The 72,089-nt window shown below is 42.9% G+C and overlaps 1 long non-coding RNA gene across 1 annotated transcript; it reads right to left on the reverse strand.

Annotated features, from left to right (window-relative positions):
- Window positions 1–31,792: 31,792 nt before the first annotated feature.
- LOC311224708 lies at window positions 31,793–33,851 on the reverse strand. Its single transcript, XR_014619463.1, has 3 exons — window positions 33,413–33,851; window positions 32,706–32,913; window positions 31,793–32,378 (listed from the first exon to the last, which is right to left on the reverse strand). It is a non-coding gene; the product is annotated as an uncharacterized lncRNA (long non-coding RNA).
- Between the last annotated feature and the right edge of the window lie 38,238 nt (window positions 33,852–72,089).

Consider the following 72,089-nt stretch of genomic DNA (forward strand, 5'->3'; position numbering starts at 1 on the left):
TGTTAGCTCAGTAGTGCGCTCAGTTAGCTCAGCAGTTAGCTTCATGTTAGCTCAGTAGTTAGCTTCATGTTAGCTCAGTAGTGATCAATCAATCAATCAATCAATCAATCATGTACCTCGGCGCGGCTGAATAACAGTAGCAGTGATCGCCTGCTGCGTCCATCGCGTGTATATATGTGATTAATATGAACCATATGTGATTAATATGAACCAAAGCAAGCGTTCGACGCGGGGATCTCATGCGCATGCACGCGCGAGCACCTGGGCGAAGGAAAAGGAAACATGCGCGCACGAGCACCTGGGCGAAGGAAAAGGAAATGCGCATTACCGTACTGGCGTATGGCGAAGAATGCGGAAGCGCTCTTGCACTCTTCCGCTGGCATTCAGCTACACGCAAGAGGGACCACAGAGTGAGCAGATGCCATCATACCAAGCAGGCGCATCACGGACAGCGCCGTAACCGTCCTGCCAGGATGGAACCTCCTGAGCACGCCGAGAATATCCTCCCACCGCTGCTCTGAGAGGGTTGCCCTCATGGGCCTTGAGCTTAGAACCAAGCCCAAGTACTCCACCGGTTGACTGGGAAGAGGAGTACTCTTCTTCCAGTTCACAGCAAAACCCAGACTGGCGAGGAATTCCACCACCAGCCTGGTATGAAACCTGGCGATCTCCTCTGACCGGCTGAGGACCAGAATGTCGTTGAGGTATAATAAAATTCGTATCCCCTGACGACACAGAGGGTTCAGCGCGGTCTCCACGCACTTGGTGAATGTGCGAGGAGCCAGAGAGTAGCCGAATGGCAGCCTTTGGTACTTGTACGCTATGCCCTGAAACAGGAAGCGTAGGAATTTCCTGTGAGGAGGGAAGATCGGGATGTGAAAATACGCATCCTTCAGGTCTATGGAGGTGAACCAGTCTCCCACTCTGACAGCGCTTAACAGGTGTTTGACGGTCAACATTCTGAACTTTCTCGCCACAATCAGTCGATTGAACGTGGACAGGTCCAGTATAGGTCTGACACCTCCCGATTTCTTGGGCACCAGAAAATACCGGGAGTAAAGACACATCGCGTCCTCCCTTGGGAGCATGACGATGGCCTGCTTCGCCAACAGAGATTGGATCTCGTCGGCCAGAGCTGTCACTGCTGCGGACCCTGACAAAAGGGTCTGTACCAAACCCAAAAATGGAGGGTGGGGTTGTGCAAGCTGTAACACAAGCCCCTCCCTCAGTGTTCTCTCCATCCACCTCGACATATGGCACTCCTGTAACCATACATGATGATAATCCCAAAGCGCACCCGCAGCCAACTGGCGCTGGTCCGCCAGGAACCGTAGATAGGAGGCCCGGTCCCTCCAGCTGTGTGTTGCCAACCCTGGACTCGCCAACCACGCGAGCAGGGTGTCTCACAGAGCCGGGATATCGCACCCTGACTCTACCAACGAGGCAATCGCACCCAAGGGGGGGACCCCGACAGAAAGGGCCGGCCTTATACGGGGAGAGTGGCCATCACCCCTGGTGACATAGGCTTCCCCGCTGAGCATCTTCCCGGCATAGACTGCTGAGGACAGCCTGCTCTGCAGCTGGACATGCAAGGTGTGTGATTTGGGTGATATTACTACCACCCAAATCACGCGTGCCTGACTGACCACCGCCGGTCTTCCGGTCGGGGGAGGCACTAACGTAATACCCGGCCTGGCGAGGGCGGGGCTGGGGGAACCCACGCTGCGACCTCCTGGGCCTAGAGTTCCCCATCTGACAAACATTTTTAGATACAGGGAACCCTGCTCCGTCGACAGACACAACACCAGGCTCACCAAACACAGACGCAGGACGTGTGGTGTGGGAGCACAGGGGAAGTCTCCTATCCTCCTCAATGGGAGATTCCTCCAACCAAAGATGCCTGTGAACAGGCGTTGACAGCATCCTAGCCATCCCTGCGGTTATAGCTTGCGGCTGGGTCAAAAGCTGTATAACCTCAAAAACGTGCGCAATGTTTTTGACATCGGCTGGCTCTAAGGCCCCACCACCCGACACCATTTTGGACAGAAAAGCAGCCAATTGAGCAATGTTATTGTTTGCTGCTAAATTCCGTCCCGCTGCGGTATAAGCTTCATCAGCCCACTCAGCCACCTGCCGGACGACTCGCCCTCCGGCGTCGGCTTCCGGGTGGGATACCGTTCAACCATGCCAGGGCAAAGGACTGATGCTACCTGCTCCTCTAAGCACGGCACACCTGTCCTGAGCCCTGTTGTCAGCCCATCCACCCGTGTAAAGGGTAAAAAAGCCTCAGCAAAACCCTCAACATTAGACGCCGATTGACCTTCAGCAATGAAACGGTTAAGAGGAGGGAAGAGTGGTGACAACCCCGGCGGGGCACATGGGAACGGCGCCCCAAACATCTTAGCATTAGCATTAGCTGCGCGCTAGGATACTTGGAGAAACATCCAAAAGAGAGTCATGATGACCACGTTTATCCAAATATCCCGCCCCCTGCACCAATACATCACTCGGTCGTCTCACGAGACAACGAGCAGTATTACACATGCCAGTACGAGATGCGAAAATCAAACACGGCCTTCTATTTCCAGCACTCCTGATCATCACGCATGGAACAATAAAGACTACGTTTGAATCCCCACAGGAGGCAGAGCAGTATATCGATGGGATAGCTACTACTCTGTCTACCTAACCATCATCACGGCTTATCCCTTCCTTTTCCCCATTTTTTTATATATACTACCAGCGGGGGGAAAATAGTAAATAAATAAGAATAAAAATAAATAAATTGTTCTCATTAATATAGACTATGCTTGATTTTCTTCTCTTTAAATACAGCTCTAGGACCATAGCCTAAATTAAGGCTGACTGAAGATAGCCTATTCTCTTTTAAATTATTATTATAATACTTCTATTATTATTATTATTATTATTATACAAGCTTAATTTTCGTTATCAAAGCATTCCCTCGAACGGATGGGTATGTCATTTATGTATGTATTGTATGTATATATGTGTATGTGTATGTATATATATAATTATTTCTTTTACTCCCAGACTAACTTTATTTAATCTGAATTGCCTATAGCTACATAAGAGCGACTAGTATTATTTGATTGGAGTTTGAGCTGAAGCCTAAACTATATGTTTAGTGCCACCACCATTGCCCAGCAGCCTCACAAAGGTAATGCTTTTTTTTATTTTCTATTCCTGCTTCGTTTGGGGAAGCGGGAGGATGGGGATGTATGGGATGTGTTTATGTGTGTTATTGTGCTCTTTTACATTGTTCATGATGTCCTAGTTCACGCTATAAAGTCCGATTATGACGACTCCTAATATCAACCCTATACGGGATGGCAATATTACTTTAGCCAGCTGGAATGTCCAAGCGTTAAATACTCCCGTTAAACGATCGAAAGTTTTCTCTCACTTGAAATCGCTGTCTGCTGACATTATGTTTCTCCAAGTAACTCATATTAAACACTGTGACGCGCACAAGCTGAGGTGCGGTTGGGTGGGCCAGGTCTATCAATCCACTTTTTCATCAAAGACGCGAGGGGTGGCTATACTAATGCACAAAAATATCCCATTCCAACATATATCTACCATAGCCGATCCCAACGGCCGCTATTTGATTGTCACGGGCAATATGTTATCATTTCATGTTACCCTCTTAAATTTATACGCCCCAAACTTTGACGACCCTGGTTTTTTTCGAAGTGTTTTAACCTATTACCTGACTTGTCAACTACACATCTAATAGTGGGTGGAGATTTTAATTGCATTCTGGACCCATTTATGGACAGGCACTCTTCTCGCCCAGCCACTCCTCTTAACTCCACTACAGTATTAAACAACTTGTTTAAATCACTGAATCTAGTAGACATCTGGAGACTACAGCACTCCACAGACAGAGATTTCTCCTTTTTTTCACAAGTACATAAATCATATACAAGGATAGACTATTTCATAACGGATTCCAAATTAACATCCAATATTATCTCCTCCAAATATCACAATATTTTAATCTCAGACCACTGCCCAGTTACAGTGTCGATTGATTTTGGAGTGAGAAAATCACAGTATACCTGGCGTTTCAATCCGACTCTGCTTAATGATGTTCAGTTCTGTCAACGATTTTCTACCATTGTCAAAGAATATATCTGTTTAAATGACACTAAAGATGTATCTGACTCAGTCCTATGGGAGGCATTTAAAGCTTTTATACGTGGACATGTAATATCAGAGTCTGCAATAAAAATAAATAGCAGAAAAAGATTATTAGAAATTGAAATGTTGCTCCCTGTTCTTGAGAAGACATATAGAGATGCTCCATCCTCTCCTGCGTTAAGTAATATTATGAAACTCAAGTATGAATACAACACTATCCTTTCTAGTCAAATAAGTGTAATGTTATTAAAATTAAAGCACAAACAATTTGAGTTAGCAGATAAACCAAGCTCATTATTGGCACGTCAGCTGAGAGGTACCCAGGCCAAAAGAGCTATTCATAAGATAAAATCAAGCTCTGGGTCCCTCATTACCAGCCCAGAGGAAATTAACAAATGTTTTAAGAACTTTTATGGGAAGCTCTACACCTCACAGAGCACTGCCAGCCAATCATACATTAGCTGTTTCCTTCGCTCTCTACTACTCCCAAAACTGAGCGAAAACGCACGTAATACACTGAATGCAGAAATATCATTGCAGGAAGTGTTTACACCAATCAAAGGCTTCCCTAATGGTAAAGCTGCCGGCCCTGATGGTTTTTCTATAGAATTCTATAAAGAATATGTTGCAGATGTTGCTCCCTTAATGTTGCGGATGTTTAAACATTCCATACAAACTGAATGCCTACCTGATTCTCTCTACACAGCTAATATATCTTACATTTTGAAAAAAGGTAAAGAGGAAACTGATCCCTCCTCGTACCGCCCTATTGCCCTCCTTGGAAACGACTTAAAGGTGTTCACCAAAACAGGCTCAATAAATGTATAATGGCCATAATTCATCCTGATCAAACCGGCTTCATTCCCGGGAGGTTTTCTTTTTTCAATGTTCGGTGACTACTGAACATCACATATGGCAAATATAAAAAAGATATAAACACAGCTATCCTGGCCCTTGAGGCACAAAAAGCTTTCAACCAAGTTGAGTGGAACTATATTCAGTCCGTGATAGAAGAGTTTGGTTTGGGCAGGGACTTTGCTTTGTGGTTTGCAATGCTATACTCTCACCCCACTGCATCAGTCCTGACCTGCAATAAATCACCACCCTTTGCCCTTCACCGTAGTACACGCCAAGGCTGCCCATTATCTCCTTTACTCTTTGCCATTGCAATCGAACCCCTCGCCATTAGCATTAGAAACCACCCTTCCATTACACCTGTGAAACTAGGTGGAATTGAGCACCACATTTCTTTATACGCAGACAATGTGATTGTTTACCTGTCACACCCAGAAGAATCTCTAGCGCCTTTATTAGACCTCGTTTGGCATACACTATAAACTGGAAAAAGAGTGAATTTATGCCACTTACTGATGGCCTGAATTCAGGATAAAATTGACTATCTTGGAGTTGTTATTCCTAGGAATCACAAACTCCTGTATAAATTAAACTATGAACCAATGTTAGAGAAATTGAAATGTAATGTAGAGAAATGGAGAATTCTCCCATTGTCTATGATAGGCTGTATTAATGCAATAAAAATTGTCACTCTACCCAGATTTCTATATCTGTTCCAGAACCTGCCAATTCTTTTAACAAAAGCATTTTTTAAGTCCCTTGACACTCTTATTATGCCTTTCATTTGGGGATACAAAACACACCGTATTTCCAAAAATCACATGTGCAAGCCTACCAATATGGGAGGCCTTGCCTTACCCATGTTTCAACACTACTACTGGGCAGCCAATGCAAGCGCTCTGGTCTACTGGCAGGACTCATACCCTGGTGAGACCACCCCTGCATGGCTGGCCATAGAACAGAATGCTAATATCTCTCTTGCAGCACTTCTCTTTGCAACAAAAAGATCCCTTGGGGCCGCTATAAGAGACAACTTTATGATAAAGAACTCGTTGAAAATATGGTACCAGATCAGAAAAGTCTTTAAATTACCAGAGACGTCGGTCTGTACGCCCATCTGTCATAACCATGCTTTCCCCCCTTCACAATCAGACCACATTTTTTTCAAATGGTAGGAAAAAGGAATAGTCTCTATAGAAAACCTTTACATAGATGGTAATTTTGCTTCATTTTCCCAACTCCAGCATAAATATGAGCTCCCCCCCACTAATTTCTTTCGATATCTACAAATTAGGAACTATGTTCGTTTAAATATTCCAAATTTTGAAACTTATACACCAATTGCTGTGATATACTCCCTTATGACTACAGAGCCCAATACCAAAGGCCTGATATCCAAGTTTGTAGACTCATTTACAGAACACTATATTCCATCAGGGGTTCTCAACCTTTCTGCTGCCAAGGCACCCCTGTGTCCAATAAAATATTCAGGGCACCCCTACATACGATAAAGACTTTTCCGGTCCTGTCTTTTTTGCTACAATGATGACAAAAGTGCTTGCTTTCAAAATAACGTTTATTTAACCCATTGAAACCGGGAAACACATTTGTGTGTATATGCAGGCTATATAATGCATTATTAGCAGGCGTTTCAGGTCTAAATGTATAAATAAATATAGCAATAGTGTGACAATTTCTCAAACAGAAAATCATGTATTTTTTTTTAAATACAGAAAAGGATCACACAACATGATAACAGTCTGGTTTAGCATGAGAACACAACATGATAACAGTCTGGTTTAGCATGAGAACACAACATGATAACAGTCTGGTTTAGCATGAGAACACAACATTGCAGCTGCACTGTTTGACTGGGGCAATCTCAGCGGTCGAATTGGTACTGGAAGGTACTGAATTGGTATTGGTAACTGTAACCTGTTTCGATGGACGAGTTAAAAACGTGTCTATTTTGTGTGAAAATTCAGCTTTGCGGTTCACGTTGGAAATATAGTAGTGGTTATAGTGAGGTGACGATTGATTATGACAGCATTTCCTTGATAACGGACATAGGACCTGTGATGTCACACGAATGCGACTGCTCTGGAAATGCGTTGGAAAATCTGTTGGTAAAAGTAATGACGCCTGCCGCGGACGTTAAGTTGGTGAAGTTTCTATAATAACTTTACGAAAACGTGTGATCGATTTCTTTTTTAGTTCATGTTATTAGATTAGGCAATTATTGTATACACATGAAGCACTAGATAGACTATTTGTTTAGTTAAATAGTTGCAGGGCTGTACGTTACCTTTTTTTGCACATAGCACTGGTGCTACAGAGGTTGATAGTTTTGTAGCACAGGCTAAAATCTTGTAGCACAAGTATAAAACGTGTTATATTTGTAACAGTCACAAATGTGCCTATTGTATTTGTGTTATTTAGTTGCAGTGCCATGTTTGACAAGTTGACGTCACACAGCCAGACACGTTACGTGTAAGGAATTATGGGATTTGGTGTTGGGTGTATGGACTCTACTAGGGGTGGGAATCACCAGTTTTATCACGATACGATATAGATTATTTGGACAACGATACGATATTTGCCGATATCTGCCACGATACGATACAATGCAGGTGCTTGCAATCGATATGAGATGATATCATAAGCCCATTTAACACAATCAGTAACATTTAGATCAACTCAAAAGGTACCAAATATAATTTGGAATATTTTTTTTTAGCTCTTCTAGACATTTAAATGAAAAACTATTTATTGTTTTTAATACAAATAGACCTCCTGTTCACTATAAAGTGCCACGTTTTGATATATTGAGCTTTAAACCTTAAGTACATTTTTTGGAACACGCAACCTAAAACTCCTTCCTCTCCCAAACCGTTCCTGCAATTGTTTTATGTTGCATGATGATCATGCATACATTTATTATGTATTAAATTTTTTATGTTTAAATATCAACATCATCTGTCTGTCCACCCTCAGTACATTTACTATCAATATAATATACTCGTCTGACTTCATCATATCTTTTCAAACGCACACACACACACAGAGGGAGAATGCCCCCCCCCCCTCCTTCCCAGTTCTCCTTCCCAGTCCCCACCCTGCTGTTATCTGTCGCTCTGAACAGGGCTTTAGCTTGTTGTTAGCTTATGCTAACGGGACGTTAATTCCGGTCTTAAACACGACGTGGTCATAAAGGAATGGCAAGGATTGCAAACTATGTTATATGCATTTGACCCATTTGGAATAAAACAGCAGGGATTTGTTTTGGGTCGCGAAAACACTATCCTTGCTCTGTTGCAATGTCCGCGTTCCAGACGCTACAGCTACTTCACGCTACTGCTGTGTGGAGATGCATCCTATTGGCTGTGTGCTGTAGAGCGGATATGAGTCACGACACCACGGATTTTCAAAATAAGAGTATCATAATGAACTGAACGTTGCTAGCTGTCGGAGCCTAGTTATTATAGCTGGAGCTGCGCTTGGGCAGCAAGGAGACCCGCTACAGGATTTTCAAAATAAGAATAAGACAAAGAACATTCCCAGGCATCTCGCGGCACCCCTGGCAGCTCTCCGCGGCACCCCTGTGTGCCGCGGAACCTCTGTTGAGAACCGCTGATCTACACAATGCTTGAGGAGGTCCTGGGAGAGAGATATCCAGGTGGATATTCCAATAGACACCTGGGATGAGGGCCTCCGTAGTATCCACTCTTGTTCTATTAATTCCAGACATCAGTTAATTCAATTTAAGGTGATGCATAGACTTCATTATTCTTGTACAAGATTACACTCAATATACCCCTCAGTCTCACCACTCTGTACCAGATGTAAATCTGCTGAGGGCTCACTGGGTCACCTCTTCTGGTTTTGCCCGAAGCTCCATAGGTTCTGGAGTGAGGTGTTCCAATGCTACTCAAATCTACACCCATGACTTTCCCCCAGACCCAATAGTGACCTATGGCTGGTCACATAATATGACAACACTCAATTACTCTGAGATACAGACTATACAGTATGGCATGGTAATTGCAAAGAAATGCATTTTAATGCTGTGGAACAAAGAAACAGTAACACTTTTTCAAACCTGGTTGACAGAACTCATTAATATGCTACACATGGAGAGAATACGCTATGAGAACGCAGGGCAACCCAGCAAATTTAAAGACATTTGGCAACCTTTTCTTGACTATCTCTCTTAAAACTAACAAACGACTACATATACTGTAGATATCTAAAACAATGTGAACTTATAGAGCACTATTTAAATTTTTCTGTGTTTTGTTTTTGCTATGTGATTGTTGTGTGATGTTTCTTCCCTCGGCTCATTCCTCTATAGGCATCAACTAAAGGGACTCTTGATGACCTGATGGTATTTTGTACAAAGACTATAACTGGACTATGTGGACTGAATGTCTATTATATATATATATTCTCAATATCTGATTTGATATGTCTATGTCTAACACTGGTAAGAGACACGAAGGAGTGACTGGTTGTCTTGTTTTTTTTATTTTTTTATTTATTGTTTTTGGGAGGGGGGAGGGTATATATTTTTAAATTTTTGTCGCTGTGATGTCTTGATTTTGTCTGTCCTGTCTGCTTTGTTTGTATCTGTTAAAACACTGAATACAAATAATATCAAGAAGACACATGCCAGTACCAATGCCTGCTAGCGCAGGTCCTACCTGGGCGCGACGTGGCTCGACTGCCAACCGTCGCGAGAAAGTCCCTCGGCCCGCTGTCACGCGACGAGGAAAAAACAGGACAGGACCGCCGCGCTGTTAGGACGTGCCGAGAAGGTTCCGGGGGCTGGCGAACTTCTGGCGAATTCCCAACATTGTGTAATTTCTCCTTACGCTTCATAACAATCTCCAGTTCAAGAAGTGCATCTGAGCTGCTTCCGCGTTGGAAACGAATGAGGAAGGGTGAGGCGTGACCACTTCCGGCGTAATATAGAGGATGCATGGGAGTGGAGTGATCACGTGCAAGTGGGTGCATTTGTTTTGTTTCCCAGAGCACACTAGGTGCTGGAGATAATGATATATCTCAGTAGGCAGAGCGAGACGCGAAGCCAGATGATATATAACCATGCAGGTCCAAAGGGTCCTGGGACTAAAAACAACCGACATCATCCCTCCATGTATTTTAGCCATAATACACTATGTCAGTTAATTTCAATGGATATGAAAACAACTTTTTCATGTTGGTTTGTATGTATTTTTCCAGCTAAAAGGAAGCTTACAGTATGTTAAATGGAAAATCCATCCAAAAATAGAATTCACACATGCTTTTTTTTCTATACTGTACAGCTTTGTTTCAATCTATGAACATGAACATGTCTCTCTTTCAGTCATCAAGAGACAAACCCTGGAGCTGCTCCATAGACGGTCAATAGTGGAACAACTCCTATGACACTGACAGTACCCATGGTGATTTTACTGGGATATTATGGGTACATTGTCTGGTTCAAAGATGTAAGCCCTACATTTAACCCTTTCAATACCACACTACAGAAGTGTGGTTGTGAAAGGGTTAACCATTTGTCGTGTGGTAGTGAAAGGGTTAACATTCTGTATTGTCGCAGTGAAAGGGTTAACCCTTTGTCGTGTGGTAGTGAATGGGTTAACCTTCTGTATTGTTGCAGTGAAAGGGTTAACCCTTTGGTAGTGTGGTAGTTAAAGGGATAGTTTGGAGTTTTTTTTTTTTCCACATTAAGTGGTATTAAATATTCACAAGTAGTGGAATCCATTTCTAGCCATAAGCTGACATTAGCTTGTCGAGTCGGTGGAGAGTTCTGGTTGTTTCAAGTTTCTTTATTAGTTGTCATACAGAAGTACAGAATACTTTTATATAAAATGCTTCTTTCTGTTACGCTCCAGAGACTGTGCTAGACAAAAAAGATAAGTATAAAATAAAATAAGTATAGCAAGTAAAAAATAGAAGTCACGTACGTAGACACAAGTGTTCAGTATATACATATGTACAATGTTCAATGCAGAGTAGAAGTAACTGAGTTACCATACAATATACTATACAATATACTAATATACAATATACTATATAATGCAAAGCAGAAATGGGATGAGGTATAATTTAGGTACAATTTACAGTAAGGTGTACTGAGGTATGGGTTGTAGTGCAAATTATTTGCCAATAAATATAAAGTGTGTTTAGGTGTTCTAAAGTGTGTAGAGTGGGTGCTGCAGTGAGTTGTTTGTTTAAAGTGAGTGTGTGCGTGTGGATGTGTGTGCTGTGAGTGCATTTGATGGTTGTTGCATAGTGTTATTGTTCGTTGAGCAACCTGATGGCCTGGGGATAGAAGCTTCTTCTGAGTCTTTCTGTGCTTGCCATGAGACTCCAGTATCGCTTGCCTGACCGCAGCAGTTCAAAGAGGCAGTTGTTTGGGTGGCTGGAGTCTTTGATAATTCTCTTAGCCTTACCCATGCACCGCTTGTTGTAAATGTTCTGGAGAGTGGGAAGCCCCCCTCCAATTGTGCGCTCGGCTGAACGGGCCACTCTCTGTAGTCTGCTACGGTCTTGTGCAGTACTATTCCCAAACCAGGAGGTGATGCCCTCTATTGTACATGAGTAGAAGTTCAGGGAGTGTACAGGGAGTAGAGGAGGGGACTCAGAACACAGCCATGGGGGGCCCCTATGTTGAGAGTGATGGATGAGGAGGTGCAGTTACCTGCTCTCACCAACTGGGGTCTGCCCGTCAGGAAGTCCAAGACCCACTGGCAGAGGTCATAGTTCAAGCCCAGGTCCCTGAGTTTGGCTATGAGTTTGGAGGGGACTATGGTATTGAATGCTGAGCTGTAGTCGATGAACAGCCTTCTCACATAGTTCCCCTGCCTCTTGTCCAGGTGTGATGCTGCTGTGTGCAGCACATGGGCTATGGCATCCTCCGTGGACCTGTTGGGGCGATATGCAAATTGCAGGGGGTCCAGGTTGATGGGGAGGGAGGAGCAGATTGGTCAGACTGAGCCGCTTGAGACGGGCAGAATAAAACACAGGTTTTAACTATACAACAAAATACAACAGGCCTGTATTTCCAATGCTTGATTCTTCTCCTAGAGTGACGTGATATCTCTGAACTGCTTTGTGTCTTGAAAAAACGGCAGTGTATTACTACGCGTTACAACAGAGTTCTCGAAACACAGAATATTTGACTACGTTTTATGTCCCATTATGATTATCACATTTCCTCCTCACACCAGACACCACATGTCCTCACATCACATCACGTCCTCCTCACATCACATGTCCTCCTCACATCACATGTCCTCACATCACATCATGTCCTCCTCACATCACATGTCCTCACACCAGTGGCGGCTCGCCACCGGGGGCGCTAGGGCGCCGCCCCACCTGTTAAATCAGAGAAGAAGAAAAAAAAACTTTTTTGTTTTTTGTTTTATAGCCCTATAAATAATATAAACATGTTTAAAATGAATAATATTTACTCATTTTAAGTATGTTTGTGTTTCCAATGCACAATATAACGTTAATATATAAAATAAAAAATACTCGTTTTCCTGAACAGGAAGTGACTAACTTTTTTTTATTTTTTTTTATTTTTTTGTATTTCTCGGCCCGGGCTAGACGCAATAGCGCTCTGAGTGCGTGTCACTGTTTGATCGCTGTATCCGTCGCAGCCAATCAGTGCGTAGCGCGTTGTGCGTTGAAATATGACTATTATGTTGGAATCCGGGCGCGATTTGAAGCGGTCTAGGCTGCAGCGTCAAGAATTTCCGTAGCCGCATTTCACGGAGACGCTCTCTGATTGGCCGACGTCAGTTTTTTTTCCGTAGCAATATTTCGCGGAGACGATCTCTGATTGGCCGAATCCACTTTCTATGTTCCAATTCTAGCTTGGTGGTAGAGATAGTTGTGTTGTTGTGACTGGTGAGATGCAACTATTTGTCTTAGAGCGTGACTGCAAGTTCTTTCGACGGTTAAGCTTAGGCACTCTTTCAAAGTTGGTTAAGGTTAGAGTTTGTCTTAGAGCATGGCGATAGAACGCCAGGTAGTTTGCAGTCTGTTCGATGCGGAAATGGACAAAGAAATTAAGTACTTGTGTTGTGTGGTGCTAACTGCTAACAGCTAACACTTGGCTAACAAGCTATATTATGGCGGATGCAGTCTGGACAGTGGACAGTGGTCTGGAATACATCAACAGTGGATTATACACTTTATCAAGCCCTCCTGCCCTGGACGTTTCGACTAAACAGTGAGTCTCTCTCTCTCTCTCTCGCTCTCTCTCTCTCTCGCTACACAGCTGTCTCCGAGAAATGCGGCTACGGAAATTATTGACTGTGCTTGCTGAGACGAGACGATAATAGGCTAGCGATTCAAAACGCGCTGCTGTGTTGTGAACTATAACATTAATTTAGCTGCTGCTGATGCATAATGAATGAATGGTGAGTTGTTTAAAATGACAACATACATGTGTTAATTATTTTATTGGATTGATCCGAGAGACAGAGAGAGATTGCTCCAGAGCATCTCAGAGCATTACATTTTCAACGCGACCTAACGTGAACCCCCGGCTGCGACCCACGAGGCTGCGATAGTACTAGCTGCTACTGCCTCACACCACATGTCCTCCACACATCACATGTCCTCCTCATAACACAATGATCCAATAGACCTTTTTGTACCGCGACAATTTTGACGTGTCGTAGCAGGGTAAAACACAGGTGTAACTAATACCTAATACCCTAATGTCATTATACAGCACAAGTACAGTACAACCAAAATAAGTTTGGCATCTAACCAGAGTGCAAATGTAACAGTAAAGTGCAATAGTAATAGTCAACGTACAGCTGATTAAACTGGATATAAAATAATATAAATTAGTAATAGTGCTAATCAGATGTATGTACAGAGTTGTAGTATTAATATGTACAGTGATAGAGGTATAAAGACACTATGATAGTTGTACTGGCCAGCAGCGTAACTAGTAAGAGTGCTAGAGTAGGTAGGGGATATGTACAGATATAGATCTAAATATATGTAAAAAGGGAGGGAAAGAAACTGTTCCTGAATCTGCTTGACGGAGGTTCAGAGGTTCCTGTAGAGGAGGGATGAGAGGTGTCCTTGACAATGCTGTGTCCCTTCCGTTTGTGATTAATAGACTCAATTGCAGTGATGTACCGGTGATGCGGAGGTAGGGATTTGGGATATTGATATCGGATATCGGCCCCGATATCACTAAATGGCAATGGCTGCCAACACAAAAGGCACATTACATGGAAAAAATTAAGATAAGCATGATATTCATATTTAAAATGTTTTTGAATGTTATATTTTGATTGTTTTTAGCAAGTAGACATCTAAGGAGCATTTTGAGAGAGTTAATGTAGCAGAGTGAAGTTGTTATGCTAGAATCATGGACAGAAACTGTTATCTTTCATCTTAAATAAGTAGGCCAAGACGGAAACACTCTTACTTTGAAGGAACAAAGTGGACCGAGCTCACTCTAGTGTTTTTGGAGGGGTGCCTTGGTTACTAGTTTATATTAATTTCCTCATATTGAGTTATTGATTCTCCAAACGAAATCCCTTTTGGTCTTTTATAATGGGTTTAGAGAGGATAGGTCATCTTTCCAGTTGAGTAATTGTTGTATAGTAAATACTTTCAACCAATGTACAAAATGGTTTAGCCGGTTTGTCGACGAGAGACACGCCGGCGGAAGTGATCGCTCTCTTTGAGTTTGTCATGAACGAGAGCAGAGGTACGACCTTTCGGTTATCTAATATCTGGTTTAATTGCTATGTATAACTTGTAAAATTGATTTATGTTTTGGTTTTGGTACTGAAATACCCTGTTGTGTGATGACATTAATTCACCCTGTGTAAAACAGCCACAGTACCGTTGGGTGCTAACTAGTATTCTGTTTGGCAATCACAGGTGGACTACACGGTGATGATGGTAGCTCACGCCATGTTTTGTGTGTGCTGTGTTGGTTCAATAACAGGTATGAACCGTTGTTTTTGTATTTCGGTTTAATTAATGCTTACACACTGTCTTTCATTTCATATTATTTCATATGTTTTTGCTGAAGTTGACTTGTACTGAGCTACATGTATTTAATAGTAGCTAACAATTGTTGTAACTGTGGATGGCGCGCTGTTTTGAATGTGCGCGCGCTCTCTTTGAGTTTGTCATGAACGAGAGCAGAGGTGGACTACACGGTGATGATGGTAGCTCACGCCATGTTTTGTGTGCTGTGTTGGTTCAATAACAGGAGATCACCAATAAAACAACCATCAATTGAGTACCGTTGTCGGAGTCTACTTCCACCTCACACCAGACACAACGCAGATTGGATCACGCTACAAACTGGTGCCGAGACAACCCGGATCAACTGGTCAGCGGAAGCCGACCACCGGTGTTGCTGGAGAGACGTGGAGGCTTCATGTGCGGCCTAGACGCGTGGATGCTGCCGGCGCGGCCTGGTCACGGGGACGCTGCATTCGCCGTCTGTTCCTGAGGTCTGTTTCTGAGGAGGCTGGAGAGCACTGAATCCTTTGAAAAAGATACGGTCTCCAATCAAGTTTATTGATTTTGAGTGTGTTACCTAAAACACGCTGTGAGTATAACGGTAAAAGTACCATTTGATACTGAAAATGACTTTGAACGTAGGAAACACTCCTACAGGGAACTTGACTGTGGGGAGAGGGAGAGGGGTTCTAAGTTACACACCGGTTATGCAGTCTACTCTGGCGAGTCCAGGTGGTTCAGGTTCCTCTAGTCCTGGAAGGGGGAGTGTAGAGGGTCACTCTGAGAGAAATGCCCAATCGTTACTTTTCACCCCGGTTGTTCCCTCACCTGGTGAAATTAACAACACTAGTGTTGAAACATCCCCCAGTCAAATGGCCAATTTGATAAAATCCATTGGGTCAGAAATAGGGGAAGCTATTAGAATGACGTTAATGCAGAACACGATCACGGGAACTTCACCTGTTTTAGCTTCTCAAAATCCCCAACCGACGTTCCAACCTGATCAATGTGGGAATACTGTGATTGATGCATCCAAAATGAATCTTGTGTTACGTTCAGATGCAAATGCCCCCCCCCTATTTTAGAGGGGACAGCACAGATAAGTGCTCTGTTTTTGAGTGGGAGGAACTCATGAGGACGTATATCAGAAAGAAAAATAACTGTACTGGAGCTGAACAAGTTGAGGAGGTTATGAACAAGCTAATGGGGAGGGCCCGGGACGTTACCAAAGTATGGATGCGTAGCAACTCAACTGTCAGTGAGGTGGGTGTTATTTTTAGCATTCTGAGACAACATTTTGGTGATATTATTCACTCAGATCTTCCATTAGCTGACTTCTATGCAGTCAAAGCATATGCAAGCGAGAATCCTCTTGACTATTGGATTAGGCTTAACAAAGCAGCAGAAGCCACAGAGCAGTGTCTTCTTAGTAAGGGGGAATCTCAGACTAGTCTGAGCCAGCATCTAGTTCTCATGTTCATCCGTAACTGCCCCGATAAGGAGTTGTCTTTAGTGTTCAAAAGTAAGCCATCTCGTGAGTGGACAGCAGGTGAGGTGCAGGGACATTTGGATGAATATTTGAGAGAACATAGAGCGAGTCGAGGTCGGTTGACACAACATGTGGTCGCCATTGAGTCATCACAGGAGAGGGTGGTTGTTAATCACGAACAAAGCGTGTCACCTATGGCTGTCAGTAGTCCAGAGCTAGAGCAGCTGTCGTCTGTATCTGAGAATAACACAATGGATAGAGTTTTGAGAGTGTTAGAAATGGCTTTAGGCAACAACACTCAGTCTGTACAAAATGGCCCTTATGTACAAAATGGCCCTTATGTACAAAATGGCCCCCATAAACAGTTCCCCAAACATTCTCAAGAATGTCAGGTTTGTGGCAGTTTGGAGCACAACACTAGGACGCACTGTAGGACGCACAGGCTGTGTTTCAAGTGTCTGGGTCCAGGGCATATTGGTATCTATTGTGAACAGACCACTCCTAGACAGCCCCCTGGTCAGAGACAGGCTGGTCCTCCTCCGGAAAACTAGCCGGCCCTCATTCAAAGGAGGACAATGTGGGCCCCTATGGTTTTTCCTCCAATTGCAATGATGATATTCAGTCTGTATATACGTCCGTTTGTGAAGCAGCACCCAAAGACAAGACAGTAATTATGCAGAATGTGACCAGAACATCCCAAAGTGACAGTTTATTTTTCACCACCGTATTAACAGGAGACAAGGTTGAGTTACAGGGGATGTTAGATAGCGGATCCATGGCTACTTCTCTGCGCGCTGATGTGGTTCCTCGGCTGAGGGAGGCAGGAGTAGTGACGGGTGATTTGATATCGACTACCAATGTTGTTCTTGTGGGGTGTGGTGGGAAACAGACTAGTCCGGTGGGAACGTGTGAGCTGAAACTTAAGCTTTACGGTTTTGAATACATAGTACCAGTCTTGATAGTGGAGGGTCAGGTTGATGAGCTCATTATAGGCACCAATGTGATGAAGCCCTTAATCAGACAGTTCAAATCCACGGGGGCCTACTGGCGCATATTGGGAAAAGCTGAGTCACCATGTCAGGACGAAAACAGTCAGTTTATCAGGTTCATGGCCAACCTTGAGAGATGGAGGGGGGAGGAAATTCCTGACAAAGTGGGAACAGTCAAGTTGAAACAGGCCGTAACACTTGAACCGATGAGTGAGCATGTAGTGTGGGGTCGTCTCCCACCCAGGACAAAACTTTCTATGGGAAGTACTGTTATTGTTGAGCCCAGCGCCTCTCGTTGTGTGCACCGTAACATACTAGTTGGCAGGGTAGTTACACCTCTCTGGGGGGATGGGTGGCTTCCTGTCAAGATTATAAATCAGACTACCAAAGCTATCACCTTGAGAAGGAATGCGAAAGTGGCTGACGTGTATCCATGCATTGCATTAGAAGATTTTGACAGTGATACGAACACGTCAGTCCACCAGAATGCCGGTAGAGTAAGTAGTGGCAGCTCTCATGGCAGTCTTACAGCTAAGAGTTGTGCTAGCAACAATGTAGCTAGGGGGAATGATAGACTGGCTAGTCTAGGGCTCCAGAACCTGTCAGTTGATGACTGTCAGGTCTCACCAGTCTGGAAAGATAGACTGACTGACCTAATTGAGAACTATGAGGATGTGTTTTCTAGACACCGGTTGGATTGTGGTGAGGCTAGTGGCTTCTGTCACCGTATCCGACTGACTGACGATCGGCCCTTTCGGTTACCTTACCGGAGGCTCTCCCCCGCCCATTATCAAAAGTTGAGAGAGACTCTGAACGAGATGGAGGACAGGGAGATAATTAGGAAGTCGAGTAGCGAGTATGCATCCCCCCTTGTTCTCTGTTGGAAAAAGAATGGGGACTTGAGACTGTGCACAGATTTCAGGTGGTTAAACGCTCGCACAGTGAAAGATGCACATCCATTACCTCATCAAGCAGATGTACTTGCAGCGTTGGGAGGCAATGCCTTTTTCAGTTCTATGGATTTGACATCCGGATATTACAATGTCCCACTGCATGAGGATGATAAGAAATACACTGCATTCTCCTCTCCTCTCGGTTTACATGAATATAACCGTATGCCCCAGGGGCTTTGTAACAGTCCAGCTACGTTCATGAGAATGATGCTCACAATCTTTGGTGATCAGAACTCACTGAGTCTTCTCTGTTATTTAGATGACCTTCTGGTCTTTGGCAAGTCTGAAGAAGAGAGCTTGCAGAGGCTGGAGATGGTATTTCAGCGTTTACGAGAACACAACCTGAAGTTGTCTCTGTCTAAGTGTCAGTTTCTGAGAAAGTCACTGAAGTTTTTGGGACACATTGTTTCTCGGGAAGGGATAGCCACAGACCCCGATAAGGTGCAGGCTATAGTGGGTGTGACGGAGAGCGATATTATGGAGTCAGATGGGGTCACCCCGTCTGCCAATAAGATCCGATCATTTTTAGGAATGGTGGTGTATTATCAACATTACATTGAGAACTGCTCTGTAGTTGCAAGACCACTGTTTCAGTTGACCACGGGTGTGAAAAAGCCACGGAGAGGCAAAGTAAAAGGGAAGAGAGCTGCCCCCCTTCGTAGGCTTAGTGCAGCAGACTGGACTGTGGAGTGTAGGGAGGCCTTTGAGGCGTTAAAAGCCGCATTGGTGGGACAAGCTCTGTTGGCTCACCCTGACTTTTCTCAGCCATTTTTATTGTCTGTAGATGCATCCACTAGTGGACTGGGAGCTGTGCTTTCACAAGTGCAGGAAGGGTGTAGCACAGCCAGGCCCATAGCTTTTGCTAGTAAATCTTTGAATCATGCTCAGTCTAAATATCCAGCTCATAGGCTTGAGTTTCTCGCCATGAAATGGGCTATACACGACAAGTTTAGCCATTGGCTGCGAGGACATAGATTTACAGTGTGGACAGATAATAATCCACTTAAGTACATCCTCACAAAGCCAAAACTTGATGCATGCGAGCAGAGATGGGTGGCTAAGCTGGCACCTTTTGATTTTGACATTCAGTACATTCCTGGGCCTAAAAATACAGTAGCTGATGCACTGAGCAGGGAGCCTTTTACTAAGCCTAGGGTGATGCACAGGCTGACAAGGACCTCGTATGATGTCTTGTTGAGGGAGGCTAAGGGTTTGGAGGTGGATGACGTGCAGAACATGTTCCGTCTTACCTGTGAGGAACCAGAGGTGAGGAGGAAGGGCCTAGGGTTGTCCACTCAGAGTTCCCTTAAGGCCAGTGGTGAGGTGGGTAGTGACAGTGGGAGCATATCCGGTGAAGAGGTATCTGCTGTACTCCACACACATCGCTGTTGGGAGGATGGCGCAGCTATGAGAGCAGTCTCTCATGTGCAGCAGTTAGAAAGGTTGGTGTCCATGGGACAGAGCCCATTGCCTGTCCTCACTCATGAGGAATTGTACGACAAGCAGTGCCAGGACCCTGTTATTGGTAGAGTCAAATTCTTTGTAGATAGAGGCCGCCGCCCATCTCGAAGAGAGAGAGTTCATGAGTCAAAAGAAACAAACCGCACACTGAGACAGTGGGGAAAACTCACAACCAAATTAGGAGTGTTGTACCGTGTTTCAAAACACGTTGTGAGTAAGAAGAAGGTCTTTCAATATGTTGTACCGAGCGCTCTGAGAGGACAGGTGCTGAAAGGGGTACATGGTGAGGCTGGTCACCAGGGCCAGCAGCGCACATTGTGGCTCACTAGACAACGTTTCTATTGGGACTCCATGGAAAAGGATGTCAAAGAATATGTGAGTCATTGTAAGAGATGTGTACTGAGCAAAGCACCTGAGCCTGAGGCTAGGGCTCCGCTGGTATCTATAGTCACCACTGCACCACTGGAGTTGGTGTGTATTGACTTTTGGTCGGCTGAGGATGCCAATAATAAGTCCATTGATGTGCTTCTTATAACTGACCATTTTACCAAACTAGCATGTGCTTACCCGTGTCCCAATCAATCTGCAAAGACGGTGGCCAGAGTGCTCTGGAATAATTTTTTTTCTGTTTATGGTTTTGCAGCCTGCATTCATAGCGACAGAGGGGCTAATTTTGAGAGTGCACTCATAGCAGAAATGCTTCAGATGGCAGGGGTTGAAAAATCCCATACCACGCCATACCATCCTATGGGAAATGGACAGGCAGAACGTCTAAACCGCACTTTAGGTAATATGATCCGGGCTTTGCCACCTCGTTCCAAGGTGAAATGGCCTCAGATGTTGAACACATTGACGTTTGCTTATAACTGCACGGTGCATGAGACCACAGGGCTCCCACCCTTCTTTTTGATGTTTGGCCGCACTCCAAGATTACCTGTCGATGTCATGTTTGAGAGTGTCCTTTTGGATGGAGATACGGTGGATGTGGATAAGTATGTCCAGTCACTGGGAAAAGATCTGAGGGAAGCAATGGCACTTGCTCAAAAGCATGCTGAGAAGCAACAGACCAGGCAAGCTGAGGTGTATAACAGACAGTTAAAGGGACATTTGGTAGAGAAGGGGGATCGGGTCTTACTGGCAAATAAGGGGGAGCGAGGCAAGAAAAAGCTAGCTGACCGCTGGGAGAGTGCCGTCTATACTGTAGTGTGTAAAAACAGTGTGCTGAACATATACAGTATCCGTCATCCTGTCACAGGGAGGATTAAGACTGTTCATAGGAACTTGATTATGCCCGTCAATTTCCTGCCTCTGCCGTCATGGGACGAGCCAGAGATTGAGGTGTCTATTCCTGGCACTGTTCCGAGTGAGGAAATGACAGATGATTCTGATCAGGTGGGTTGCTCATCTTCCTGAGTCCAGTGTGGAGGGGGTAGTAGATACCGTGACAGGGACGGGTGTATCAGAGCCGGCAGAGGAGCAGGTGGGAAGTATGGGTAGTGATCAACATCATAGAATTACACTTGAGACACATAATGGTGGGGAGCAGGAGTGTAAACTGAAGAAACCACGCCACTTTTGGATGGAGGGACCAGATGCAGATGTTGAATCAGAGGAGTCATACTCTGTAATTGTTTATCAGGATAGTGATCAGTTGTCAGACACGACAACTGTGGAATCATTCACTGGAGACATGATGGCTTCGGAGGAGGCCCCTTGTAGTTCATCCTTACTTGTACCAGTGAGTGAACCTGAATCGGCCATTGTCACTGTCATACCGAGTGTAGTTGGGGTACCTCAAGGGGTTTACACTAGGCTGGGGAGGCTCATCAGGCCAGTTAACAGGCTCATTCAGACGATGGCTGTACAAAGAGTCAGGGCTCTGCTGTCATCTTAAAAGATGACAATTTTTTTTTTGTTTTCTTTTTAGTGATTCTTTTTAATTATAATTTTTTTTCTTTTCTTTCTTTGATTTTGCTGTGTGATTTTCTTTGGGTCATACTGGTAGTTATGGTTGTCTATTGCATTAGACATGATTTGGTAATTTTGGTGTATTCCATGGTATAAATATGTACATGGCATGTTTTTGTCTATGGTTAGATGAGGGATTAGCTACCCTTTATTTTTCCTGATCCTTCATCGGATAGCTTTTGAGCTGGTCAACCTATTTTCTAGGTTTGGAATTAAGGGAATACACCGAGTTACATGTGACGCGTTGACTCATTGTAATTTTTTTTTATTTTCTATTTCTTTGGTTTATACTTACGCTGTTGAGTTGATTGAAGGGAACACTGTCCATGATCTGGCATAAAACAGTAGGGGAGTATGTAGCAGAGTGAAGTTGTTATGCTAGAATCATGGACAGAAACTGTTATCTTTCATCTTAAATAAGTAGGCCAAGACGGAAACACTCTTACTTTGAAGGAACAAAGTGGACCGAGCTCACTCTAGTGTTTTTGGAGGGGTGCCTTGGTTACTAGTTTATATTAATTTCCTCATATTGAGTTATTGATTCTCCAAACGAAATCCCTTTTGGTCTTTTATAATGGGTTTAGAGAGGATAGGTCATCTTTCCAGTTGAGTAATTGTTGTATAGTAAATACTTTCAACCAATGTACAAAATGGTTTAGCCGGTTTGTCGACGAGAGACACGCCGGCGGAAGTGATCGCTCTCTTTGAGTTTGTCATGAACGAGAGCAGAGGTACAACCTTTCGGTTATCTAATATCTGGTTTAATTGCTATGTATAACTTGTAAAATTGATTTATGTTTTGGTTTTGGTACTGAAATACCCTGTTGTGTGATGACATTAATTCACCCTGTGTAAAACAGCCACAGTACCGTTGGGTGCTAACTAGTATTCTGTTTGGCAATCACAGGTGGACTACACGGTGATGATGGTAGCTCACGCTATGTTTTGTGTGTGCTGTGTTGGTTCAATAACAGGTATGAACCGTTGTTTTTGTATTTCGGTTTAATTAATGCTTACACACTGTCTTTCATTTCATATTATTTCATATGTTTTTGCTGAAGTTGACTTGTACTGAGCTACATGTATTTAATAGTAGCTAACAATTGTTGTAACTGGATGGCGCGCTGTTTTGAATGTGCGCGCGCTCTCTTTGAGTTTGTCATGAACGAGAGCAGAGGTGGACTACACGGTGATGATGGTAGCTCACGCCATGTTTTGTGTGTGCTGTGTTGGTTCAATAACAGGAGATCACCAATAAAACAACCATCAATTGAGTACCGTTGTCGGAGTCTACTTCCACCTCACACCAGACACAACGCAGATTGGATCACGCTACATTAACATATTTATTTTCAGAGGATAAACATTAATTGATTAACGTACACTGTAGTGCACATCAGGACTTATTGTATTTTTGTTTCATATTTATTTAGTAGACAGATATGTCAGAGTGTGAGAGTCGAACGACGATGAAGTTGATAAAGACGAAGGGCCAGATGAAGTTGATAAAGACGAAAGACGATGAAGTTGATAAAGACGAAGGGTCAGATGAAGTTGATAAAGACGAAGGGTCAGATGAAGTTGATAAAGACGAAGGGTCAGATGAAGTTGATAAAGACGAAGGGTCAGATGAAGTTGATAAAGACAAAGGGCCAGATGAAGTTGATAAAGACGAAGGGTCAGATGAAGTTGATAAAGACGAAGGGTCAGATGAAGTTGATAAAGACGAAGGGCCAGATGAAGTTGATAAAGACGAAGGGTCAGATGAAGTTGATAAAGACGAAGGGCCAGATGAAGTTGATAAAGACGAAGGGCCAGATGAAGTTGATAAAGACAAAGGGCCAGATGAAGTTGATAAAGACGAAAGGCCAGATGAAGTTGATAAAGATGAAGGGCCAGATGAAGTTGATAAAGACAAAGGGCCAGATGAAGTTGATAAAGATGAACGGCCAGAGGAAGTTGATAAAGACGCCGGGCCAGATGAAGTGCACCATCATCATCTATGGGCCAAAACCAACACATAGGGATCTGAGGTTTTTAATCAGAGCAAACATGGAAGAATGACAGATGGGAATATGTGGTAATTCAGTCATGCGATTGACTGATACGGTTCCCAGAGGAGCACTTGTCTACTGTCTACTGTGCTCTTCAGAAAAGGGGCCTGCCTGCTACTGGGACAATTCAGAAGAATCATGTCGTGTATTATCTACGGTTAATTGCAGCACAATGAGGTTGCTAACTGGATGGAGGAAAAGGAGAGCGACATAGAACCATGGTCCTCACCTGACTTAGTCAGCTGAGAAATAAACGTGTAGTCCAGGCAAAAGGAACTATGGTCCAAACTAATTTATTTGCAGAGCGGCCAAGAGTGAATAATGCATAGTTACATACAGGAATGTATTTCAGCATAATACATGATTGTACAAAAGGTTTGATGAGGTTAATCACAATAGCCCAGACACGGTGGCTCTCACATCAAGACAGTCTTGCACATTAATAGTATTCATGTTATGTATGAAATAGACCAAGAGTACTTGTTGCCGCCACATGGTAAACCTGGTCAAAAATAGACATCTTCCTCTAAGTCACCAACTGGGATTATTATACAGTTTACTTACATAGCGGCAAAGTAGAACCATGGTCTGTGGAGATGGAGGTGCAGGACTCAGACCCCCTGGGGAACGGTTGTGGCGGGTCATGAGCTGGCCTGGCCTCTCTCTCACCAAATACATTGTTTTATACCCTGACTTCCCCCCCATAGTTTCCTTGCTTCCACACATGGTGTTTCTCCTTAGATGACCTTCTGGGGGAGGCTGGTCAGACCCCCCTGACTTCCTTGTTGGTGTCTTCTTCCAGTTTTCAACAGCGAGGAGGTCTGATGACTTCAGACCTTTTAACATGCCCTTAATAGGGCTTGTGTAATGATCTAGCATTAACCCAGTACAGTCATTGCTTCTTAGGTTAATACCATTCAGTCCACAAGAGCCAGCACCAAACCCCATCTACCAAACTGACACTTTGTATTACTCTATGAAAGGAACCAGCTTTGGCATTCCTAAAATGGTAATCTATTATTGTATAGATTCAACCACATTGGTCTTGTCTCACAGAGGCATCTCCGCTTTCAGCCTCTTGTGCTGTGCTTCCACCGTCACATGTCTAGAAGGTGTTTGGTTCCTGGGGGTTTGAAATGGCGCCTCTACAACTGTGTAAACAACCTTATCATTAGAGAGGTTTTGCCTGAAGGTTCCTCCGGAATGTACTCTGAGAGTCCATGTAATGCATGCTACAGTTCACTTATTAAAGCATTATTTTGAATTAACTATAAACACAGATATTTTCAGTTTTCAGGGTTGATCTAACAGTCTTGTTCAAGTCAATATACCATAATCACATTTTACGTTTTCTTTTCTTCTTTGTCACACACCCTTTTGGCCAGTGAAAATACTATGAATGTGGATGCACATAATTCCAAAAGATTCCTATGTAAGATTCTTATTGTTTTCCGATCAATGAAGTCCAGTTGTGCACTACAATGCACATTTACAAGTATTTATTTTTATTTTTTTTATCTTTGAAATGTGTTTAGCACCCAAACACTTAATTTATCCCCAAAAAATATAAGTGACAACTCTTTTTTCCGCCTGGGTCTCGGGAGGATGTTGATTTATTATTTGGCAGTGCTGGGAGAAGTAGTGTGGTAATATTGCCTTTGAATTTCATAATTAATATGTGTGAATAAATTAGAGAACCATAATGCAAAAAGCCAGGGGTACCCTTTCAACAGTAAAGGGTGTTTTAAGTGATACTGGTGTTACAGAAATAGTCAATAAACCCCCACTAACAAATGTACTCAGTACTCAGAACAAAGAGACAAAGGTCACAACTACTGTGACCAGATTACCGCAGAGGACAGCTGGTCTAACCAGAGACATCATACTGGCTCTGACATTATAAGACAGGACAATCTATTAATCAACTGTTTAGTATCAAAAGGTCTCATATGATGTCTGGTATCAGTCTAAGAAAGCACTGACTGTACTTGGATGATATTAGACATCTATAGCCATATAGAAGGAATGTTAAAGTTATATATTATTCATTTAAGAGGAGATTTGACCACACCAAGGAGGGGGGCCAAGACCCCCCCTTCTGTTCACTGAGGGAAGACGACACCAACCCCCACCCACGAACCTGTTGGGGACCTGTTGGGACAGACCCATCAGGAAGACAATGACGGGGGCCACTAGCGGCCCCCTCTGGGTATTGAGTCAAGATCCACACAGGAGATCAAGGGGGGGGGGGCAGCCGGCCTCCCCCCAGAGAAACCCAGAGGGAGGGGCTGCCAGCGCCCACCGGACACCGCTCACAGAAGGCGCCCACAGGAGAGGCATGATTGGATCAACTGTAATAGTGAACTGGATTCTATTTTGGCTAGAAATGATAGGATATAAGGGCCCACAAAGTGTAATTCTGGAGCTCTCAGGCCGGACCCAACACAGGGGGTCTGGGGGCTCCACCGACTCCTCCCGACCAGAGAAACTACTGCTTTTTGATGTAAGTAAGCTGGATGGAACCCGTATTGTTTGGTTAGACTAGAATGTAACTTAGCTTAGAAACCAGGCTTACTTATATGCAAAAAAGGGCTTACAGCATGGTCAATGTATGTTCAGATTATGTTACCGACTGTTTTATGTACATTATTGAGGTTGGAGATGCAAACCTGATTGTGATATTTCTGTACAACAGACAGCTCTGTTAATGTTCTCTGATCATCTTTTGTATGTAAAAGTCAACCTTTTATTCACCCTTGGCCCTGACTCAAATAAATCAGTTGAGTTGAAATACAGTTCTGGTTTGTCTGGCGTGCACGTTTTATTCCTCATCTGCTAAGTCAGAAGAGGAGACCAACGATTCTACAAGTATGAATCTTTCCTCCTCCTTCCAGATAGTCAATCTCATTGTGTTGTACTACAATAACCTCAAATTATTGTAGAAAGTCTGTGGGAATTTACCACAGAAATGGTGCCGTTCTTCCCATCCTTTGTGTCTCTCCCTGAAAAGGTGCGGTAGGGTCTTGTCATATGTATCATATCTGGACCTTGCTGTGTGTTGGGGACACGGGGCAAAGAGCTGGGGTGTTGCTGCGTTTGGAGTTATAAACGAGGGGCTTGTTGTCTGAATGGAGGAGAGAGAAGGACAGGATGAAGGTTGGTTGTGTACGCCACTGTTTGGGGCCCACGGTGAATATGGCTTCTGCATGCAGGGTTGGGGGTGCGGTGTCTTAGGTTAGGATGTCCGGAGGTATGACGATCGCGCTTGTTGTGCAGTGAACATGCAAACGTGGGCTTTTTGTGTTTGTATGTTCATTCAGACACAGGAGGCCGGTCTCGGCCCAGCGGGCCACGGGGGTTGGGTTGGTTAACTCGTATGGAATATACTTTATGAACTGTACGGGGAAGTTGGAGTAATTACAAGGCCTCATGTTATAGTAATGTGATTGCATATTGGTGCCGCACAGGATATCTGGTCATGTTATAACGGGGGTGGCGTCGCATGACGGCAGGTAAAAGGCTTTTCTTGCTAGGAAGCACGGTTATTCTGGTGTATACGACAGGAGCGCGTTCTGAGTATGTAATTGCCCTAAGATTATTCTCAGGAAGAGGGCGCGGGTAAGTTGGGGAGATTTGATTGTTCTGAAATGGAAAGAGAGCTGTGTCCAATGTGCATTATGACCCTGCTTGTAGCCACAGAATAGGCGGGACGGGGACCGTGAGTGGGTCAGTATGGGCATAAATGCGTCGGGCTAAGGGCTCTGTTGCTATTTCAGAACATGCAAGTCAAGTATGGTGAAAGATTGTTAGACCCTGGCATGATCAGCGCAGGATGGTCTGTGCGATTGCAGGATTAAAACGTAGTAATTAATGGAAGTGTAGGGTGCCGGCGTGTTCAGGGTGCGTTGTACGTTCTACGGTAGAATTATAGCACAATAATTAAATGTAGATATATTTGCCGTCCTTAGGCATAGTATCATTTTTAATCTTGAGCGAAACCGGCCTGTTAATTGATTACGTTCGCTGTGATACAAAAACAATTCAGTCGAAATGACTGATAAAGTACTTAATGGTTGTATGGGGACTATGGCTATGGTTAGGAATTGTATGGGGGACTATGGCTGTGGTTATGAATGATTGACAAAACGTAGGAGCGTATTGTTATTTTGTTATGATATTTTGATGACCAACGACGATAGGTCGGAGGCGAGTCCTACTGTTGGCTGGGGCTAGCTAGCTTAGCTCTGTGGAAAAGTCCGCGGTGAAACTGGGGACGTTACAATGGCGTTATGAGAGGATTGATTAAACACTGTGGCGGCGATTACAAGTAAGAGGCGGATTGAGACGCAGGCTGGCGAAATTGTGGCCGTTTTGAGGGTTATTATTGATGCGGTAGCGATAGTGTATGATGTTAAGGATTCGCTGCTTGGTGACGTCATGGTGTTGTGGGGAGTATGTAACGTTCGCGGTGCTATGGAGTGAGGCGGAGTAGGTAGGAGAAAGGATTCGTGTTGAACTATATGTGCGGCGTTGGTCGGTGTAAATGTTTTAAAAATTATTTTCTGTTAGAGTGGTTGGTTATTTTAAGCTTGTGTGAGTTGTTTATGCTTTGGTTGGTACTGAGCGAATTGCGTGGATGAACGGATCTTGAAAGGCGCGGCTCCCGTGAGGGCCTTGAACGTCGCATTAGAGCTGGCTAAAGCTAGTTAGCTTGCATGCCATTGTTTTGTGGCGTTTGCGGGCGGCAGACGTTACGTTTCGAGTTTTGAGAGTGATGTTGGGGAAGGGGTAGATAACGTGATGAATGTCGTGGCAGATTATGAATATCGGGGCATGTTATGAATGTCGTGGCAGATTTTGGTTGTCGCAAACGACGTTATAACAGCCGCTTCGGGTGCCACTGCGCATGCGCGGTACAACATGGATTGGGTCTAGTGCATTCGGAGTAGTTCGCTCGGGGGACAGGAATAACGGGTAAGAGAATATTCTGCATTATGTAATATGGTTATATGTGACCCCGACCAGTGCTATAGCCTACATGTCTATTTTTTCATTTTCCAGATTTTTCCAGATTGTGAAAGTACAGAATGTAAGCTTTCAAATGATGTGTCATACTTTGAAATCTGAGAATGTTATTATTGTGATGTGCTAATTTTAAATCTTGTAGCAGTCTTTTTTCCCCAAAGACCTAAGCAGAGAAAACAGCTCTTAAAGATTTGACACCTTTTGCCAGGATTCTGCTGGGCGTAAACAATACCTCCCAGCCACACCTCTCCCCTGAATAGTATTAACATAATTAAGTGCTGTGACAGCCATTCTGACAGATCAGATACAAAATCAAACATTTTCTATTGTAGTAGTAATATAACTACTAGTCTGAATAATGTATATTTCAGTTATTGAATTGAAAACCTTTATTTATGTATTCCAATATCTGTTTTATTGATTAATGATATATTTTGAAAGAATGCAGGTTATAGCTGTATAAAACAAATGTCTGTCCCATTGTACCAATCAATGGGATATATTGCATGTTGGCTATAATGATTTTATAAAAAAGAGAGAGATTAAATGCATGGCCATATATTTATACATTCATGTGACATCACAGCATATTCTTTGTATAGCCCAGTGTTTCCTGAAAACAGATATGTACAGTGTTCAAGTTATACATCTATCATTACACAATTACAAGTCGGCACTCCACCCAATGATCCAACCGTGGCAGTGTTAGTGCCATGCTCTACCCGTTGAGCTACAGTGAATGAAACCCCTAACCCTGGCAGTCTTAGTGCCATGCTCTACCCGTTGAGCTACAGTGAATGAAACCCCTAACCGTGGCAGTGTTAGTGCCATGATCTCCTTTGAGCTACAGTGAATGAAACCCCTAACCCTGGCAGTCTTAGTGCCATGATCTCTGTTGAGCTACAGTGAATGAAACCCCTAACCCTGGCAGTGTTAGTGCCATGCTCTACCCGTTGAGCTACAGTGAATGAAACCCCTAACCGTGGCAGTCTTAGTGCCATGATCTCCGTTGAGCTACAGTGAATGAAACCCCTAACCCTGGCAGTGTTAGTGCCATGCTCTACCCGTTGAGCTACAGTGAATGAAACCCCTAACCGTGGCAGTGTTAGTGCCATGCTCTACCCGTTGAGCTACAGTGAATGAAACCCCTAACCGTGGCAGTGTTAGTGCCATGCTCTACCCGTTGAGCTACAGTGAATGAAACCCCTAACCGTGGCAGTGTTAGTGCCATGATCTCCGTTGAGCTACAGTGAATGAAACCCCTAACCCTGGCAGTGTTAGTGCCATGCTCTACCCGTTGAGCTACAGTGAATGAAACCCCTAACCGTGGCAGTGTTAGTGCCATGATCTCCGTTGAGCTACAGTGAATGAAACCCCTAACCCTGGCAGTGTTAGTGCCATGCTCTACCCGTTGAGCTACAGTGAATGAAACCCCTAACCGTGGCAGTCTTAGTGCCATGATCTCCGTTGAGCTACAGTGAATGAAACCCCTAACCCTGGCACCCATAGAGCTATACAGGGTCACTATAATTATAATAGGATTGGCTGCTTGACTAAAAGTCCCAACTTTTTCAAGTCTCTGTGAAGCCTGTCTAAATGCAGAAACAGCTGTGTACAAAGTTCAAGATTAAAGAGGTTTATTTGTCACATACATACCAGGGCATACCGTGAAATGCCGGTGGCCATGCCCGCATCGATTGTGCAATAATAAAATACATAAACAGGTAATAAGAAGGCATAAGATGTGCATGATAAAAATAGACATGCTAATACAGTTTCAACTCTGTCATTATGCTATACTACAATAATCTAAACTATACAAGAACCACATCGGTTCTTTCCTTTAAAGTGACCTTTCCATTTAGTTTAAAGTGACATTTTTTTTTAATTCATTGCATACATACCAGGGCATACAGTGAAATGCAATAATACAAGTAATAAGAATAAGACATATCAGGTATATTTGATTTGATTTGATTTTATTAGGGATCCCCATTAGCTGGTGCGATAGCAACCAGCTAGTCTTCCTGGGGTCCACACACAAAAAAACACAAAAACAATCACTATTGCAAAAAACTAAATTATTAAAAGTCAGTACACACAATGCATAATGAACCTACTGTAACAATTAATATAGCAAAAATTACATTAGTGTAAAACAAAAACAAAAAATTACTTTACAGTGTTAAAAACAATTTAAAAACAATTTAAGATTCTTTTTAAAAGTGAATCTACTGTAAATGCAGCAGAGGTTCCGAGGCAGGCCATTCCACAGAGTTAATGCTCTAAAAATAAAGGATCTCCCCAGAGCGCTGGTTCTAGGACCTGGCAATTCAAGCTGCCCACTACTGGAACCTCTAGTGTAATGCTCGTGCACAGTATTACTAAAAACAATCTGATTATGTATAAAAACAGGAGTCTTACTGCTCATGACCAACTTGAACAGCACAAGTATATTAAAAGACAATCTATTTTCAACGTTAAGCCAAGAGAGGCGGGCATGCATACGGCTCACATTAGACCTTAGTGAGCAGCCCAGTACCAAACGTGCTGCCCTGTTCTGGACCACCTGGAGCTTCCTGAGGTCACCACTGGCAGCAGATGACCACATCGCAGAGCAATAGTCAAGATGACATAAAACTAAACTTTGCACTATCTGACATAAAAGGGGACGGGCAACAAAAGAAGCACATTTCCTGGAAATACCAATTGCTCTTCCCATTTTTAAAACAATATAATTAATATGCTGAGTCCAAGTGCAATCCAGCATCACTCCAAGGAGTTTAGTACTTTCAACTTGTTGAACTGCTGAATTACACAAGTTTAAATGAAGCTTTTATATGTACAAGAGTTTTACAAAAGCTTTTACTCTACAAGAACCACTCCTGTTCTTGTTTAATTTTTTTAAAGTGACCTTACATTGTGAGCGTGTGCAGCATGAGTGTGTGTGTGTGTTCATGTTAAAGTGACTGCTAGTACAGTGTGTGTGTGTGTGTGTGTGTGTGCTCTACATCCATGTGTCTTCTCCATGGTATCTAACATCGTACAGTCTTCTTGTTCTGAGGTGCTCTAGACGTTGGGAGTGGGCATGTAATGTCTTTTGCGTCATCAGAACAGTATTGTCTTATCTCCTTATAAAGATATTCCTGTCGGTCGTTGTCTAGACCAGGTGGGGGGAGGACAGGAAAACCAGAGATGGTTGGGTAGCGTTTTGGGTCTTTCAACAGCTGAAACGTGAATGGCTCTGTATCGTCACAGTGTAATTTTGCCGTCACCATGCCAGGACTGTTGGCATCGAAGCTGAAGTGCTGGTATTTCTTTATTTGTGGGAATCTTTTGAAGAAGCCTCCCAGATGTCGCATTCTCTGTCAACAAGGGCCAGATGTTTTAACTGCACCTGGATGAAAGCATGAATGAATGAAAACGTTATTTAACAGATTGCAGAATGGGTACAACACAGTACGGCTCAATACACACACACACACACACACGGCTAATGAGGTGGCAGTGCTCAGTTATCCTCAGGTTATCCTAATGTCATGTGTGTTGAAGCTAGGGCTGGGCGATATGGCCATGCCGCAGTATTTGCCTGCGTCCACCTCTTGTTTGATGTGGTCATTCAAATAGAGAAGGCATGTGTCAGTGGAGTGGGATGTTCTGAAGCCAGATTGGAATTCGTAGATTAGATAGTAGTAGTGTAGTAGTGAAAGTAGACTGTACACACCTGGAGTTTCTCCACCTGCAACTTCTCTGGCCTTCCCGCGGCTTGCTGTAATTGGTGATTGTTGGAGTAGCATTGAGAACACAGATCTGTCCTGGGTTGTGTGATCATTATCTGCGGAAGGAGTGCTTTCCACAACCGAAGGAAGGATCTCTGACCAACAACACGAAATCTCCCGCGGTGTGAGGCCATCTGTCGCGCATCGCTGATCCTAAACAAAAATGTTAACAATAGGGAAGAGAATTAACGAATGAAATACACACATTGTACACACTGTATCTGTATGTCATGTATGTCATATATTATGTTATGATGAATTGAAAATGGGGGACCCTGATGTAAACAAGATGAAAGTCTTTCTCTGGTCTGCATCCCCTTAACAATTGTATGTATTGAGCTGTACTGTACTGTACCCATTCTGCAATCTGTTAATAAACTTTTCAATCAATCAATCAATCACTCTTGTTTACATTCAGGTGTAGTTTTTAAGAATCCCTATCCTAGCGATGTGCATTACAAAATGGCCGCACAAAAACTACACTACCCAGAATATCCAAAATGGACGCCCTCGCCGGGTAGAATAGGATTTGACGACTATCTCTAGACTTTAACACCTATTTAAACCGATTTATTGCTATTGCTAAACATACATATACGTCCAATACAATACATCTACGTCCAATACAATATACAAGCATAAAGACACTTACCCATAAATGAAACAGAACGTTGGACGACAGACAACAACGTCGTGAAATCTGTATGTTGTCCTCGAAGCCACACGGACAGCGTTTACTCTTTGTACTTTTCGTCTTCTCTGAAACATTTTGGCATGTTCCAATAATGGACAACAGACACATGTCCCTTTCTCTTGGTGTCAACGACGCGGTGTCCAATCGGTTTTGGTAAATTAGCTCAACAAGACAGGGCAGATCGTTCTGAATTTTCCTTTCGGCGCGCCTGGCACTTGCAGTCGAAAGCGTGTATCTTTCGGAGTTCCTCTTCAAGTTGTTGTCACCGAAGTAGTCCGTGATGTGGTCACTCATTAACGCCGAGGAGTCTATACTCATTCCATCTCTTCCTCTATTAAGAGCAACTGATAATCTTTGTGCGGCCATGTCGATGTTATCTAAGCAGCAAACAAGTGTTGTGGGCTACAGAGGTGCTGTGAATTATAAACACCAGACAGTGTGGGGGCGTACCTCACATAACAGCAGCCTTTCACATGCAAAAATAGGGCAGCCGGAGGGAACAGCCCCCAGAGCTTCGTGAGAGACGATCATAGTATGTCTCAAGGAGCCATTTTTAAACACAATTTAAACACAATTAGAGTTATTATATATGTTCGCTGTTATACTAAATATGTTCTTCAACCCTCGAACTGTAAGTATATATATAAAAAAAAAAAAACGGAAATGAAAAAAAAAATAAAAATAAAAATACTTTCCATTCTCGTCAGGAACCTGGATCGCCGAGTTGTAGGCTCGCACGCTGGGCGGAGTCACATATTTGTATATTGTGCATTGTATTTTTGTGTAAGCAGGGGAAGGGATGTAACATGTATAGTGGTTAGGTTAGGGGAGATAGTCATTGAGGGTTTACTTAGGCTGCAAACAATACAGTGAGCCTATTGAGGAGAAATGAAATAATGGATACATTGCCTATGATAAATCTGGGGTTCACAATCCGGCTATAACTGGGTAGATTGTATTATTGTCTTTGATGCACAGGGGTATATTTTTAACCAGGGGGGATTGAGTAGGGATTGATACACAATTGTTAAGGGGATGCAGGCCAAAGGAAGACTTTTGTCTTGTTTACATCAGGGTCCCCCATTTTCAATTCATCAGATAGTCAGTACTGCTACAACTATACATTTATGACATACCAGATTTGCAAATTCAGTCACCCGTGTTAAAATACAACATAACTTTTATTGCATACATGATACACAGTTAACGGTAGTTTGAGAGTAGTTATAGGCTGAATTTGGAAAAATGCTCTACACTAGAGTTACATGTTGCTTGCAGTAAAATCAATTTATCACACGTGTATGAAGAAAGGAACATTTAGGACTAACCACTATAATGTTATGTTGAAATGAAACATGCTTACATGTATAATAATTAGAGTTGATGGGGTATTTCCAGTTTTTTAAATTTGTGTGACATGTACACTTGTAAGGTTGGAATAATGATGTTTTGTTTTATGTAGCTTGAATTAAGATGCTTGTATAGGATGCATTGATGTTGAAATGTCAGATGTTGATACTTGTTATAGCTTTAATGACACCATTGATTTAAATAGGATAATGTTTATATTATTTGCTAAATGTTTTATAGTGGAATTTGATACAGGCCCAGTTGTGAAGCAGGATAATTTGCTGATGCTTGTTTTAGATTGTTAAATCTTTAATACACTGTTAAAATGTTGACACAAGCCTCCGACTTGTAGGATAATTTATTGATGGAGGCTTGCTGCAATGACACATTTTGATATGGTTGTGTTTACAGTGATCGAAACGGTTGTTTTTATTAATCCTTAATGAGTTTCATTGCTATGTTGAAATACTGTTGGAATGTTATGTCTTTGAATGCCATTTGCAAATCCTTGGGTCACAGTGGGATAATTTAGTGACAGGGGGTTGTTTAGAAGCTGCTATGATGTAAGATTGTGTTTTGGCAGTTATTGTAAATGTTTGATAGATGATTTGTGTATGAAATGATTAATCCTTCTGTTGAGTTACAGGGAGGTCACTGAAACTCACAGGAGTGACCCAGGCTATCTTTACTGAGCAGTAAACGGCCCAGGGGGGTCGTGTATACAACTGTTTACGATGGCTGTTCTTTTTATGACAGGATGACGTGAGATTAGATGCAACAGGAGAGGGTCAGAGGTGAAGATGCAGGAGACAGTTGTGGAGTGAGAGAACAGTTGGCAGTTATTTTTATGACGGGGGAAATGTTGAGACAGGAAGCGTGCTAATACAGAACACAGGTGGGTGAGTGAGTGAGACGATCAGGGAGGTAGTCGTTCAATGGGATTATGACTTTTGGAGGGCTAGCTTTTTGGTTAGGGAGAATAGCGGTAGACTCTCAAGGTACTAGGAATGCTTTGAGGTTCTGTCGTTGAGGGAGAGTTCCTAGACTCTCTCTGGCAGTAGGTAGGAGTGTAGAAATTAAGTGTGAATTGTATTAGCCAGGGATGAGTGTAGCCTGATGAGAGAGTAGAAGAGATGAGCGCAGGGGAACTAACATTGTTTGTCTGTCTGTTGGTTGATTAATGAGTGTATGAAAGGAAGTATATGTTTATAATATGAATGAAGCGTGGATGATGTTGAATTGTGATGTTTGATTGGGTCCTTTTGATTTCAGTGAATGATTGAGCTGGGGGTGGGGGCCAGGAAGCCCTAAATTACCCATTTACACACACACCCACACACAGGCACACGCACACACACACACGCACACATAGACACACGCACACACACACACAGACACACATAGACACACGCACACACACACACAGACACACACAGACACACACGCACAGACGCACACATACAGGCACACACACACACATTCGGATCACACATACATACACACACACAACTTAGCTTTCACTTAAGGGGAAACTAGTCTTAGAAATGACAAAAATGTGTTTAAGTAACCACTTGGGTTATACCGCAAATAGACCTGGGAATTATTGTCGCTTATCATTTGTTTCATATAATTTGTTTTACGGAGGGAGTTTGTTTTTATTACTTTCATTTTGGTTTGATTTCTTTTGAATGTCTTGTGTGGATGAGGGAATGAATTTAGATTTTTAGATTTCTTTTCTATTTTTAATCTTTAAATTTAGATTTTTAGATTTATTTTCTATTTTTTCTATGATTGTGTGGCCTGAGCCTGTAGAGGGTGTCTGTGCTGGCTTGTGAGTTGTCAAAGTCACTGACATGTGTGAAATGGAACGGTTGGATGATGAGATGTTGAATGTGTGGTGTTGGAAAACCTGTTTTTTAGTTTATTTTCATTGATTTACTGTTTTAGGTATGAATGGTAATTGTTTGTGTGAAAATTGCAAGGCAGGTGATCGGGGGAGGTGTTGTATTTGAATATTAATTGGTGGTTTGTGTTTTTTCCCAATCTGTGTTACATGATGTGGCGGGGGAGGACTGTTGAAAGAAGAGATGCATTGGATCCGATCGATGACAAGTTAAGTAGTGCCACCACGATTTGCATATGGAATTAATGGCTTCCCTTATTGAGTATGTTGACATATTGTGTAAAATGATTTGCTCTGTGCTTGTGTCTTCAACAGCTCAGAAAAGGGAGGGGAAAGGCAGAGCAACGCTGAGAGAGACATGAATACATTTCATTAGATTATGAGACGATGGTGTGAACCCGTTCAGTCAGTTCCTGTGGGAGATTGTTGGATTATGAAGAGAGGTCGCTTGGGACGCTGCCCCTCCTTCAATATAGCCCCGGATACAAAGGCCGGGGGTTTGAGACAAACCTCCAGACTGACAGAGTCGTTAGTCTGTAGATCCATGGAAATACAGTCATGGGACAGGATATAACGAGGTCACAGGCCTACAAACATTGGCTTCGGCTGAGGCTGGCCGACATGGGGTGGAGGGGGGGGGGGGCGAAAACGGTCAGAGACTGTGCAACCAAAGCGTTGAACAAGGGCCTCTGTGTGATTGATTGGTATGTTGGACGGGAGGTGACTGAACGGTAACAACTGATATAGATTATGACACAACGCAAGAGTACTAAACTAAACACATACACATAGGTAGGAGATTAGGGGTAGGTTATGGCCGACATGGTGAATGAAAGAAAATTTTCGTTGAAATTCTGCTTTTCTCTGCCAAAACTGAGCTGTGGAAACAAGAAGTGACAAGTTTATGACCGTTATGTGTCATAAAAGGGGGGAGGATAGGTGGGAAGCAATTAATTAAATGTGCAGACGTGATTGTACTATCTTAAAGAAAAAATTAGCAGGAAGAAGGGATTATTTCAGAGAATGAATGTAAAATGGAAAATTGTGATACTAATGGATCTTGTCCTCCCCAGATCATGTAAACGGATACTGTAATTTTAAAGATTGTGATTGATTAGACTTTAAATGTGTAATGTTTAGATTGGAAAAAGAAAAATGTGAGAAAAAAGAAAAAATTGAGAAAATTTTGAAAAAATGATTTTTATTATTATATTGTATGGTTAGTATGAAAATCAAGTCAATATACAGTATATGACAATGTGAATTGCCAAAGTGGGGAATGTGGTAATATTGCCTTTGAATTTCATAATTAATATGTGTGAATAAATTAGAGAACCATAATGCAAAAAGCCAGGGGTACCCTTTCAACAGTAAAGGGTGTTTTAAGTGATACTGGTGTTACAGAAATAGTCAATAAACCCCCACTAACAAATGTACTCAGTACTCAGAACAAAGAGACAAAGGTCACACCTACTGTGACCAGATTACCGCAGAGGACAGCTGGTCTAACCAGAGACCTCATACTGGCTCTGACATTATAAGACAGGACAATCTATTAATCAACTGTTTAGTATCAAAAGGTCTCATATGATGTCTGGTATCAGTCTAAGAAAGCACTGACTGTACTTGGATGATATTAGACATCTATAGCCATATAGAAGGAATGTTAAAGTTATATATTATTCATTTAAGAGGAGATTTGACCACACCAAGGAGGGGGGCCAAGACCCCCCCTTCTGTTCACTGAGGGAAGACGACACCAACCCCCACCCACGAACCTGTTGGGGACCTGTTGGGACAGACCCATCAGGAAGACAATGACGGGGGCCACTAGCGGCCCCCTCTGGGTATTGAGTCAAGATCCACACAGGAGATCAAGGGGGGGGGGCAGCCGGCCTCCCCCCAGAGAAACCCAGAGGGAGGGGCTGCCAGCGCCCACCGGACACCGCTCACAGAAGGCGCCCACAGGAGAGGCATGATTGGATCAACTGTAATAGTGAACTGGATTCTATTTTGGCTAGAAATGATAGGATATAAGGGCCCACAAAGTGTAATTCTGGAGCTCTCAGGCCGGACACAACACAGGGGGTCTGGGGGCTCCACCGACTCCTCCCGACCAGAGAAACTACTGCTTTTTGATGTAAGTAAGCTGGATGGAACCCGTATTGTTTGGTTAGACTAGAATGTAACTTAGCTTAGAAACCAGGCTTACTTATATGCAAAAAAGGGCTTACAGCATGGTCAATGTATGTTCAGATTATGTTACCGACTGTTTTATGTACATTATTGAGGTTGGAGATGCAAACCTGATTGTGATATTTCTGTACAACAGACAGCTCTGTTAATGTTCTCTGATCATCTTTTGTATGTAAAAGTCAACCTTTTATTCACCCTTGGCCCTGACTCAAATAAATCAGTTGAGTTGAAATACAGTTCTGGTTTGTCTGGCGTGCACGTTTTATTCCTCATCTGCTAAGTCAGAAGAGGAGACCAACGATTCTACAAGTATGAATCTTTCCTCCTCCTTCCAGATAGTCAATCTCATTGTGTTGTACTACAATAACCTCAAATTATTGTAGAAAGTCTGTGGGAATTTACCACAGTAGAATTGAGCAAAAATACTATACTGATAGAATTGTACTCTGGTAAAAGTCCTGCATTTAAAGTTCTCCTCAAATAAAAGTAGTAGCCTATAGGCCTACTTTATAATAACATTTTATGGTTGCCCTAATCATGGCTTTGGTTGCCTCTGGTAAAAAGTATAATTGATTAATATTATGATTATACGTTTGTAAAGCCTTTACATTAACAGTACTATACTAACGGAGTTATCAATACATAAAAAAAGCACTTTGATTTCTAATGATATAATTTCAGCTTTAGATAAGAGGAAACACTGATGCTCTCTTTATATATCTGTCAAAAGCCTTTGATCATTGATTGATTGAAAACGTTATTAACAGATTGCAGAATGGGTACAATACAGTACAGCTCAATACACACAATTGTTAAGGGAATGCAGACCAGAGAAAGACTTTCGTCTTGTTTACATCAGGGTCCCCCATTTTCAATTCATCATAACATATATGACATACATGACATACAGTTAGACAGTACTGCTACATCTATACATTTATGACATACCAGATTTACAAATACAGTACTGTTTTTGATACAAGAAGAGTCTAAAAAAGAGAGTACATTGAAGGTGGTGGGGTGGGGGGGGGGGTGGTAACTGAACCTTGGATTATCGACTAAACCTAACTTGGTCCCAAGAAGAGGGTCTTGTGTATTATTGGGTTTAATAGGGCATTTATTGTACATTGGAGGGGGTTGCGTACATTTACAGGGGCCAGTTTCGAATTGCAGTCTCCTGTAGGTGTTCTTTGAGAGTGTTTTTGAAAGTGGGTAGTGATTCACATCCCTTTACAGCTTTGGGTAGGGCGTTCCACATTGATGTGGCATAATTGCGAAACGTGTTTAGTCCCTTGTTTGAGCCGAATCTGGGTTTAACATGATTTGTGGAGCTCCCTCTGGTGTTGTGATCGTGGTATTCACTGACCTTTGGGAAGTATTTTGACATGTACATGGGTACCTTGGTTTTGGTACCTTGGTACCTGAATTTGGAGGGGATATTGTCATGACCAGTGGCCTTGTTAGGTTGGAGGGCGCTCAGTTTTTTGAGTACCTCAGCTGTTGTTACCATTTCTAGTTTGAAATCATCTTTGCGGACCCCTAGGTTTTTGTAGTAGGCTATGATGTGTTCTACCCCAAAATGCCCTGAGTGGGAGGGTAGTTTGTTTACCAGTGTTGTGGCTATGTTTGTGAAGAAAATGTTTAAGTAATTGGCTACATCCAGCTTGTCTGTGATGAGTGTGTTGTCTGTCTTTATGTTTATGTTTGAAAATCTGGTTTTGAGTTTTTTACTGCAGCCTAGTTGATTATTGAGTAATTTCCAAAGTTCACATGGTTTGTTTTTGTTTTCCTCGGTTTTGTCATTGATGAAATTCTTTTTTGCAGTTTTGATCATGGAGTTTACGTCATTTCTTACCCTGGCGGTTCTTAGGGGGGCCATGTCGTTTAGTATAGTTGAGTTGATTCACATACACGTGTGGGTTGGGTGATCAGCTGGCTGAGGCCGTGCAGATCACAAAACCTATTGAAGGATTTGAAGACGGGTACATCTTTTGTTTCCTTTTCCGTGTTCCAATCCCCAATACGAATATTTTCTGCATCCTCAGCTCCAGCTAAGCACACATCCAGCATATCATAAAAGCCATTTTGATCTGGTGGTCTGTAAATTGTGCCGACTAGAACAGATTTATACCCTTTCAAATAAAATTTCCACCCATACAGTTTCAATAGCTTCATGATCTAGGTCAGTACGGTCATGCACGATCTAACGTTAACGAATATGTATAACGTTGTTACGACCAGAGGGGAAAGTAGAACCCAATATGTGGAAAGACCGGAAAGCACCTCCGAGCCTACAGAATGATAGAACCACCAAGGGAGAGCAACGACGAGGGCAGGAAACAGGTAACAGGAGGAAATGACGCCACGATGAGGAGAGAGAGAAACACACATATATACCCACACTAATTAACATTGGCAACACCTGGCCAGGCCAGTCTAACAGCAAAACAATTAACACCAACTAAACACAAAAGCAATAACAACAACCAAAGCAATCTCACAACAACAACCAGATAGGAGGACGACATTTAAACAAAGGAAGGAAAAGCCCAGGATAACAAACAAGTGGAAATTAACTCAATTACATTTAACCAGACCAGGCCAGATGGCGCCATGGAAGGAGGTAGGGAGTGTCCAGTGTTATTGTTAAGACCATTGAAAGGAGGTAGAGAGTGTCCAGTGTTATTGTTCTCTTTAGCCCCACAGGACCTGGGATCGTTACATAACGTTATGAATAAATACATAAATACATGCATACAGATCTATACCAGGGTAATGTTATGATGTGCATTTCATTTAGACATGATATTTTATGTGAAGTAATAGCCTAATATGGAAATAGCCTGTGTGGTCTGTCCCAAATGCGTGAATATTAAAGGCAACCAACTTGTGTTCGGCTTTTCTCTGATTGGCCGCGCCCCCCCCCCGCCCCCACGCGCAGGCAAGCGCAGTCGTCCCACGTCCCAAATGAAATCCAAGGAGCGCGCGCGAGCGGCAGCGCGGGCAACCAACTTGTGGCTGCTGTTCCAACGCACTTGTGTTGGGCTGCGGTAGCAGTGGAGCGCTATGAAATGCGCTGAACTAGAAAGCGTAACGTTATTATGTTTCGCGTTTTTAACAACCAACTACCAGATTCACTTGTGTATAAACAAAGCCCATACAGTTATGAAATGCGCTGAACTAGAAAGCGTAACGTTATTATGTTTCGCGTTCCATTGATTAACGCCATTACCTGCTGTGCTGTAGGAAGCAGAGGTACAGTAAGTTACAGTAGGTGTAGGTTACATGTTTAATCAAAGCCCATACAATTTTTTAGATGAATGATTGTGGATATAATATAGAAAACACATCATTATGATATTGTCAGAGGGAGAGGCATGACTTCGCGACAGCCATATTAGACACTCACTGTACATCAGTGTGGAACTGTAACGTTATATGTTATTTTGCCCGTGGAGGCTGCTGAGCCTGAAGCGCCAGCGGGGCGACGCGGTGGTTTATCCCCGGCTTTCGTGCGCCGCCGCCGGCTTGATACAGCTTCAGCAGCAGCAGCGGCGGTGCTCTGTTGTAGGAAGCCCTTCAATGACAGCGGCGCGCTCTCATATTTTGCGAATGCATAAACTATATCTTAAATTATGGCTATGTGTCTAATATGGCTGTCGCTTATCAATGACTTTGCGACAGCCATATTATACACATCGCCATAATTTAAGATATAGTTTATGCATTCGCAAATATGAGAGCTCTGTCATTGAAGTGGGTGGTGGCAGCATTACTAACAGCAGCGATTTTTATTGTTTTGTCATGACCAAACATAATCCCAACATAGATATGAGGTGTACTGTATGTCAAATGTCGGTCATGTGGTGGAAGAGTTTAGTACAGTCACACAACAGAACACCGCTGTAGTACAGTCACACAACAGAACACCGCTGGTTCGACCAGCGCTTCTGCCGCGCCGCAAGGGCGTGTGCTAGTGGATTGATTGATTGGCCGTGTGGCCAATCAGAGAAACGCTGAACGAAAAGCTGAACACAAGTTGGTTGCCTTTAATATTCACGCGTCCCAAATAGTGTTGTCTAAACGCACGTTACCCAACAGATATCCTAGTTCAGTGGTCGGCAATAGGCGGCCTGCAGGCCGAAATAGGTCTTCCAGGCGCCAGCAATAATATCTGCCCATCAGATTATTTTGAGAATATGATTTGTGATGAAGATTCGCTTTATTGTATCGGAATCGGGAGACTTCGGTAAAGTTAGAAAGATATTCACAGATTCTAATTTCCGCTGTCAATAATTCTTAAGCGAAATGTTTTTAAAACACAAATGACACCTCTTTCCTATCGTAGTAAGGTAGACAATGAGCTACAACCTTATTTTCACTTAAACAAGGCGAGCCGGCCTCGGAGCTGCAGGGCCGCGGGAACTCAGTCATCGTTGGGGGTGCTGAGATAAGTGATATTAATAATAACGTCATAGGCGGCGCCAGCGGGTTGCGCTGAAGGGGAGGCAATGACCGCGCAGCGTGCAAATTTTTTCCTCTTTTAATATATAGTGCAAATTAAGTGTTCAAATGAAGGCATCCAATTACCTCCTTAATGCAGCAAAATGCAACGTTTCGTCTTGGCATCAATAATCTTTTCTGCCCGGTGCAGCCCGGTAGCGTAAAGATTTTTCCTAACCCACTTTCAGTTCCGCGTTCGGGATCCCTTTGATTATATGCCTAAAACACCGGTCTGTATAGCAGGGAACACTGCATTATCGAGACAGCGCCCCTATGAGGATCTTTTCCGAATTCTAAGAGTAGGGTAAATCTGCAGTGCCGCTCAATGACATTGAGTAGGATACGGTATTACAATGGAATAAAAGCCAAGCCTTGCAGTTACAACTCCCTGCCAGGTGGGGGTGCTGCAGACCCCGCAGCACCCCCCCTTGCTGCGTCCCTGCGGAGCTGTACATTTAATAATATTGATCTATATGTGCAGTCGGCCTTGAGGCAAGTGCGCAGCCAGGGAAAAACATTAAATATCTTCACTCTTATAGAGTGTAGTGTCACCAAACTCACTTAACAGATCAATTTGATCCTACTGGTTATACTACAACACTTAGATTATAAAAAATAAAATAAAATAAAAAATATATATTATGCTTTTTCATAATTTGGGGTATTTTTTATAGAAATAGTATAAAATAGTTCACTCTTGTACACTGTAGTACCATAAAATTCAGTTCAAAAAAATCATTGCAAAATCATCAGAGTAGAAAAAATCTGCAGAAAATATTGCATATGTACCATTATTGCATTATTGCACATGTCCCAACATCTGTCATATTGCACATACAAGTATATGTTATAGTGAGGTAGGTGTAGATGTGGTGGCAATAGGGGGGGGGGGTGATTGTTCAGTTCAGTGATGGCTCTTGTGGGATATTGTGGATATCCTGAAGAACGTACTCAGTCAACCGAGATCCAGTTAATAAGGTTTATTAGCCAGACAGGTAGAAATATACACATGGTAGTTTATAGAGAATGGCTGAGGCTTCCGCCCAGGTGATCAGCTGAAATCTCTCAGGTAGTGAAGGCTGAATCTTTGTGAGGAGGGGGATTATATAGTGTGAAGGGGGAGGGGGGGCCCCACATTTGATAGGTCAACTGGGTGGGGGGGGGGACACAGGATAGGGAACAAAGGAAAAGGGAGAGGGGTGTCTTTACATGAAAGTTGGGGACTCAATATATTATTCCACAGTTAGACCCTTCTTTTTCTTTATAATGTGGGTGAGATCAATATATATAATATACCAGGATTATTTGGAACAAGTAAAATAATGAAAAGTTAATAGACATGGTAAAAGAATGCAGATCGCTGTAATCCATAGGTTATCAGATAATGAATGAATAGAAAATAATGAAAATAATGAAAATTGGCCAATGTAATCTATTGGTTTACCGGATTAATCAATGAAAGTCAATTCAAATCCTTAATCTGGTGGTTGAAATAACATCTTAAAATAGAAATATTTACATACGTGATTCATGACTTGCTTGACTAGATTAAATTATGTGTGTTATTTTGATATCAGAGATGTGGGAATATCACCCTTTTCTTTTATTAATAATAATCTGATTTAACCCCTCAAATATCTATATCAATGAGTGGTCCTCAACTCTTATATCAAACAAACAACATAATCATTAGCGCATATCTTGGCTTGGTACTTATCTCCAGTCATTCACGTTGTGAATCAGACATTAAGTGTTAGCTATGTGTCTTCATGATAATATCAATGGGAGCTAAGATCGGGATGGGATGGGATGGGATGGGAGCGGTAGTACGCATACGTCTGTCTCAAAGAGTCCTGCATGTATAACACATGCGCATGTTGGTGAATTTATGACTGTGTGCCATTATTACTATCAATGTAATAATTGTGGAATATTACTATAATGAGCTGTATGTGCATGAACCAAGCATCCTTTGTGAAGCACTTTGGTTGACAAGTGTCATGTTTAAATGTGCTATATAAATAAATTTGATTGATTGATTGATTGATTGATTGATTGATTGATTGATTGATTGATTGATTGATCAACCCAACACCTATTATTACGCATAATTCAGCTTCATATCGATCATATTGTTTCAGGCCCATGAACAGAAGATATAAACACAGTGTTCACAGTGATACTCAGGGTCACAGCTTTCTTGATGGTATATAATACTTCTTTGTGGCATCGACCTTAGATTAGATTAGATTAAAATGTATTGTCATTATACAGCACAAGTACAGTACAATGAAAATAAATTTGGCATCATCCAACCAGAGTGAAAATTACAACAACAATATACAATGTACAGGTGGTTAAACTGGGTACAAAATATACAAATTAGTACTACTGAGTATAGTGCTAATCAGATGTATGTACAGAGTTGTAGTATAATAAATAAAGACAGTATGACTACTACTGGCCAGCAGCGTACTAGTAAGAGTAGAATATGTACAGATATAGATACAGTATAGTAAAGGACTAATTGCAGGTAAGTACAGACAGGTGAGGATACGTATATGCGGTGAGAATAAATATATATTCTCTCTCTATATATATATATACAGCCTTATTGTACATGCTATCATACAGAGCTATGGGTTACAAGTAGGGCTGACTATTAGTCGAATGCAAAAAAAAAAGATATTATAATAAAAAAATATATATATTATTATTATTATATATTTTTTTATCATTCTTTCCAAAAGAAAAGAGGCCTAGAAGCGTGGCTAACGCTAATGGCACGCATACCAGAGGCTAACTGCCTAAGAAAACAGGCACAGAGGCACTGAAAGAGGATTTCACCCATCTAATGAACACACTAGACTAGACAAATATCAAGATTTATCCATCAGTGGACCAATTGCATGCTTTTGCAGAGGACAAGAAGCCTTCCGTCGACTCCTTCAGACATTAAACACCCCCACAGCCCAAATGGAATGATGATAAAAAATTCAATTAAAATTACACTTTTTTTTCCCATAGTCGACTAATAGTCGACTATCGGCTAATTTTGGCGACTACAAGTCGACTATACAAATCCTTAGTCGGGGACAGCCCTAGTTACAAGTAAGTATATAGAGGGGTTATATGCAGGTATATTCAGACAAATAATGGGTAGATATAAATTATATAAAAGATATAAATGTAAATATACGGTACAGATACAGCACTGTTGTACATGCTATCATACAGAGTATGGGTAGACAGTGAAAGCAGTAGGTTATATCCCTCCCTCAAGACACACACCCACACACACACTCTTCTAAAGGGCTAATGCAGGACTCCTCAGGTACCCGACCTGGTGTTGGCCTGCAGTAGGCTGGCCCCCAAAGGATATTTCCCAAACTCCCCACTAACAATTCTGCTGGGAGTGGAGTTCATAAGGTGTCTGAAGAAAGCAGGTCCATTCCCAAGCAAACCAGATGATTCCAGAGGGTTGTCAGAAGGGTTGTACAACGTAATGAGTCAGCTTTACGTGAATGAACAGGTGAAATCTTATCACGTACGCCAGAACCTTCACATTTAGTGCCACCGTCAAGAGGAACATCATGTTTGGACTGTGCTGAGTGCCGCCGAGCACGGAATGTAATACTGTTTTGTTCCTCTAACTCTAAAATGAAACTTCCATTGTAAATGAACAAACCCTGCCGACCTTGCTCGGCAATCTGAAGAATATGTATGATTTGCAATTACGCTGCCAAAATCCCATGGCCGAATGCCTCAAAAACGTGCATGAGCTCATAAATACATTCATGGGGTATTAAGAAAGTGTCATCAAGCAGACAATGACAAATGGTGGTTATTAACAGCATAGAAGTCTCCCATATGCTGCTCTACAAGTTTCCCGGCTAACACTCATTCTCCTACGTCTTGGATGGGCTATGTAACAGATAGGCAGCTGGCATTGTGACACACTGTAGACTATAGGGTGTGTAAATCAATTGCCCACAAGGTAAGTTAAATCAACCCTTCACATGGCTTGTTTTAATGTGGGCTACAGCCACAGTCAAGTAGCTATTTACGTTCCATAGTATGTTTAATTATGCTAATACCATTTGTGTTGCTTTCCCCCCCCTGAGATATCTTTTTATCGGTTGACTTATAGTGGGTTGTATTAAAGCTTCATCTCTTATCCTATAGGAGAAGAAAAGAAAAGAAAGAGGGAGAGAATACAGCATGTTCAACGGCATGCCATACAGTAGGTCATATGTTAGCAAAATATGTTAAGGGTCCCACATAATTACCTTATAAACAACGCCGGACTGACAAAGAACAGGACTTTGCTCTTCCATCCATTCACTGTATCAGCGACTCTGCTCCTCCTCATAACTTCTGTGCTGCAGAGTATTGGTCTTGGGACGAAATATGATTGTGGCACTATATCCATTTATATTTCTTGACAGTGCCTACTGTAATATCTCCTGAATCAAATAAATGTCATCATTCATCATACAACCCAGAGTCTCCTCTCATTTCTGAGAGGTAGAAGCCAATTCGATCCACTTCTGTGCGATATCCATCCATCAGCATCACTCTCTGCGATACAAAACTTTAAAGGTCATATTTTCTGCTCCATAATCTACACTGTTCTTTATTATGCCTCTGCTAGATCTGAAATCTGTATTCCTTTGCTTTATCACTTCCAAGGAGGCTCGGTCCAATAATACATCCATCAGCGATAAAAGAGAAAACACGGATATACCACTCTTTCCACGACAGACTGATTGCTCTCGCGGTCGCTTTAATCCTCTGGTGCTTACAGATATAACAAAGTCACATATTTCCTATGGGCTCATATTGAGAGGATATATTCAGATGTCTCTGCAATATGTCAGATGGATGAAGTGTGTTAGAGGGAGGGAAATGAATGGTAGTTCGCCCCAATGTGACCACATTGGGTATTGTATTGGGCCAGAATCTCTCTCAGCTTCAGAAAGACTGGTAGTGGGAGTATGTGTAGAGTAAGAATGAATGACATTTTGTCAGATGTGGAAGAGAAGCATAAAAGGCTTTTCACACTGTGAGGCGCACAGACAGGCACATCACAAAACGACATTCCCACGGGATACACCAGGGCGAGGACCTGTTTGTTTTCATCGTGTTACTGCCCTCCGAGATCCACCCTCCATCTCTCACCATCTTCTGCATGCAATCCTCCCCATGCCTTTTAGTGCACTTAAGAATTCAATGTGAGGGCCATTTGGGACCTCTGTTGTCTGTGGGACCTCTGGTTCTGTGTAAGCCTGTCCAAATATTCCCTGAGCAAAGACCATATATACAGTGCTGCCGTCCTGTGGTTCTGTTATTAGGTTCTGTATGGTGACAGCTGAGGATGAGTCAGGAGAAACACCTGTGTTGTGGTTTTCACAATCTGGCCTGCGTTGTTGTTTTCTGGTGCAAGAGTCTGGCGAGTTTATTTGAAGTAGCTAACAAAGCGGTACGGTGAGTAATGTTGATGAAGCTGACAGATGTTCTGATTAGAGCATCCATTTGTGATCTAACCACAATCACATAGAAGCTCTCTCTCTGCTATGTGTGTCCTACCCTCCACTCAGTGAGTTGACAGTTTGAGTAAAGTACCTACACACCAATCAATCACTATACTCCAATTTAGAGCAGGTGATTGTCTGAGATGATTTTTCAACGTAACATAAGACAATTCATAATAGAAAGTCATTAGTTTTCAATGACAACGCGTATTCATTTAATTCCTTGTCAGTTTACAGATTGTTCATTGTTTTGTGGTAAGCAAATATCTAATTTAAATAGAGTTATTCATTTGAATAAGCAAAACGCATCTTGTTAATGAGGGTTTCTCTGCAACAAAATCTGTTCATCTCTGTTTCAGTATGATGCTGGGAGAGCAAAACAGCAGAGTGCGGGCACTGTCCATGGTGCTGATCTGGACAGTGGAGCGGCAACTGACAAGTCTAATTTCCCTCTCTCTCTTAGGGACATTCACTTATAGAAAAATAGAAAGACTGAAATGGATATACAGTATATCTTCAGAGGGTCTCCGTTTATTTAACTTGACTTAACAACACGGGTCTGATAATATCCATAATTGCAAAGGATCAACCGGACATTAGCTAGTCCGACAACGCCTGTCCATGCCGCTGGGTCTGTGTCCTTTTCTGTATATCTCAGTGAAATACGTTTCTTGCTAGTATTTTGTGATTCATTTCGAGAAGCAGCCTTTTGCATTTTGCTGCATTTTGCCCCTCTCTCGACTACCCCCGTGCCTGCGTCTTTGGTCTTTAGTGTTCAGTGAATCTGATGTAATTATTTCCTGCTCACTGATCACTGAAGTTGCCAGGGGAAGTACCAGCAATGCTAGGCTCCGACTCTTCTCAGCCTGTGCCCGCATGCATGACGACCGTAGCCACATCACTAAAAGAGAGGAGAATCATTATACTGAAAACAATGACTTTGTGTTTGCAGCCTAGCTTTTCCTCATACGCGATTAATCTTGTATAGTGTGTGTGTATATGGATACTACTGGGAAATCATGGAGCTTTATGCTATAATGCTACAACCATTTATGTTGGCCCACGTTGGTAAAACTCTACACACCTCCCTGTTCTGACTTTGATCATTTATGTATTTCCCCTGTGATCAGGTGAGCCTTAACGTGGACATAATGCAATGTGCAGAGATCAGAGACATTGGATGACATTGGCTCATTATTCCACAGAGAAGCCGGTCTCCTGTCAGTGCAGAGCTGTCCTAACAAATATCACCCCATCTGCTTCTGCTTCGATACAAGGCACCCAAGTATCTCTTTAATGTAGGTATCCGTCTATGAAGCTATTCCACTGAGCAACTTTGTGTCAGGGATTTGTTAGGGGGAGAAATTTCCCAAAAAAAGAGATTTGAGAATCCATCAAAAGTATTTTTTTTTTATTTCTTTATTTATTTTACTGTTCGTAAAGGTATGTCCTGAGAGAGGAAAAACGCCTCATGTTGCCAGCAGAGAGGTAGATCTAGGCCCCATGCCAGAATGTTTTCAGATGACTTGGCTCAGTTCCACCCTGTACTCAGCAGACGCGCTCCGTGGCTCAGCACGCTAACACGGATACTCTCCGGCAATGTTGTAAGTTCATCCTGGTCTTTATTCGCCTACTATGAGCGGTACATCCAGCAGAAATAGCATTGAACATGGATAGACGCATAACCCAGTCCTGTCTAAGGCCAGATAAAAAAAACAATACAATTGTTTGTGCATTTCCCCTAAATTCTTTTTTTTTATCTACTTTTTCTCCCATTTTCATCCCCATTTCGTATCGTCCAATTCTATCCTCCCCTGTCTCGAACGCTGTTAGGCCATGCCTCCCACAAGCTGGCTGCAATGTGGACTAAGCCTTACATCACGTGTCCCCTCCGGTACTCGAGGAAGCAGCAGTCGCATCTTTTCACCTGCACAGCGCGATCTCTCAGCGTCGGGGGTCTGCGTTTGGAGGGCACGCCGCCCCCGTCGCTTCCTGATTCTGCCACGCAGGCGCACCAACCGACCTGTAGGAGTCGCTGTCCACAACGTCCGATCCCCACCCATCAGCTTCCCACCCCCTAATACTGCCAATTGTATTAGTATGAACGACCAGCCAAGCTGATAGCAATGCGGAGAGCTGGGCTCGAACCCAGCGTCTCCTGCATTGGTGGTGAGCGCATTGCCCACTGCACCACCTAGCCTCCTATTTCCCCTCAATTTGATCTACGTTTCAATTAATTATCTCATAGGAAAATCCCTTTTACTACGCCTTGTTCGGTAACACTTTCAATGGCAGATACACTAACTATTCTAGAGGCTAGATCTTGGCGCAGTGCATCAAAACGGTGTAACACACAACATAAAGTGCATTGGTTGAGTGTCATCCCTGGCATTACCTAGCCTACAATTACTGCGTTCCCCTGCTATGGGCTCGGCATTGCACTGCAATCATTGCTGTGCCACTGCTGCTGTTGGCTGGGTGTGAAGAGCCAATGGTGCAGAGAGGTTCTGGGCCGGTGAACAGGGACACAGTCCTCTGCTTACAGCAGCTCTCTCCATCCAACCCGTTGTGACACTCAAAAGACACAATTAGTTGCCATGAGCAAGGAGCACCCTTGTACTCTCAGTCCCACACCCCCACCCTCCCTTTACCTGCTCCCATCCCTGTCCTCTAATTCAATTTACAAGAAGCAAATATGATTGCTATGCGGATTCCAGACATACTGATCCCCCGCTCCTTTGTTGTCCTCTTGTAATTGAGTCATAGTTGAGTGACTGCCCCCAACACACAAACCCACACATCACACACACACACTCTTAATTAAGATACCCTCATAATAATCTGCTGCCATCAGCCCATTGCTGGAAACACTCCTGTGAGATCATGTCATGCATTTGGGACGGTGGGGGTAAGACATGTTGAGTTTCAGTGTCATCTGTTATAGGTCCCTTTTCCTGTGTATTGTCACCGACTGGCCATCTGGTAACCCTGGCAGAAGAGTGGCTTGGCCCACTCTCTGGGCGACAGTCTGCTCTGTCACATGGACGAAATCTTTTACATCCGCGGAAAGGTTAGTAGACTGAAATGACTCCCAGTTTGTGACAAAACAGACAGACCACACAGCATGCTCCTACACAGAGGTCTCTAGGCCTGCACTGTACGTCGCACAGCCTGAAACAGCTCTTTGCCCCAAATGCCTAATAGACCGTTTTTTTTGTCCACATCAGATTCAGTGTGAATGTGTCGCGGGTGGGGGTATGTGTGTGTCTGTATGGGGCTGTGGATGTACCTGCGGGATCCCAAGAGGAGGACATGCCCCGGGATGGTCTGGAGGACTACCTAAATGCTTACCTGGCTGGTGTAACAGGCAAGTGTATATCTGCCTATGATGGGTATTCGAATCGCCATCACTGTACTGCACCATGCTGTCCCTTCTTTCTTGTCTTGACGGAGTCCAGGAAGTCCCGGTGGGAGAGTGGGGAGCCGTCCTAGGAGGATGGTGATTTTGTGCAGCAGACAGCAATAGCAGCCGAGTGCAGGACCACCACGGGGGGGTAGCCTAATTATTGTCATGCAGTCTACACATGTGTTCCCTCTTTCTTACACAGCTGGGGGGTGTTGTTGGAGGGAGCAAGAGGTGGATTGGCTGGCTGGTGTGGAGGGGCGGTGCACGGAAGTACGGGCGCTGTTGAAAGGAGGATCAATGGTGGACAGTAGTAGAACGGGAGTCGAGAAGACGACACCAGAGGACGAGGAGCTGCGGGAGTACGGGGACACGCAACTCTTTGCCTTGTGCTTGTCTCCAGTGGAACCTTTTTCTTGTTGCAGACTTCGGTGTTCACCCTGCTGTGGAAAGGGTGGAGCCTCAGACAGAGAGACATTGTCACAACACTGCACGCCGTGAGTACATGGATACAAGATATCAGAATACGCGCCTGACAAGCAAACTGTTTCTCGAGCGGTCAGTGGAGGAATAGAAGAACAATGACTGCATTGGAATTGTGAATGATGTTAACGGTGTGGAGCTATGGATTATCAGAACGGCATGCAGTAAGCCAGTAAACTGTAGAAGATTGGAGCACAGTATTTTGGACGCTCCACCCTCTATGAACTGCTTCTCTTTTTTATCGTGTGGAGTATATATATAATTATGCATTGTGACTAACCCGCGAACGGGGGACTTTGCTGTTACTGACTTTGCTCTCCATTTCAGGCGGGAGGACATTATTATACGCCCTCGCTTGGAGCACACTAAACACCCCATTACGGACAGAACAGTTTTAGCCCGAAGGCGTGAGGGGCTGCGGGAGCGGAAGGGGGAGGCGTCCTTCCGGCCCTCACCTTCGGGCCCCAGTCATAATTAACCTTTTTGTATTGTTTGTAACTCAGCGCTTCCACTGCCCCAAACCTAGGTTAGGATATGAGAGGAGTATTCTAGGCCTGGTCACAACCCCTAGTGGTGAGCAGCACCCACTAGCCTATCCCAGCCCACTTAATTTACTGTGTGACACTCAGTGTGTATTGACATAACATGTGTTCTCTATAATCATTTGTCGTGACTCCCCGAGAGATGGTGTGATATATATATATATATATATCTATTTTAGACTATTTGCAGTGAACTGTGTTATAAGGTGTAGTGTGATTCTAGACTAGTTGTGTGATAGTCATAGACCCGTGTGCAGTGTGAGCACTCTTATCCACATGTGTAGTGCCTTAGGGGTGGGGACAGGTAGCGTGGGTGGGAGTAACAGCCTGGGGTGGGCCGTCAGGGCATTGCGCGCTTCCTCCTTTTTAACTACCCTAGGCCTAGGAGGCGTGGGTCTTTTAGCAATAGGTTAGCTAGTAATTATTTATGTAAAATATAACCTTATATGTTAGATATCTATTTTTCCTATAATAAAATCGTTCTTATTGTTTCTCAAAGCATTCTCCCGTGTCTCTTTGTGGTCTTGGGGAAATTCGTTGTGGTAGGTCAGCTGAGCCCTTTGGGAAGTGTATCTGTGCACTTGCACACTTTAACCTTAGACCTGGATACTTCCCGTGGGGGTCTGGTGACACATGTTCATCAAGGCGGCAAAAAGGAATGTAATCCTGGTCAGAAGAATGGGGCAGACTACAATGTATTTGCATTTGTTAGCGATCTATTTGCTAGCGATCTAAACGATTAACCCATGCCATAGTTAGATTTGTAAAAGGTGAAAGACTTGGTAAAATTACATCTAGCCAGTTTGAAAAAACTTTAAATCGAAACACAAAAATGTATCTATGATTTCTCCATAGAGCCCGGTTGTCCTATTAGACAAAAGAGTGCCATGGTTTCTCCATAGAGCTCAGTTGTACTTTTATTCATGGGAGTGCCATGGTTTCTCCTTAGTGCTCAGTTGTACTTTTATTCGGGGGAGTGCCATGTTTCTCCTTAGAGCGCAGGAGTTATGCAGCAATAACGTTATCAGAAAAGTAACTAGACTTGACTAATGGCTGTGTTACTAATAATTTCCATGGAAACGAGACAGCGGTACAATTGATGCCATGAATTTAAATATTTTAGCATTTTTTGTTTAATATTTCTAAAATAGGCAAACGATATAGAAACAAGTGTAAGTAGCAGCGGTTAGTTTACTTCCTCTTGGGGGCGGACTTGTTTGACAATGCAACATTGTCCAACTCTCCACATAGGACTGTGGCCACAAAGATGAGTTGATCCCTGTGACAGGTGACAAATTCAATTCAAACGGAACCCTCAGCAATGGTGCCAACTTGAATGAATGAATGATCATTGCATTTGACCGACTCAAAGCGCCTTTTTACAATGTAGGGTGGAAGTTGCCTCCTTCACCACCACTGTGTAGCACCCAACCTTGGGCTACGCAGGCTAAATGGCTGCCATACACTGACACCAGGCACACATCACACTACACAATGGCTGAACGGCTCAGGAGACAGGGATTGATATCAGCCAATTAAAGGGGGGAGGGATGATTGGGAATTTGGCCAGAAACGTTGGGGAACCCCCTACTCTTTGCGATAGACGCCCTGGGTTCTTTTATGACTGAATTCAGTCGGGACCTCGGTTTAACGTCTCAATCTGAAGGACGGCACTCGCAGCTGTACGATATCCCTATCACCATAACAGGGGCATTGTTACTGCCAAGTCCAGAGGACAGAGTGCTCCCTGCTGGAAAACAACACCACTTTCCGACAGCGGCCTTGACCGGGGCTCAAACCGGTGATCTTCCGATCATGAGTCCGGAGCTCTACCAATGTAACCACGCTGTTGGACACAAATGTATTAGACATGTTTAATGATGGGGTGTGGCTGGGTAGCGTAGAGGTCTAAGCACTCGCCTACCACCGCAGAGACTCAGGGTTTGATTCCCGCTGTCAGCGGTACCGCCTGTTTGGTCAGTCATCCCTACGAACACAATTGGCAGTGTTCATGGGTGGGAATCAGGTGCGGTATGAGTCCTGGTGGGTGCAATAGCGACTCCTACTGGTTCGTCGGGACACCTGTTAAGCAGGGAGGGGATCTGGGGGAGATACTGTAGCATGAACATACGCACATGTTACGTCCTCCCAGTGAAACTCCTTGCTGTCAGGTGAAAAGAAGCGGCTGGAGACTCCATGTCTATCGGAGGAGGCATGTGGTAGTTAGTCTACATCTACACCCTCCCTCCCCAGACCAACAGTAATTGCGCAATGACCACACAGGAATTGTCATAATGACTAAACTGGGAATGAGAGAAAAGATAGAATAAAAAAAAGGTTTAATGATGAAATTAAGTATGCAATATAATTTTTCACTTTAAATGCATGTTATGCTGTCTGCGGATATGGTCTGTTGTTGATGAAGGTCAGGGTGCCATACACCCCTGTGGTAGACTCAGTCAAATGTTGTTATGAAAGCAATTTTGCTGTGTGTACTGTTTAAGAGAGGAACAGAGAGAGAGAGAGAGAGAGAGAGAGAGAGAGAGAGAGAGAGAGAGAGAGAGAGAGAGAGAGAGAGAGAAGGAGAGAGAGAGAGAGAGATAGAGAGAGATGAGAAAAAGCGAGACATCCTTGTGACTCATGAAGTGTGAACAGGTGAGGGAATAGACAATCTGTTTGATGAGGCTATTTTGGTTCAGATTTAGGACAGGCCTGCTATACTGACTGAACCATGTGAGATTGTAATGCTCAGGCGAGTAATAAAAACAGCAATAAGCAGCATAACCGTGTAATTACTTTTGCAAGTGCTGTGTTATGAATAGGCACTTTGATCGCACGTGGCGATACCTGTAATACTTGACTCGTAACACTTGAGCATGAGTAGTTAAACTGTACACACAGTGTGTGTGTGTGTGCAGTCACACTGTGTGACAATATTACTGTTGATAATATATAGACTATTGCAATAATAATGTCATTGCACAATCTTCGTAACTCCTAAGTCTCACAATGGTTAATGTAATGAATGCATGCTATAGCGGTGACAAAGACGTCTTTTCAGCTTTATCGACAGACACAGCCAGAGAAAATTCAGAAACAGGGCCTACCATTAAAAGGTGACATTAGAGCAAGAGATACTCTGGTTTCTTCTACAAAAGATCTAAGCCATTGTGCTAATTATGGCCAATTATGGAGAGTTAATAAACCATTATGTGTAACCACTGAAATAAGAGAGGATTTGAGCGTTATCAGTCATGTGGGGTAATTATGCTTTTGAGGACTCTCGGTCACCTCCCCGTCCCCCCCATCAACCCGTTCGCCTTCCTCTCATCTCTCCATCTTGGAGACGAGCAGGATCAAAGGTTGCGCTTCTCTACCTCTAAATATTCTCCTCCCGGTCAGAGATACATTTCTGTTCCACTGCTGCATTGTTTGATCTAGCCTGTAGTCTCTTATCTGTGAGCTTTCAAAAATGTAAGAGAAAATGCCACGGAAATGTGGGTAGCATCTTAATTCGTCTGCTCTGTTCTACTACCCCCCCCCCCCCCCCCCACACACACACACACACACACACACACACACACACACACACACACACACGCACACACACACACACACACACACACACACACACACAGGCAGCTTTGAAACTCGGCCAAGGTCAACGCTGAAAAACAACGGGGGCTTGTGGATTTGCTGGTGTACCGTGCAAGATTTAGCGGATTGCAAGAGGCAATTACTGCGAGGTCGCGGTGACGCCTGCATACAACAAGCCCGACACAACCTGATCAGGATTATGATGGCCTAATTTACATATATCTGCCATAACCCCACCAGGAGGCAGGAATGAGTGATTGTAATCACATGGGATATCTGGAGATTAACAAACCTACTGGGTCAAAGCGCCTATCAGGACACAGTAGAGCTCAGGGCTCTCTCGTAATTATTACCTCACCCACTGGTTGCTCATGATGAGATTACACGGTGTGATCACTTGTGCTCAGGCAAACGGGTGCACCTCACTCAGCATGTGAAACCGTTGCTGTTTGCAAGTGTGAACCAGGGGCCCTTTCCAGAAATATCCTTTGTCACACCACAAAGAACCTACTCAATCATCATGAGGAGGCCCCTGCCTCTGACACGCTGACGAGTGACGCTAACCTTGCGTTGTGGAGGTGATGCTTGTTACAGCACACAGGCAGGTGCCCAGAGCCTCCGTCCTTCAGAAATACATGATGGAGCAGTTTATAAAAGAATGAAGATGGGTGGATGCCAGGTTGGCAGTAGGCACTGGGCAAGATGGATGTGCTACACTGAGGCACATCCTCCCATAGTGGCAGAATGCATGAGGGCGCAATCCTGCTGCCACAGCATATGGAACTGGCATTCATACACACAAGCACATAAACATATGCAGCAGGTATGGAGTGTACACACACACACACACACACACACACACACACACACACACACACACACACACACACACACACACACACACACACACACACACACACACACACACACACACAAACACATATATATATATATATATATATATATATATGCACAACACAAAACAATGTATTAGAGAGCATTGAGTCAGTGCCTTTGGCTATTTAAAGGTCTGACCCCAAACCATGGCTATCAAACATGTCTGTCAATACTGCTATACTCATGTAACACTCATAAATGAAAAAGCTAATTAAAGTTTCCACCAAAACCAAAAGATGAACACAGCACAATTGCAATGCATCGGACAAACATGGACCTGGGCGTGTTAATGTATGCAATCCATCTCATTGCCAAGCCGAGCATTCATATCCATCCATTTGTCAACAGGAGGACAGTGTGTGTGGATGGTTTTGGAAGGGATATAATAGATGATGTATCAATAGGAGACAGCACCACCAGCTGACAAATTAATTGCGCTGTTTCTCCTCTGCGAGCAAACAATCCTCCAACGATCCAAACAGTAAAGCCTGCCGGCCCTCCCCTGTGCTAAACCCCCATTTAAAATCCCCCCCTGTTTATTTTTCAACTTTACTAGCCCCGCCCGGCTCAGTGAGACGTTAATGTAATGCACAATGGTTTAACTCGCAGTTTCCGCTTTGTTCGGTGTCAAAACCATAGATATATATAGAACACTAGATAGCTTGCCCGCGCTGCCGGCCAATGGAGAGCGACGTCACTGAACCGCCGCCATCTTGCCCAGGTCAGCCTTGAGTGAGAGTGAGTGAGCTGCACAGACAAAAATACTCATAACTCGCTGAAATATTGACGGATTTACAAACGGTTTGGTTTATTACAAGCATTATTAATTTGGCTATGATTCAAGCGGTTTGTAAAAAAAAACATCTTTAAAAACTTTTTTTTATAAGTATGCAGTATCATAACTACATCTTTGATGTTTATAGCAAACCAACCCGTTTGTAAATCCGTCAATATGTCAGCGAGTTATGAGTATTTTTGTCTGTGCAGCTCACTCACTCTCACTCAAGGCTGACCTGGGCAAGATGGCGGCGGTTCAGTGACGCTGGTGACTCCGCCTTAAGCTATCTAGTGTTCTATATCTATGGTCAAAACACACAGCCAACTGTTTCTCAGCTGCCAAAAGTGCCGGTGTCTTAGATTGGTGGTGTTGCTGCGCACCTGTCTGAAGGGATGTTCCCCAGTCACGTCTCTGCGATCCCAAAACAGTGGAGGTAATGGGATTGCAGAATGCACTGCATCAAAAAAAGAGAGAGCGCTAGGCCTTCCCCCCCCGTTTTCAATTAGAGGCTCAGTCGTTTATCGTAATAACTTTGGCTTTCTCTCCTCCGTCGCCTTATCCTAAAGGTTGTGCGCCGGCATTGTTGTAGGTCATCTGCGCCAAAGCGACACTGCAGCAATATTGAATTAATGAAAATGATTTACTCGTAAAGGTAGCGGGGGATGTGCATTCCACTCTCCTGGATTACGAAGGAGAGATTTGTTCTGGCATGCTCCGGCCCAGCGTAGTAAATCAAAACGCTGGCGTGGAATAATGAAGAGGGTCAGCGCATATGTTTAGAGGTCTGCACTATTGCCTGCACACTTGAGGGCAACATGTCACGCGTATCAGCTGATCAGTGGAGTAGCTAGTTGTTCTCGCTAGGTACTTACATATTTCACTCAATAACCTCGACAAATCTTCTCCCCCCGAGGCGGAAAGAGAAACAGTCGACAACATGAAAGATGGAGGCGTGACACAATAAGAGATATGGATGTCGAGCAGACTAATAAATACCATCCAGAAGCGGAGAGGAGACAGATGCATTAGTTTAATCCACTTACATAATGGCAGAAAGGGCTAGCGGAGCCAGGAGCCAGGTCCGTTCTTATGACACAAACTGCATGTGAACGATGCCGGCTCAACCTAATGCTCTTTGGATGAGACCCATGTTCTTTGTGTGTGTGTCTGTGTGTCTGTGTGTCTGTGTGTTGGGGGGGGGGGGGGGTGTTTACATGATTAGCCTTGTTGTTAGCAAGTTTCATGACCCTAGGGTTTCCAGACCGACATGTCAGACCCATGGACTGTATGCAAGCTAGCTCTCCCCGGATATCTGTGTTATCCGAGTGCACAGATGGGGGCTTTCACAGTGTATTGTAGTTCAGAATAGCCAGCTTGTGTGAGCTTTGTTTGTATGTTAAGGAGAGACACTACAGGTGAATAGGGTAAAATAATTAACTAATAGATATCACAATGAAACTTCCCCAGTTGATTACTTATATTAAGACAAGACTGTTTTGTATTACAAGTTTTCTGAAATTGTATGTTTAAATATGCAAATGAGGCATTATCTACTTAAATATGCACTAATTTGCATATAATTCCAGGACAGAAATCTGAACATTGGATAAAGCCATTTTCAAAATTATAGTTTCATTTTGTTGACATATTAGAGCCAAAGGTTATTACAGAGGGGATTTTGGATATCTCTTTTTATCACTCCATAAATCAGAAAATACTCCATTCAGTCAATTTCTATGGTAAAATTCCATATTTCGCCATGTTTTTAGGAATGAAATGTGATATAAATCAGGGTATGAATGCGATATCAACAAACCCTTCTGTAAATACCTTCAGAACATAGATATGAATAGAACTGGAAGTTTTGGTGTATGTGAGTGCTACTGCAGTGGAGATTTCTGGCTCAGAGTATGAGGAAAAACTCTTAAAACTCATTTTTGGGAAAACGCCTTCAAAGTTCTGTATTGTAAAATGCCATACTTTTTTTTTTAAACAGATATTTACAAACACAAAACCTAATCAAACCATTAGTAATAGACAACCTAAACACATGCCTGATAACTGAATAATAATAATAATAATAATAATGATGTTATTGAACTGAACAGAACTACACACAGGCTACAAACAGTGTAGTACTAGTACAGTGTAGTACCCCCTAATAGGCTAAACAACTTGAATAGATATCACTATGAAACTTTCCCAGTTTGTTATGTACATATAAACTAAGAAAAAAAATATTGCAAGTTTTCTGAAATGTATGTTTATATATGCAAATGAGGCACTTCCCCATTAAATATGTGCACATTTATGAGTGCAATAAGGCAAAATGAAGTAAAATAAACAACTAAATGTGTGTTATTGATGTTTTATTGTCACTAGTTTCATAGAAGACATGTTTAGGAAGCAAAATATAACAAAATCTCAAAATCAACAAAAAAAGTATATTTGCCTATTCACCTGCAGTGTCTCACCTTAATACAGAGGGGCACAAGTATTTTATTTGCCCCGTACTTTAATGTGATCACAGTGCCAGGAATGAACTCATTGACTGCCACTCTGTTTTTCCATCTTTAGTCCCTGGTCATGATGTTTGCGGACCCATCGTATATTCTATATTATAGCTATGGAGACAATAGTATGGCTTTTTCCGACGTTTTCCGACGCTGCGATCATTACAAGAGCATGTTTTATCATGGGGTTCGGTAAAATAGACGTTACCTTTGTCAGCAGGTACTCCACTCTCGCTCCAAGTGTCTTGGATCAGAACAGGATCAATACATATAACATTAGGTGGCCCTCATCCATTGTCTTCTTCATCATCTCCAATAGTTCACTCCCCATTGCATTGCAGGCTACTATTGTGCATCGGAGTGCTCGGGGCCAGACTATACCACGGAGCCGAATAGGTTTCCTCATTGGCCATTTTTACTATAGTATTTTTATGATTTACCAGAAGTGCTGAGTCCAACATAGTCTGGTGAAAACGCACCTTATTATCCATAATCATCATCCATATCATCCGTTTTGTCTTCTTCATCATCTCCAATAGTTTGCTCTAGGCGATCGCCATTGTCGAACGTTAGTTGGCTGTAGTTTGCTCACTGCTGCTCGCTCCCTAGTGCTTTGGGTGCTGGGGCGGCCCCACATTATTGAGTTCAAAAGGTAGGCGATACTGCCACCTGTCGGGATTTGATCGTCATTGCAATTATAACGTAGCCAGAGGTCCCAGGCACACTCACAAAGGCCAGTGCGAGTGTTTAGAATAATAATAATGAAAAAAAAGAAAAGAAAAACGAGATATCTCGTTATTGGCGCTCAAGCGTTGGCTGTCAGAAACGAGATATGTCGGTTTTGGCACTCAATGAGTTACTTGCGGCGTGCGAGACAAGACACCACCGCGTCACCATGGTAACAAGACGCCACCACATCACCACAGTAAGTCAAACTGACTTTATTGACGACCATTTCCACCAGGGCCCTGTTCCTCGTACCTGGCTAACTGAGTTAGCCGGATAATTTTCAGCATAGCTTGACTTAAGCCAGAACTTTCCGTTCCCTGACGTCGGATTGTCTAAATCACCATGGTAACAGATCAGAAAGTTTTAACCTGCTCCAGAGCAGGGTTAAGTTCAGTTAGCTGGATAAACTGCATGGCCACACCCTCGCAAAGAAATGGCAGCTCGCTTCCTGAAATAATTACCACAGTGTAGATCCCATTATACCATTCTGAATTATGTTTTTGTGCTTCGTTTTTCTAGAGGGGGCTTTTGAAATGTAAAATAATATAAATCATATTCAGCCTATGAATTTACTTTGTCCTAAATAATGCACGTCATAGTTATACGGATACGGCGCTCGCTATCGCGACACACACTATGTAGTTATTTTAATAACGCGGAGCATTGCAAATGTGAATCCCGCTGGGATATTTTTAATTAATGAAACCTATCGGGAGTTTGGCTCTGATTAGTTTTAATATTCTTCGCTGTGGATGTATCTGCGGCAGAGCGCCGGAATTGTGTTTCATTCAAGCATAAATTGAATTTTTTTCTTTATGCATGGATTGTGGATTATGAATTACGATGAATCTGAATCTGTGGATTGTTGAATTGCATCAATGTAACTCACACTTTATTGTTTTTTTTTTATATTTAGAGTTTTTATTTTTCACAAACAAGACAATACATACATGACAAGAAATTATAATAATAATAATAACAAGGGGCGAGGCGGGGGGGGGGTTGCAGAGCGTTACAAAGGTTCAGTACACAGTGATCTAATAAAGTTCAGGGGACCTTGAAGGCCATCGGGCCTATCACTCTCTTGAAGAGACAGAGCAGCCAGTTCCATCGATAGCAAGTCCATGAAGTCCTTGCGCCAGTTCTCCAAACTGAAGCAGTTCAGTTTGCGTTCTTTCCAGTTCATTAAAATAATCCGTTTGCATGCTAGAAAAGCCAGTGCTACAATATTATTTACAATCCTTGCTTGAGCAGTGTCCATTTTTACACCCAATATACACATTATAGGGCAAGGATTAATGTCAATTTGGAGAGTAACTGACAGGTCCTCAGCAATGTCCAACCAAAATGTCCTAACAAGCGGGCAGTGCCACAGCAAGTGCATGAGCGTACCCTCTACTCCACACCCATGCCAGCACAATTTGGGTAGGGTGTGATTCATTTTATTCAATGTACAGGGTGTTATATAGGCCCTGTGTAGTATCTTTAATTGTATAATTTTATATCTAACACATTTTGATATTTTAGTACTATTCCTAAGTGCTGCTTCCCATTGTGTTTCAGATATGGGTATACCCATGTCTCGCTCCCATTGGACTTTAGTTTGGGTATTGGTATCAGGGGTGGTTGAACATGATAGTTTATACATTGCAGAAACAATGCCTTTCCTGCCTGTAATTCCCCTTAATGTCTCTTCCAAGACTCTGTTTGTTCCTATAGCTATGCCTTTAGACAACAATGATTTAATAACTGATTGTATTTGTAAATAAGATAAAAATTCGGTGTCTTTCAGCCCAAACTGTTTTAAGTTCATTAAAAGGGATCATATTTCCCCTTTCGATCACTTGGCCCACCTGTGTTATATTATGTTGTTGCCATACATTATTTTTAAGGATTTTACCTCCTGCAGAGAGCAACAGGTTTTTCCATAATGGACATGATGGTAAGGAATATCCACTAAAGGACAGGCGTTTATGTAAGATTTTCACTATTTCACATGAAAATTCTAAAAGCGGATTGTCCAGTCTGGGAGTGATTTTTGGGTTATACCACAACATTGAAAGAGATAGATCTTTGTTATGTTCTTCTATAATTCTATAACACTCACACTTTATTGTGATATTGTAATTGTAATTGTTGTGAGATGCGCTGTTTTACGGATTTGATGACGTGACTTGATAAAATTAATGAGCAATTGCAAGCCTTTGACGTTTTGTAGAATGAATTTGAGAAAATGCATGTATCTGTTCAAGCACTGTTATCTGATGATGAACAAGTGGGTGATGAACATGACTGGTATAAACCAAAGGTTAATCAATTCAATGCATGTATGGATTATGCCTGAAACAGATTAAACCTGATTCATAGTGAAACTGTATATATATATATAGCCTCCAACTCCCTCTTGTATTGTATGTATTGTATGTATTCATATAGTAGGCTACATGATACCTAAGCACATTATACTTACTTATTACTTATACTACTTATTCTGAAAGAGTTTAACTAATTATTTTCGCTAGCAAGATCTAATTCGATTATTCATTCCATTAAGCCTACAGCCAGCAGGCACATTTAAAAAAATATAATCTGATTGATTGGGGTAATGATGGACTTAAAATTTGCTTATAGATTATGCATTTAACTTGTCGGCGAGGCTATTGATCCGTGCTGTATTGTACCCATTCTGCAATCTGTTAATAAAGTTCTAAATCAATGAATCAATCAATGCCGTTAGAAAACCAGGATTTCTGCGATCGACACCTGCTGTCTTTTCAGGTCAGGCGGTCGCGCGCAATTATCCTGAGTATCAAGTCTGGTTCGAATTAACAAGACTGAATCAGCATTCGAGGAACAGGGAAAGCCTGGATTCAAACATCCCGTTAATTGAATCTGGATAATGGGACTCTTGATCGACTTAGTCGAACCAGGTACGGGGAATAGGGCCCAGGAAGCTATTTGTTAATTTCTCAATGTGCCACAATGTGTCGCCCGACGTTAGCAATATGATCTATGTTTTACATCCCTACCCCTAAAGGTGTGTTAATAATAATAATAATTTCTTAAATGTATATAGCGCTGTTACGGACGGTGTCCTGATATATATATATATGGGGAGTTATGTATGTTATCTGTGTTATGTATATAGGCATGTTTTGGTTGTTGTTGTCCTCTGTCTCCCTCCTGTGTCTCAGTACCTGTTTCTCAGGTGTTCTCCTGCTTCCAGCCCCAGCACCAGCTGGTTGCAATCAGCATCTCACTCCAGTCCAGCAGCAGCTGATGGATATCTGCAATCAACCTCTACACCCCTTCATATATCCGAGTATGTGTGCAGTGTCAGTTAGCTCTCTGGGTCTTTGCTGGTAACGAGCTCTCTGTGTCTTTGGTGGTAAATATCTCTCTGTATCTTTTGGTGGTAGAGCTCTGGCTTTTGGTGCCTTTTGGTAGAGCTGGTGAAAGCTCTGGTTCATTATTATTAGTATAGGAAATATCTTTTGTGTTCATCTTTATAGTAGAAACTGTGTATTTAGTCTTGTGTAGAGCTGTGGCCTTTTGGGCATTAGGAATGGTGTAGAGCTGGTACCTGAAGCTCTGGTTCATTGTATTTTGTTTAAGTCATTATAGTTTGTTGCACATTTCTGTTAACCCTTCGTATATTTCTTCCCTTGTTCACCCAGCCTATGGTGATTGCTTTTCTCTGTATTCCTCTTTTGTTTTCGCCCACAGGGACATTGAGGACAGGAAGATACCCTGATTACCCTGGGGTCTACATTTTGCATCATGTAGGTCACCTGATGTTAGAGACACCAGCTTTAGAGTGAGCACCACCACCTATACTTTTGGGCGTTCGGCGCCTGTAAAGGGGAGGGTGGGTTATTTTCCTTTTGTGTATTTGATTTGGTGCCACTGGTAGTCCTCCTTGCTCTCTGTGTTGCTGTGTTTTTGTCAATAAATATTATTATTTTGGCAAACTGTTTTGTGTCACTACACCCTCACGTACCATGTCTGTGGCCTTGTGTTGCGTCCCCTTACTGGGGTGCGTAACAAGCGCCTTTCAGGAAACCCAAGTGGTAGGCAATTTCAGGGTGAGCTTACATATCCAGATGAAATAGAGATATTGTCAAGCCTGGTGCAGTGCAAACACACGTAACACAGGTGTTCTACAGACTCCCAGAGGCACAGGCAGCTTCAAGCTGAATTTTTCTGAAAATAACCATTATTACTATTAAATATTTCCTGACCTACTTTTCGACAAGGAACACAATAGTGGCTTTAGTTTCCCAATGTGACCCTGGGAACATCACTTGGCAAGCCCAACATTTATCTGATTGGTTCTTTAATAATTAAAGAACCAATTACCAAATTATTTTGGAATGTTTGATTACAGAGCCGGGGAGAGTCATAGAGACTAAAATAAGTGCAAAGCCCCACCCAAACTGTTGAAGGCAGAGGTTCTGTGTAGGATTGTTAGTAACTGTCTAACTGCATATATAACTGTTTACACTAGTAACTGTCTACCTGCATATATAACTGTTCCCACTAGAGGGCGCCCTAGGCGGAGACACTCAGGAGTACTACCAGGTGGCGAGTATAAGTAGCAATGTCTCCTCCCATTTCTTTCTCTTCCCCCTAGTCTCTCAGTGAGAGAAGATCTGTGTAGTAACTGCTCTGCCATGTGAATAATAAACCACGCCGATTAAAGGCTCAAGATAGAAACCATGCCTCTTGACCACATTATTGTCGCCCTATAGCCGAATTCTGTTAACACAAACCCCTGACTGTACTGTGAGGCTTTTGTTTTATGTGTGTTATACTGCAGGGCCTTTTTATGATGACTTGTTCCTTACTTTACATTTAATTCATATGGCAAATTGATTTGATACTAAGTTACACAAATACAGCTGTCTGTCTGAAACACACACACACACACACACACTAACACACACACTTATACACACACACACTCTCTCTCTCTCACATGACATCTCAGGGACCAGTTTTGGTGTAAACCTGATTAACGACACACACACACGCGCACACGCACGCACGCACGCACGCACGCACGCACGCACGCACGCACGCACGCACGCACGCACGCACGCACGCACGCACGCACGCACGCACGCACGCACACACACACACACACACACACACACACACACACACACACACACACACACACACACACACACACACACACACACACACACACACACACACACACACACACACACACACACACACACACACACACACACACACACACACACACACACACCACACACACACACTCATGTGTCCTCCTAGAGGCCAATGTCTGAACCAGAACAGGACAAACTGGTTTTAAGGCAATTTGATCAAACACACCCCATGACCAATTGATAGATGACTCACACACTTTCAGCCATCAGAAACCCACCCATCCAGTTGGCCAGTAGTGATAGCCAATCACAAAACAGTGTTAGACCCGGTTTGGACTGTTGTCATGGAGGGACCTATCGTCTGCTGTGATGTGACCATTTGCTCCATTGAAACTGTATTCCAGCTTCCTACTTCTTGCTCTGAAAACCAGACCTCCATGCCTTGGGAATTACCGTGACAAGTTAGCTACAAGACTTGAATTTACTTCACTAGTGACATTTGATTGGCTTGCGAGAAGTTTAGCCTGGTGGTTGCTGGGTTACCCGGGGAGACATGACTGTGTGGCCTCTGCCTTTGACCTATCTCAAACCCTCTTTTCTTCATCATTCAATCAAACTGTTGAGTTTGAGATAAACAAACAAACAGAAAGATATAGAATACCCCACCCTGATAACATCAACAATCCCCCCCCCTCCCCCCCCCATGGCCATTTGAGTACAATCAGAATTCTGATCAACTGGAATCCCAATTATGTTTGTATGTTAAAGTATGCATCCACACCAATCTACATCAGCACAGACACCACCAGAAAAGAATATGAATATCTTCCCATTCTTACGGCCTTAATTCCTTTCATAACAATGTAGGAAACATCCATCTTCACCAAGAAAGTGCTCAAAGGAGGACATAAAACAGCTTTGTAACAAGAATGAGAAGAGTCTCTCTATTCTTCAAAATGTCAATCAATTTAAGTTTGAGTAACCTTGCAGATGCCAGTGAATAGCAGGACGTCCATGGGCCTGGATTGTGATTGATGAGGAGGCCTCTATGAAAATATAATATGTTTGTGTGTGTGACAGTCCAATTGCTGCAGCTACGGAAAAGCAACAAGAATAGAGGATGGATGGGACTGTGATGGACAGAATACAGTGTAATTTCCCCAAACAATCGTTTGCACCTTTATTATGAAATGTCAGCTGTTGCTGCAGAACCTGTTTACTGGCTGTGTATTATGAAAGCCTTGGCAGTGACACATTGTGGTGGGGCAGATGGCCAGGAGCAAGGCATCTACTATACCATCACACATGCAAACAAATGGAAAATCCACACATTTATTTCCCACTGGCCTCCAGGGCAAAGCTTCAACACACCACTACTGTATGTTGCATAACAGATTTTTACTTGCCTGTGGGCCTGCTCCAAATTGACAGATTGGCGAGAGAGCGGCCTCGTGGATTTGCACTTACACCAAAAATCCCAAAAGTGCTGACGGGGTTGAGATAATTTCACAGTTTAAAATGCAATTCACCTTTTAAAGGATTCCTCTCGCGATGGGCCGTGTTATATTTCCACAAGAGGAGCGATTTGCCTTTATTTCAAGAAGTAAACACTTGTTCCGAGATATTTCTAAAAACAACAATTTTGGTTTTATTGAAGCAAGTTATTTGCGTCATTCTACTGGCAGATGTTATCACTTGTTTTTAAGAACAAGGACACATAGCTTGTTTATTGACTGTGCATTATCAAAGCATTGGCAGTGTCATACTGTGGCGGGGCAGATGCCTGGGAGCAAGGCATCTACTGTACTGATCGATCACATGCAAACAAATGAAAATCCACATATTTATTTCAACCCACTGGCCTCCAGGGCACAACTTCAACACTGGCGAGAAATTTTGCACTTCACACCGAAACGCCCTGTGTAAAGTGGCGTAACCCATGTGGTGGCTCACTGCAAAAGCTTTCCATCTTAACCCTTGAGTCAACCTTTAAAAAACCCACTACCTGTCTCCCTAGTGACCGAAACTGCGATCTCAGTAAAACATCTTTTTCATGTATTGTATTTAAAATACATGTACATGTATTTTCTTTCATGAATATCATTATTAACTTCAGTCCTCACCATACATATAGAATATTTATTCATTTTCAGGATTTTAACCATTTATTAAATTAGGGTTGGGGTTAGGGTTAGGGTTACCCTAGGTAACCCTAACTCTAACCCTAACCCCCTAACCTGTCCAGTTCTGCGACTAGGGTGAAAGGTGTGACACTTGTTGTTCACACGCTTAATAGTGATTGTTTTAAAAAAATAAACATGGATTATTGTAATGTGAGTCCAAGATGTGATACTGAGCTACTTTTTTGGCATATACATAAAATCTAGCCAACGCTATCCACAAACACACGTGAAGAAAACCCTAACCCTAACCCATTTGACCAGTTCTGCGACAAAGGTGCCTCGAGGGTTAACTTACATATCAACATTATCTGGACATCCTCAGTAAATACTAACAAACTCCACTATCAAACTTTCCAAAGACTAGAGATGGGACGGGCGCTCGCGCATGCACACACACACACACACACACACACACATTTACGCTTATAGCAGACTTAATGATTTTAGAATATTTCAGCTAATGAAGTTAAATCAACTATTCAACAACTCGTTTTTATAATGTAACGTTTGGCTACATGAGAGGGAGAGATAGATATGATGATGATGATGATGATGAAGACTTTATTTCAGACTCAAGGTCCATATTACACATAACAAAACAACAACAAAAATACAATAACAAAATAAACAAGGCCAACAACATAGATTAAAATACATAAAGGCATCGATTCCAATGTTTCCACAAATCAGAAGAGTACCTTGTATCACTTTGTTTGACATCAGTAATGGCACCTATTATCCTGTTTTTTTACTCTAATAGTTGACACATAAATTTAAACATCAAGTTCCTCAGCAGAGCATGGAAGGTGGGGACATTTGTAGTCACAAACAAATGGCTTTCACTAGTCCGTCTTAGGAGCTTAACACTTTCAGCGCCAGACCCGATGATAATCGGGTTATCTCGCCAGCGGTTGAGCGTCATACCAGAGTATAGTCGGGTTTTCATCGTTCTTTCTTTTATAAATTTGTTTTATTCTATGCAATGTCACGGACCTCAGTGTTACCATAGGAAATCATCCTGAGATCCCAAAAGTGCAATACCGGCCGCATCCTGCTAGGTGGCAGTGTCGCCTACCCTTTGAAACCTTATTTCACACTGTGTGTTACATCGTATATATGGTTCGGGCGGAGAATTTAGACCAAGCACACTTGAGGCATATCTTGTGCTACTACATGTCAGGGACCTGATCGACATCAATACTGGAAATCGCGGTCAGACAATTGGAATATTCTTTTTGGGATACCTCCTAGTAAAGGTAAGGACTATATGACATCAATCCTACTTTGATCCAACCATGATTTCACATCGATCGCAACGATCATAAAACATACTCCAAAACGTATGCCGTTGCTGATGATCAAAGCATCAAAAAACACTTGTAGCTAAATTCACATATTGCTCCATAGCGCCGTTTTCAGGAATTAGCCAGGATCACTCTGAAACTATACAATATTCACCACGGTATAACACGCGAACGTATACATGAAAACATTTATTATTTTCGACATGTTGAACGATGGATAGTTAATGTCAAATTAGCCATAGTATTGTCTCCATAGCTATAATATAGAATATAGATATAGCCCTGCAAACACCGCCATGCACAGTGAAAATTCCTATCTCCTAGAGCGGTGGCGCAGTAGGTACAAAGATGGCTAGACCTGCTGGCGTCCAAAGTGTTAAGGAGGATCCTAAATGCATCATTATGCTACCTGCATGTTTTATTTTTTTGTGTGCTATAATTACACCAGAGGTGTGCAGTACAATAGGCTCTGAACAGGCTTATTTTCACATTGTCTGTACACATATACAATTTCCGTGCCAGCATATTGGCCTGTGCATACAGTTTGCAGCACTGGCGCTGCACATCAACATCATCACACATGTCATCAGTGATTGTGACCCAAATATCGCACACTCTTCACCACATCTAGAGCGCAGTCAGACAGCAAGAAGGAGGGAAACTTTTGCTTCTGGTCCTCCTTAGTTTTCACTATCATAACAACACTCTTGTTAGGGTTGAATTTGATATAATTTTGTATACCATACACAGAGCAGACTTTAAGCAATTGCTGTAAACCAGCACTATAGGGGGACAGTATGACAAAATCATCAGCATAGATCAGATGGTTGATAAGGCTCTCACCCACCATGCATCCAGTTTTACATTGCTTTAGTTTTGTGGATAGATCATCCATACTGTAATGTTCAACGTTATTGACGACTCACCGACTCAGGGGGGTTAGTTCTCACTTTGTACTTTATTACAGTCTCTGGTTCACAGCGTACAACCTGGATGCATCACCTCTCATTGTACCCAACAACTGCCTCTGAACTTCCCATAGTGCTAAGAGAGCGCACGCTAGGTGCCCCACCCTCTTATACCCTCACCCCAGGTCAGCCCCCGCACTCCAGCCTCTGTCACCTTGCGGCTTAAGCGACCAATAGCGTCAGTGCAAGCCTGAGATGGCGGAGTGCTGAGTGACAGCTCGGCTGACCAATGACCCCCAAACTAAGGGTCGCTACAATACATTGAACAGGAAGGGAGACAAAACCCCACCCTGTCTTACTCCGTTACCCACATTAAAATGAGCTGACATAGAGTTACCCCATTTAACTTGTATAAGTTGATGGGCATACCAGAATGCTAAAATCCTAACTATAACCTTAGGAACGCCTCTTTGGGACAGTTTATGGAACAGTATGTTATGATTTATGCCATGCTATAATGGAGACAGACTCCATTATGCACCATTCAGTCTGACTTGAGGAGCGCACGCTGGACTTAATCTAGCACACTGCCAGTCAGGCTTGTATGCCTGATTCAGATACAATTTAACACAAAGGGTTCCAAAGATATGAATGTTTCACACCGCCGTGTG

The sequence above is a fragment of the Notolepis coatsorum genome (genome assembly GCF_963971535.1).
Source record: "Notolepis coatsorum genome assembly, chromosome: 3".
In the NCBI taxonomy this organism is placed as follows: domain Eukaryota; kingdom Metazoa; phylum Chordata; class Actinopteri; order Aulopiformes; family Paralepididae; genus Notolepis; species Notolepis coatsorum.